The sequence below is a fragment of the Telopea speciosissima genome, chromosome 1 (assembly GCF_018873765.1).
Source record: "Telopea speciosissima isolate NSW1024214 ecotype Mountain lineage chromosome 1, Tspe_v1, whole genome shotgun sequence".
Taxonomy (NCBI): Eukaryota; Viridiplantae; Streptophyta; class Magnoliopsida; order Proteales; family Proteaceae; genus Telopea; species Telopea speciosissima.
This window is the reverse complement of record NC_057916.1, coordinates 83,420,250-83,488,440: the sequence shown is the minus strand read 5'-3', so window position 1 is coordinate 83,488,440 and position 68,191 is coordinate 83,420,250. Positions and strand designations below refer to the sequence as shown.

The 68,191-nt window shown below is 39.6% G+C and overlaps 3 protein-coding genes across 5 annotated transcripts; all 3 read right to left on the bottom strand.

Annotated features, from left to right (window-relative positions):
* Positions 1 to 11,334: 11,334 nt before the first annotated feature.
* Positions 11,335 to 26,687, bottom strand: LOC122668028 (ankyrin repeat-containing protein ITN1-like). Of its 2 annotated transcripts, XM_043864559.1 has the most exons (6): positions 26,171 to 26,687; positions 25,527 to 25,676; positions 24,856 to 24,933; positions 23,338 to 23,385; positions 21,606 to 22,045; positions 11,335 to 11,949 (listed from the first exon to the last, which is right to left on the bottom strand). In XM_043864559.1, the coding sequence occupies exons 1-6, from the start codon at positions 26,658 to 26,660 to the stop codon at positions 11,341 to 11,343; spliced, it is 1,815 nt and encodes a 604-aa protein (XP_043720494.1). In that variant the 5' UTR covers positions 26,661 to 26,687; the 3' UTR covers positions 11,335 to 11,340. The 2 variants fall into 2 exon arrangements, with proteins under 2 accessions (XP_043720494.1, XP_043720502.1); XM_043864567.1 differs by lacking the exons at positions 24,856 to 24,933; positions 25,527 to 25,676.
* Positions 26,688 to 37,753: 11,066 nt separating this feature from the next.
* On the bottom strand, positions 37,754 to 40,390 carry LOC122668041 (origin of replication complex subunit 5). 2 transcript variants are annotated; one of them, XM_043864577.1, is made up of 4 exons: positions 39,365 to 40,390; positions 38,852 to 39,277; positions 38,069 to 38,384; positions 37,754 to 37,939 (listed from the first exon to the last, which is right to left on the bottom strand). In XM_043864577.1, exons 1-4 carry the CDS (start codon positions 40,198 to 40,200, stop codon positions 37,889 to 37,891), a joined length of 1,629 nt encoding a protein of 542 aa, XP_043720512.1. In that variant the 5' UTR covers positions 40,201 to 40,390; the 3' UTR covers positions 37,754 to 37,888. The 2 variants fall into 2 exon arrangements, with proteins under 2 accessions (XP_043720512.1, XP_043720521.1); XM_043864586.1 differs by having other exon boundaries at positions 38,852 to 39,274; positions 39,365 to 40,387.
* Positions 40,391 to 54,743: 14,353 nt separating this feature from the next.
* LOC122655711 lies at positions 54,744 to 63,745 on the bottom strand. The gene is made up of 4 exons (XM_043850005.1): positions 63,581 to 63,745; positions 55,249 to 55,587; positions 54,850 to 55,162; positions 54,744 to 54,760 (listed from the first exon to the last, which is right to left on the bottom strand). The coding sequence occupies exons 1-4, from the start codon at positions 63,743 to 63,745 to the stop codon at positions 54,744 to 54,746; spliced, it is 834 nt and encodes a 277-aa protein (XP_043705940.1).
* Positions 63,746 to 68,191: the final 4,446 nt, after the last annotated feature.

Here is a 68,191-nt window from a genome sequence, read left to right as displayed (position 1 = left end):
GCACCGAAACCAAACATTTCTTAATGGTTTGGTTTCGGTTTCTACAAAAGTCACACCGAAACCGAAATGCCCGAACCGGCCCATTGACACCCCTAATCCTACCCAAGGGGCAAAGGCCCACAAGACAATAATCTACAATTACCCGGGGGGAGGGGAGGGGAGAGGAGAGAGAGATGCCTATTTTGGCACAATATGAAATCTAGGAGAATCGATCCCTTGACCACCTGGGGGGGAAAAAAGCCACCAACCAACCGAGCTAGCGATTGTTTGCACCCCATCCTAAGGTCCTAAATACTTGCTCCCTAATTATAAATGGTTGAAACTACCTTGCAATAATACCCTACGAACTTCGATGGAATGAAATGGTCAATGGATAGGTCAACGATAATAACCATTGACTGTGGCCTAAGGAAAATGCAATCTATCTATTTTTAGGAAAAAAGAACTATGCCTAGGAGTGTGGCACAGTCCCAATGAGTTTATCTCTCTCCTCTCCATATGGATGTTTTGAAAAGAAAAAATAGACACATGGGAGTGTTGGCGTAGGTCACACTCCCGGATAGAAAATTGCTGTAGTTATTTTTATTTCTACTAAGGGAAGAAGATACGAGATTAAATTCATTTTGCAAGAAAAATGAATAATAAAAGGTCTTTACTCTCTACGAAGGAAGTACAAAAAGTCAAAACTCCAAAAAATCCAAACTCTAGATGTTTTAAAAAAGTCAAAACTCCAGAAAGTCCGGACTCTAGAGATTTCCAAGATCGTCACCTGTCATCCAAAACAAAAGTGCATTAGACCAGGACACTTCTTAAGGGCCTTCTGGGCCTAAAATGCTAAAAACACTATGAGACTATACATTTACTGGTCCAACCGCTGCATATATTTTGTAAATCAGATTAGGTATCCTTGATAAGATCTCGACTTCATAACGTTTAAACTAAAAGAAAAGATAAACAATTATTTCTCCTTGGAAGCAAAGTCTTCCAACTCTTTCTTGGAATAGATCTCGATAAACATTTCTCAATGACCAACCGAAATAATTCGTCAGAAAACAGTTTGTCAGCAAGAGTTTGCACATATGCAAACTTTTCAAAGTTTGTCCAAAATACTGGATGCCCACGAAATTCTTCATTTGAAGCCACGTGAAAAGATGCATGAGTTTTTTTAATTTGGTAGCGTCTGGAATTTCAGTTTCTATGAAGTCTTTTAAAATCCCAATACGATTCTTGACACTTGTAATTCATCTTCGGGATTGTAGAATCCTTCACAATGTTCACAAAAAAAATCTATCTTTTGTAATGACAGTGCTTTTCATAAGACTATCACCCATTTTTAATTCCTTCTGATCCAGATCCCACAATCCTTCGAACATCTCATCAAGAAGGGTTTTCAAACGAGCTGACAAAAGCACATGGTTAGTATCATTATTTTTGTTGAAAATCACAAAGTTGTGCAAACTAATGTCGTCAAATATGCTACATGAGTTTGGGTATACCATGATTTCAAATTTTTTGTCCTTTGAAGTTATGGTTGTCCACGGTTGAAGAACCAAATCACTATTACACAACTTTATAGTTGTGCAATACTTTACAAAGTCCATAGTTGACTGAACTTTCATTGGATAACAACTAACTATTTTTCCTGCTCTTTCCCGTTAATGAAGGGTTATTGGTTATTTGGAAATGAAGGGAAATTAAATTATCATAATATAAAGCAAAGATGAATGTTCCGGAAAAAAATTATGCATTAAAATACAGCAAATCTATTCATTCTTCTCCAAAAAAGATGATAAACTAGACGTCCAAACTAGGAAGGAAGGGAAATGATGTAAGATGATGAAGGAAAGATAAATCATCATAATATAACTTCTGGGAGAGGAATAGCACAATACAGTGATAAGAATCATTCTTAACAAGATTACAAAGATGAACAAAAAACTCTGAAAATGGCCCATATATTCCCAAATAGTAGTAAACAAGCTCAATGATTTTGAATGGATATAATCATCCTTTTAGGTCTCTTCACATTTATAAGATATATTGCTTTTCAAAGTTAAATTAAATAACAAGCATTTGAATAACCGGAACTACACCAATATTCAATACTAAAAACACTACAAGAAAGAACATCAGCACTATTATGATTCAAGGGTCTCCAATCTTTGGTTTGCAGCTCTTACTTGCTAGATAAATGTTTGGGAAGAATCGTGGCATAATATATTTGATTATGTCTAAAATAACATCATCCAACAGTAGATAGAACTTGTGGGCAATCACGTTTCTGAAGAATCATAGACTAGTGTATCCCGAATCATATGTTCTTATACTAAAAGCATCCATATATTCACTTCTCGCTGGAAGCAAAATCCGTCAATCTTGTACTGAAATAGATCTCTCAATAAACAGTTTTCAATGACCAGACGGCTATATATACTGGGTCAACAAACACTTTGTCACTAAGAGCTTGTATATATCCAAACTTTTCAATGTTTTTCCAAAATACGGGATGGGATGCCCAGGAAACTCTTCATTCGAACCCACCGTGAAAAGATGCATGAGCTCTTCTAATTTCGCGGCTTCAGGAATTTCAGCCTTTATAAATTCTTTTGAAATCCCAAGACGATTCTTGAAATCCATCTTTGGGATTGACGAATCCTTCACAATGTTATCAAAAAAAATATATATATCCCTTATAATGACACTGCTCTTCACAAGGTTATCACCCATTTTTAATCCATTCTGTTCTAGATCCCACAACCCTTCGAACAACTCATTGTGAAGAGTTTTCAATCTAGCTGAAGGAAACACAGGTTCCGTAACATTTGCTTGGCAAACTAATAATGTAGTCAGTAATGCTACATGAGTATGGGTATACCATGACTTCAAATTCTTTGTCCATTGAAAGCTACGGTGGTCCACGGCTGATGGACATAATCACTATTATAAAACTCTATTGTTCTGCAGTACTCTACGAAGTTCATAGTTGGGCAAACCTTCACTGGATAACAACTAACTATTTTTCCACGGGTATTGGTTATCAGGAAATGGTGGACTCGATCAAGACGAGTCACCCAAGTTGATTAAAAAATTATAAAATCTGATCAAGTGTTATGGACTCATGGACATTCGTCAGAAAATGACCAGACCTGGTGTTGGTCAGTCTAATTTTCCCTTGAATCGGTGATTTTGTCCTAATTCCAAAAAAAAAAAAATTACTGAGTTATGTCTTAATTTTCTCGACTTCTCACCTTTCTTATGTGTTTTCTTGTTTGTTTGTTTGTTTTTTTTTTTTTTTTTAAATTTTATTTTATTTAAATATAGTAGGAAAATCAAGTCTTATTTGACACGACTCATCTTTCAAAAAAAAAAAAAAGAGTAGTGACTCAGCCTTGTAAAACTCGATCAAGATGAGTCACATTTTTTTATTTTTTAATGTTATAAATATGATTATATTTATAAGTTTATAACATTATATGACTTGAACAATTTATGACCCTCATTGTCGTTGGTCCCTCGTTAGTCATTGTTGTTGATCGTTTGCCGAGTTTATCTTGACTCAGGTAAAATACCGAGTCTTATTTGACTCGGGCAATTTATGACCCAATCTCGTCATTTTTTACCCTGATCTAGTCTACAAAGTATAGACTACAGAGTATAGAGCCTACAAAGTACCAACTCTGCACTTCTGCAGTCTACATGACTCTTGACAAGGTTTTCCAAAATTTTGACTCGACTTGGGTGACTCGCACCAAGTCAAAACCCGATTTTTCAGCTATGCTTTAAAGTTTAAAGTTTAAAGTTTAAATAACTACTATTTTTTTAAAAGGTTTATGCCTATTTGATGAAGTGTAGTTGTACAGGTTTTTTGTGTGTGATATTCATGGGATCATCCACTATTCCACTCTTTAATTGAAAAAAAAAATATTAAAACAAAAAGGGGAAATGTGAACAAAATACAAAGGCTGGATAGCCCTAATTGCAGCCTTGCGGGAAGGTTTTTGGATAAAATATTTTGCATCATGTTGGAATAATTGACTCCATCTAAGAATTAATTAATTTGGTTTTTGTTTTGCATTGTGAAAACTGGTTCAATTATTTAATATGATATTTAATCTATCATATTATATATATATTGTGACTTTTATGTATATAAATATGATATATATTTAATATATATAATATATAATTAATATATTTAAATATGATATATTTAATATATCATATTATCATATATATTAATATATCATATTACCCTGATTTAATATATATAATTATATAAAATGTACTTAAAAGTCTAATTTATGAACCCTTATTAGTTGTTATTTGTTACATTAATAATTTCTTATATAATAGAATATCATATTATCATTATACATAATCAGGGTCAAAATCAGGGTCTAGATCAGGGGTCATCATCAGGGCCAAGATCAGGGTCAAGATTAGGGCCAAGTTCAGGGTCAAAATCAAGGTCAAAATCAAGGCCAAGTTCAGGGTCAAAATCAGGGTAAAAAATCAGGGGCAAAAATCAGGGCCAAAATCAAGGTCGGGCCGAGCCAGAGGCCTCAACCCGGACCCGACCCGACCCTGACTCAGGGCCAGGCATTTTTTACCCCAACCCGCCCTCAGGGCTAGAAATCTTTAGCCCAGGCTCTGTTCGGGCTTTGGACGGGTCAGGGCGGGTTCGGGCCAACAGGGCCAAATTTACACCCCTATATACTAGTTTGGGTCCCCTTTCACATTTCTCATGATGAAAGGACAAAAACCAGTAAAATCAGTCCCATCAAAGAGACTAGCTAAAATTGGCATGAATAGATGAGTCCAACCATGTATGTCGTTTTGTATTGCTCATAGTAAGTAAAAAGAGCTGCAATAGAGTTTCAGAAGACTTTTGTATGTGCATGTAATCTTTAAGGTGGAAATATTCATGTATGGGTAGGTAGGTACTCTCATCGTTTCAATGTATGTTTAATTCATTCTTAATCAGTCTCACCAATTTTGAAAACTAAGTTGAAAGTCATGTAGATTGTATATAATTGGATTTAAGGAAATACTAATCTGATTGATTCTGAAGATAATCCATACAATTAAGGATTTAATAAAAAGAAGAATGGAGTTGAGATGTTTCTAGCTGGCTGTCCTTCAGCATTTGGGTTTCAACATTGGATCTGGATCTGGATCCAGCAAATGGAGATATCAAACCCTATAAGGGGATTATATAGTCATCTGCCAATTCTCAAATCGCTATTTGGGTTTATGCTGAATACTTTCCTAAACCCCGAAAGGCAGATGATTTGAATTTCAAGACCATAATTGTAGAAAAATAAAGTGGCAAAAGGAAAATTTGACATCTGTAGCCTGATTAGAATCCAACAATACTACTTACTAATCATATTGAAAAGAAACCAAAACAATACACAACAACAACAACAACAACAACTCAGCCTTAAAACAAGGGGGGGGGCAGAGATGACTTTTCATACATGGAGTAGCCACACTCTCGGACAAAGATCTTTTTTCCTAAATTTATTATTAACTCAGTGAACTGAAACAAGCAAGAAATCCCAAGAGACCAATTTTTTTTAAAAAAAAAATGAAATTAGGAATTCCTATTCCAACATGAACAATGCGTTTACCCACAAAAAAAAAACATGAACAATTCGTCAAAAGGGTTTCAAGCAACGAACGGATTCATTACCCAAAATACCCTAAATCAAACCCTGTTGTCTCATATTATAAATTCACAAGACCCTTTTCACCACTGGGACACAATTAGAGCAAGAAGCTCAGAACACCTTTTCACTACTGGGCCACAATTATCAACTTCTTCAGATTGTAGAGCTTTAAGAAAATTTACCAATCCTTCCTTCAAAACCCAACTAGAGTGGGCTAAATATGCTGTAAATGTCTGGGAGAAAGGCCAACATTTTGGACCTTTCTATGGTGATTTTTAGTCACTGATGCATGGAGAGACCCTCCCAATAAATTTTCTGAAATGATAAAGGATTTACTGAAAACCCATAGACATTGTAAATCTGAACAAGCTCAACTCTTTCTTGGTGCTTTTAAAGTTTCTTGTTTCTCATAAGTAAAAATGTTTTTGTAGAGTAGTAACTCGCGTTATTCTGCACTCTGTCCGGTTGTTGCTATCAGGTCAATACTTGGAAGTCCAGAAATTTGCATAAGAACGTATTGGATCAAATTATAAAGTTCTAAACAAAAAAAGTCTTCTTGCACATTTGAATTAGGTTTAATTAAAGGAGGGATTCAGGGATTATGAGTTATGGGAGGTTACTAGCTAGGAGTTATAATAACATAGAGGGATTAGGGAACGCGTTTTTTTGTCCGGGAGCACTCCCCAACGCCCAGACACAGGGGGAGCCGGGAGGGGGGTGCAGAATGGATATTGTGTCTCTCCTGGTCGATGCCCAACCGAGGGATCTCATTAGTTGAGGCGTTGGCCCATGGGCCACGCTCCCGCGGGACAGAGTTCATAGTTGTCTACGAAGAAGAAGGAAATTAATTAAAGCATTGTCAAACATTAAGATAAGGGAAGTAGTTCTCTATCTGGGAGTGTGGCCTATGCCAGCACTCCCATGTGTCTATCTCTCTCCTCCTTAAAACAAGGGGGTAGAGGTGTTTTTTCACATGGGGAGGAGAGAGATAGACTCATGGGAGTGCTGGTGTAGGCCACACTCTCAGACAGAAAACTTTTTCCCTTAAGGGATAAGGGAAGCAGTTCTCTGTCTGGGAGTGTGGCCTACGCCAGCACTCCCATGTGTCTATCTCTCTCCTCCTTAAAACAATGGGGCAGATGTGTCTTTTCACATGGGGAGGAGAGAGATAGACTCATGGGAGTGCTGGCGTAGGCCACACTCTCAGACAGAAAACTTTTTCCCTTAAGGGATAAGGGAAGCAGTTCTCTGTCCGGGAGTGTGGCCTATGCCAGCACTCCCATGTGTCTATCTCTCTCCTCCTTAAAACAAGGGGGCAGAGGTGTCTTTTCACATGGGGAGGAGAGAGATAGACTCATGGGAGTGCTGGTGTAGGCCACACTCCTGGACAGAAAACTTTTTCCCTTAAGGGATAAGGGAAGCAGTTCTCTGTCCGGGAGTGTGGCCTACGCCAGCACTCCCATGTGTCTATCTCTCTTCTCCTTAAAACAAGGGGCAGAAGTGTCTTTTCATATGGGAGGAGAGAGATAGACTCATGGGAGTGCTGGCGTAGGCCACACTCCAGGACAGAAAACTTTTCCCTTAAGGGATAAGGGAAGCAATTCTCTGTCCAGGAGTGTGGCCTACGCCAGCACTCCCATGTGTCTATCTCTCTCCTCCTTAAAACAAGGGGGCAAATGTGTCTTTTCACATGGGGAGGAGAGAGATAGACTCATGGGAGTGCTGGCGTAGGCCACACTCCCGGACAGAAAACTTTTTCCCTTAAGGGATAAGGGAAGCAGTTCTTTGTCCGGGAGTGTGGCAAGGGTCATAATTCAAAGCTAAGAGAAGTGACTGTAGGATCAGTGGTACCAGTGGTTGCTTCTTCACCAAGTTTGATGGCCTTGCCCATATATTTAAGGTTGCCGGCCCCACTTCTATCCCAGCCTGTCGATTGTCGAATTTTATCCTTCACAGAGATAACATTACCAATCAGTAATGTCAATCAAAGTACAAACAAACAAACAAACTGTATCTCACCATTAAAACAAACAAAGAAAAAAAAAATGACGAGGAAACAAGTCATTTGGGGGAAAGAACTATAGATTGTTACTGTTCGAGTCTTGGAGATAGGGTTTATGTGTGAAGCCTCCTTAAGCCCTAAACCACCAAAGATCTACAACCGTAGAAGAAATTCGCTGCGTTTTAGAGATGGAAGCAAGGGTTTCTGAGAAGCTCTACGTGTTAGTCACGTTCTTCACCGGATGGCAGCCGCCATTGCAAGTTCACATGATTTATCGAATCCGGATCAGCTACCCACATGGGGACGGGTGGGGACAGATCTGACCCCTGCATGGGGCATGGGTCCCACACTCTAGAGGCGGGTCCCACACCCCCATGGAGGGTTCAGATTTGTCCCCACTCGTCCCCATGTGGGTAGCAGATCTAAACTCGATTTATCTTCCTTGTTCCTCTTCGGCTCTTTAAACCTCTAATTCTTTTATGAAAGCAAAAGCCCTTGCTCCATTGCACAAAATGACAAAATCCTAAATTGGAGCTCAAAAAGAGGGGCTTGTTGGCCTGCCACGTGAAATCCGTGAGTTCAGTTTTTTTTTTTTTTAAATAGCTGAATTAATGAGGATTTACACGACCGTATATGAAACCTTTCCCCTAAAACTTTTTAAAGTTCCATTTGGGAATATCTAATTAGCCCTCCAAGAAGGTATCTCGTAGACTCAACTCTCCCCACGTTTTCTAAGAAGTTCGTTAACTCTGTGCCTGCCATGTACATCGGAATCAAATTAAAGATTTCAAAAAAGAAGCCTCTGGTTTGCTGCAACTATTGATACATTTTGAAATTCAAAGTCAAGGGATCAAGGTGCTTCCCACCCAAGGAAAAAATTTGGACGGTTGAGCAGATATCTCATGGTACAAACCCCTCAGATCTGAAGATTTCAGCCGTCATGGTATGAAGCTCACCAAATGGTTTTTTGATCTCCAGCGTCACATTGCGCACCTCTGATATTCTGATGTTTTAGCTTCCATTGGCCCGTGCTTTTCAGACTAACGTGGTAAGTCTGTCAACTGATGCCGTCAGTCTGCCCTTTATTGACTTCGATTCCACAGATCTTCAAGTGCCACATCATTGGGTTCTCATCCTACAGTTATAGATGCTCCGGATTGCATACACCCCTATGGTCCTATGATTCCATGCATCACCAGTTCCCCATACACATCATCTGAAGATTCCTTTTGGAAAATTTCCATTGGCTGATCTTTGAAGCTGCATTTCTCAATCGTTTGATGTCCATTTGGGGTGAATGCATGAGCTATTAAAATTCTTAGAAAAATGAGAAGAACCTCTCTGCAACACAAGAACAGTGAGTTGGTGCTCAGGTTTCGGAGGAAGAAGAGAAAAGAGAGAGAACCCTTGTCAAAATGCATTAAAAATTATCCACCATCTATTATGAGCATTGTTGAAGGTGCATTGAAGTATTAAGGATGGTGGTTGAGTTCCATTAAAGCCAAAATGATGTATTGAGTGTGTTTGTTGAACAAAAACAAAAGAGAAAGAAGAAGAGGTATTGAGTAGTCCCTCCATTGCAGTGCTTACTTGAAAGCTCAAGTCACTCCACAAAGGACAGAATTGGTACTTCCAGTGGGCTGTAACTCATCTCAGTGAAGTTCAGACCTCCTGTGTGAGGGTTGTAAGCATTCTCATCTCTCTTTATTTTTTTATGCTTCATCCCTGTAATTGATGTATACTAGAAATAGATGGTTATTGTTGATAGATCTATTCTAGTCTGTGCTTATCTGTAGGGTATTGCTATAAGCCCAAAACCTTGTTAATTATTGTACTATGTTTTAGTAGGTGTTGAATACTGAGAGTGGGTGCTCTCAGGTAGTGGATGCTATCTTGTACTGGCATTATTTGCCCTCTGAGCTCTATGCTAAGAAAAATTGGGTGTGGATACTCCAATTTTTAAGTGCAGCAAAATTGAATTTAGCAAATACGAAGCCCTTAGCTGCATTGCTCTATGGATATAGGCAATCTGTCGAACCACGTATATCTTGTGTTGTGTGTGTGGACTTGTCCATTTATTTATACTTGTATTTGAAGTGTGTCGGTTGTAGGATGAATGTACACACCTAGTCGAGCTTTTGAGTCTGGTTAGAGTGTATACACGACTGTGTGATTATTATTTAAATTCTACCAGTGACTGCTAGTATTAGTGGGAAAAAAAATAAGAAAAATTATCAGCAACACCCACTCCAATAACCCGTTAAATTAATGCAACCCCACTAAGCACCAAAATTTTAATGTTGGTCCAAAAACTAATGGAATTAGCCTTTTAACTGTTTATTAGTAATGTCAGCATGTTAGTTTTAAAAAAAAAAAACTATTTTGCCCTTCCCCTTAAAACAGCTAAACCTAGTCTTCTTCTTCCTCAGTCCACTTCCCATCTCTGCAACTGGTACCGTTGCCTATCTCTCACCTCTACACACTCACTTGGGGTGGATCTTCCAAGCCCCAATAAGATAATACCCTTGACACAAAAATTGTAGTACATTAACATTACCTCAGAAAATTAATTGTAGGAAATTAGGGAAAGGTCAGGTACTTCTCGACGTTTTTTGCTTGGGTTCTAAAATGGGGGTGTGGCCTTATTTATAGCTGAGGGGTCCCCCATCCTTTTGTGGTTGTTTTTTAACCATTCTCAAATCTCAGAGTTGGAATCAAGGGCCAAGATTAGCCTATCTATTTTTAGAACTTTTCAAAAAAAAAAAACCAAATTCGCAAGAAATCCTCATTTATCACATGGGAAACCACTTGGAGGGAACCTGGCAGAATTTTTATCCGCTGTTGTACACATCGTGCGGTGCAGCAGCAACCATGTGTGCACAGCGAGCCCCACTGTGCAGACATGGCCGCTGCTGTACCGCACGATGCGTACGTACAACAGTGGCTACTGTACTGGAGCGGATAAAGGTCCCTCCTATACTTGGGTTTAAGCAGTTCCCACTTAGAGGTTTTTTTTTTCTTGTGCAAGACCCCATTAGAGCCAGAGAGGGACCCACGAGGGACCAAACAAGGGACCCATTAGGGACCAGCAAGGGACACTAGGCCCACTTATTTATAGGAACCTGAACTACTGCTACTACTATAGTCAAGAAGGTGGGACATAGGAGTCTATCACTCGACCCCTTGGACTTACACCATTCCTACTAGGTGGAGGCCTGCCAGTATGCCACTGAGCTAGGAGCTCATCCTCATTTAAGGGTGTTAAACGGTTCGGGTTTGGTGTAATCAATTCGGTTTGATCCGATTTGGTGCAAGGATTTTTAGGTGAATTAGAACCGAACCATTTAGTAAACGGTTTCAATTTATCGGTCCTAAATGGTTTTGGTCACTATTTTACATACTTGATTCATAAACGGTTTGTCTATTTTACACCGAATTTAATGTTTGTTAGATGTACTCAACAAGCCACATTGAAAAGGACATACTTCTAATTCATAGAGAAACCAAAATATTCATAAAAATATTGAATATTATTATAATAATGTGTTTGTTACAGCATCTGACATAATCGACTGTAAAGAGATCACCTTATACAATACCTCAATAATGTTCTTAAGTTCCAATCAAAATGTCAAACTTCCCACAAACTAGTATACCAAGAAGGTCTTATTTTTTTTTGGGCCTAATGAATAATCCAGGACCATATGTGGAACGAACCATGTCAAGAAAGATGGGAAATTGCAACACAATGAACAATGTAACTGGGATACCAGCAAGTAAAGAGATGGGAATGGCAACCCAGTCATATTGTCTACTGAGGATAAGAAATAAGGTTACACAAAAGGCCACCATCATTGTTGCCATAGAGAAGAAAAGGGTGGAGAGACCAATTATCAATCGCTTCGGCAACAACTCGAGAAAATCTTCTTCTGTGTAACGCGATGTGTAGATGGACAGAAACATCAACACTGAAGTTGAAGAAGAGAAGAGTGATAGAGAATCTGATATTAAAAAAGGGAAAAATAACTGTTTGTCGCTCAAGAAAATGGGAAAGCCTGAATCTTGATTAAATCCTCCTGGAGCAGTAAAAGCTGCTGCAAATGTAAAGGTTGTAATTAGTGTAGCAACAACCGTACATGAACCTGCAGTGTCTTTCATCCATTTCTCCCCTTCTTCTACTAATTTCTTGTGCTCCTCTGTAAACATCTCTCCAGGATTTAAGCCCTTTAAGTTGGGAAATTCTCTAACAAATGATGGTACTATTTTCTCCACCTCCTGTGATAAAGGTTAAATTTAAAAAAAAAAAAAAGCGTTATTTGAACATAAACTTGGAAGCAAGTGTATTCTCCAAAGAATAAATGTATGCTTTTTGTTTTTATTTTTTTATTTTTTTTGGGGGGGGGGGTCCACCCCAATTCCTCTCCTTGAAGGGCATCGCCCAATGAGGCATCTGATGGCTGGGTTGTGTCGTACACATCCCAACAATTGACTGGGCGCACATCGTGATGTGTACAGCCCAGCCCAGCCATCGAATGCCTCATTGGGTTCTCCACTGGTGGAGAGGAGGCTGATCTGTTGGGAGTTGGGGGGGGGGGGGGTGGGGGGGGGGATTTGTAGATCAATTTATTGCAAAAGAGAGAAAAATAAATACGAAGACAAAGACAGCTTACCAAAACTAAGGATTCTCGAGGCCATAAAGCCAACAAAACCCCAAAGAAAATAGAAAGTACCAAAGGGCTAACCACTATTATCAACTTAATGGGACCTTAGTCCTCTCAACCCACATATGATACATTCCTCTTTTTCTGAATTAGAAAAATATTTTTGGAGGATTTCGACCCCTTTGGAATATCACTATATCAGTCCTACACCGGTCCACTTTAAGCTGTGTTTGGTATGTATTCTTGGAATGCTTTCTAGGTTGTTTTTGTTGAACACACAGTGCAGATGGCAGTGACTGTGTGTTGGTTGTCATTGTTGTCAACATAGTGCATGTATGTTGTTGTGGTCAACACAATGCATCTTGGTGCAGTTATAACGCTGAGGCCAGTCAAGCAGCATTCTAGTTGAGTAGACATGCTTATGGCAGTGCAGGCAGTGACTGGATTGTGTCCTCACCATCCCCAGTAGTTCTTACAGTGTTCACTACGGCAGTGATATTATTACAGGGGTATGGCAGTGTATACAGAGGTCCCATAGTGTTTGGGAGTCATCCAGGGGCATTTTGGTCATTTGACAGTGTCGTGGCATGTTGGCAATGATACTGGAGCGTCCGGGGATTATGTGGCAGCATGAGATTGTTCATTGCAGTGTTTGGATGCCTTATACAGCCTTGGGTGAAGGCTAGGTGCATTAAGAATATTGATTTTATAGGTTTTCGCACTAGCAGCATGTTCGTCGGTATTTTTGGAGGGTATATTGATAGAACTGGGTGGAGTATTCTACATGAATATTTTAGTTCGTTGAGTCTTCTTTCCATCGGTTCAAACGGTTTGTCAATCCGACATCAAATGAGGGAGTTATGATTTTTTCCGTTTGGATGCGCAAATTAGAAGCAAATCTAGAAAGTTGGATTTCAAATGTTGTTCTCGGCCAGCAGCTTAAGATCACTTTTTGGTCTCAGGGGTTTAAATGCAAATAAATATAATTAATGCCTATGATGACATAAATAAGTGAAGTTAGAGGGGCTTTTTTTGAAATTATCAAAGTTGAAGAGATTTTCAAAAAAAGGAAATCATTACTCTCCCACGTGAAGGCTGTGAATGGATGAGTTAAAAAGCTTTTCAAAAAGTCTTTGATTCCATTTAAACGCTTTTGATTGGTTCTTCAAAAAGTACTTTGGAAACTGTGCCAATCTCTCTCTACCTTAAGAGAAGTACTTTAATCAATACTTGATTGAAGATTCATTTTATATAAATTCCATTGGTCCATCTAAAAATGGCTATTTAGTCTTTTACTTGATCTTTTGTAGAACGAAGAGAGAAATGGTTCTTCTTCTTCTCCAAAATGAAAAAGAAGCTACAGAATCGTGTAGAGAAAAATAGAAGAAAAAGGGAGAAGGAAAAGGAGAGGAAAAGAGAAGGAAGGAAGAAGAAAAAAAAGGGTTGTAGCCCTAAGCCCTAAGAGGTGTTGTATGCATCTATGATTTGAGTCTCCCTCTCTATCTCATGTCTCCAGCCCTTCCTTGATGCCATTTATATTCTGAAATCATAGAACCAGAACTTCTTTAGGTGGTTGTAGCCAAGAAGGAAGAGGGAAAAGAGAAAAGGAAAAAGAAAGAAGAAGGAGAAAGGAAGAAGAAGGAAGGAAGGAAGAAAGAAAGAAGAAGAGAAGAAAAAGAAGTTTGAAGCCTCATCTCAAGCCCCATCTCAGATTCGGTGGAGGAAACAAAGAAGAAAGGAAAGGGAAAAGAAAAGAAAAGAAAGAGAAAAAGGAAAAGAAAATAAGAGAAAAGAAAGGAAAGGAAAGGAAAGGAAAAGAAAGAAAAGGAAGAAAACAAGTGGTTTCCCACACCAAGGAACCACTCCAGGACTCCAGTGACAGAGCGCATTTGAAGATTCCGGTTCTCCATCAAATTGAGAGAAATTGAAGATTCTAGTGAGCCGCCAGAGTTGCCAGACTCCATCACCGGACATCAGTGATCAAAGACAATGCATGGTTGTAAGATTTTCTACACTTTATTGCTGTTGTGTTTGATATCTCGTATTTCCATTGCATATGCTAGCTAGGTTATCTGCCATAGACCTATGCTATGTGGATTTCATTGTAGGGCATTTGTATAAGCCCAATTATTTTTATTGAGTTGTCCAGTTGCATCGACACAGATCTTGGTTACCAGTGGGTCTTGGGAAAACCATTGGGGTAACACCCTTGTCTCTATACTTAGAGATAGAAGCGGTCGATGTCCCGAGTCATAGGTGTGGCTCGAAACATCATCTGCCGTGGGTACGGCTTCTCGTTTATCTTTGGGAAAATTAGTGATGAGTAGATGCTTGAGGTCCAAGTGACCATTACTCCGTGCACGTAGGCAACTTGCCGAAGCACGTATTTCTCTGTGTTGTGGATGTTTGCTTGCCTTGGTTAGAAGTGCATTTCTGCAGGATGGGTGTACACACTTGGTAGAGCCTTTGAGTCTGGCTGGGGTGTGTATACGACTTTGTGGCTTGTATTCGAGATCCTCCGATTGTGATTGAGTCAGTGTGCTTGAGTGAGGGATCTCCAACAGTTGACATAGCAGCTCTTGGCAGCACTTTGTTTAGCAGCTCTTGGCAGCAGCATCAGTGACTGTGGTTGTATGAGACTGAGTCAAGATTGCTTTTAGAGTGTGGTTGTGTACCTGTTTGCCTTTTGAGAAGACTGTGTGGGTGGTTGTGGTGAGTGTTAAAGATCTCAACATGTGAATTGGGAGTGAACCTGTTGGAGGGAAAGATTTTTATAGTCCACTGATTCACCCCCCTCTCAGTGGCCATCACTGTTCAACAATTGGTATCAGAGCAAGGTCCCTGCAGTTAGCTTCAGCAGCTTAGGGTGATCTTGGTAGTGATGGCAGCAGTTGATAGCCTTGGACGTCCCAGATTTTCTGATTCAGGTGCACCTATCTTCTATGGTGTAGATTATGTTTTCTGGAGATGTAGGATGGACTCATATATTGGAGCTAAAGGAGGTTATGATGTGCATCAGGTTGTCATGAATGGTTGTGGAAAGTCAAAGAAACAAATGAAATTTGATTCCAAAGCCAAAGCTCCTATAGTAGATGGATTGAGTGATCACATCAGAGCTAGAGTCAGTGCTTGTAGGTCAGCCAAAGCCATGTGGGAGAGATTACAGAGTTTATATAGAGATGAGTCAGCATCAGAGGTAAGTAGCAGATCATCAGGAGAGTGTTCTTCTCTTCATTCAGAGACAGAGGTGGATAGACCAGTATGTATGGTTTCTGATGAGAGAGAGAGCATGGCAGTTCAGAGTTCACATGAGGAGTCTGATGATGAGGTAGATGATGCAGAGATTGACTGGAGAGGAGAGCTGACATCTACTCTTAGTGAGTTGAGACTCGAGAGGGATAGACACCAGGAGTTCTCCAGAGATCTCACAGATGCCAGAGAGACCATTCAGTCCTTGAGAGCTGAGTTGAGAGAGTCCTCAGTTATAGTGGAGGAGCTTGAGGCTCAGGTTATCAGGAGGGATGTCATGTACAGCAGTCTGCAGGAGAAGACTACAGGTCTGAGGTCACAGTTGACAGAGCTTGAGAGTAGTAGATGTGTGTACTGCAGATAGTCAGAGTCTGATAGCACAGTCCTGAGATCATTACTGAAGACATCAGTACAGGAGTTGTGTGATAGTCAGCTTGAGGAGAGATGTAGAGGACTTCAGGCAGAGGTCATAGCATTGCAGACACAGTTGCAGGAGCTTTATAGCAGTCAGACATCCATCCCATCTGTGGTTGTAGATATTGATAGACAGCTAGCTCAATCTGTAGATTGTCAGAGACCACCCATCATTAGTTCTGATTCTATTACAGAGCAAGATGAGTCATCTAAGAGAGCTGCAGAGACAGACTTGAGTAGACCACAGAGATTGAGCACTAGCACAGCTCAGAGGAGGACTCAGCAGAGAGCTCAGAGGAGACAGAGACAGAGAGATCAGAGGCATAGGCAGATGAGACCTCCAGCACACCAGGCACAGTATGGAGGTAGTCCTCAGCAGAAGCAGATCAGATGTACCACCCAGCAGATACAGAGGAGAGGCACAGAGTTCAGAGGTAGAGGCCAGCAGAGGCAGGGCAGACATGGTGACACAGGGAGATATAGCATGTTATATCAGAGATTAGTTGGGCATGGCAGGTTTAGTAGATTTCCCCATCAGAGGCAGATGGTTCCTACAGGTTGGCATAGAGTACCACCCAGTTGGCATAGACAGCCCCTAGTGAGATAGTCACATTTTCATGGGTATTATCACAGGTGCAGTGGGTATGGACACAGGAGTGCAGAGTGCACTCAGAGAGTAGGATCCAGTAGCTGTGGAGGGAGGACTCCCATAGCACCACTAGGCAGACAGTCAGTGGAGTGTCTCAGATGTCACCAGCTTGGACATTGGGCCAAGCATTGTAGGACTGTTCTCTCCCCTCATCTTGCTCAGCAACAGAGAGATTATTTACACTCGAACTAGGAAACCTAGAAGAGGTTCTAGGAGGCAAAGAATGAGTAGACGAGAGAGACAGAGAGACAAATGATCACCCCAGTGACCAGTCTCGAGAGGGCCTTGTGTTGTGTGTGGAGAGTGAAGGGTTCACCAAAGACACATGCAGCAGTGAGACAGACCAGTACAGCTAGACCATCAGTTGGGCAGGCAACAGAGAGGTCAGTTGGTTCAGTTGAGCAGAGACAAAGGCACAGACAGAGATACAGAGTAGTGACTGAGCAGAGAGATAAGCAACAGAGCAGGAGAGTTTTTGAGAAGAAGCCCAGACAGAAGACCAAGGCAGTTGGTCAGAGAGTTTGGAGAGAGAGGCACACTGAGGTGTGTGCAGCTACACTCACCACCCTCACACCACTCAGCTTGGGTGTGGGAGTGGGCACACCTCCCAGGCACTAGGTGCACTTAGGTGCACAAGAGAGGGGGAGCTCACTAGATGTTCATTAGTGCCCCCAACAGGACTCAGGTTATAGCAGTAGAGTTCCTGTAGTAGTGCTTGGATTGGAGACATCAGTTGACACATAGTGCAGTTCTCGACAGTGTGTTGTTGCATTTGGTGGACATGGCAGTCATCAGATGAGCAATTTCAGGACAGTGAGAGGACAGAGCAGCTTAGTGGTGATGTCGTAGGTTTGCAGCTGATGAGTGTGGCAGCCAATGAATCGACTTATGTGCATCAAGATGAGTCAAAGTTTCAGTTGGTATCATTTTCAGAGACAGTTGTCAGAGTGCAGTTCTTCAGTTGAGCATAGTGATTGTCTGACTTGGGCAGAGTTGGATGTTTCAGCACTTGTGACAGGGGGAGTGATATGTTATTTTGACTGGATGCAGAGGTTTATGGTAGATAGCTGGTGTTGGTGCTGTAGCTGTGAGCTGCAGTTGTTTTTGTTGGTATGTATCCACTTGTGACAACACTCTTTCTGTTGAGTAGTGTTGGGTGGATATGAGTTTGAGGTGAGCAATTGAATTTTCAACTCATAGGATAGGGAAGATGCGCATGGGCACTCCTATGTAGTTTGAGAATTCACACCTGTAGGATAGGAAGATGCGGTGGGCACTCCTATAGGTACTTGTATCCCACACTGGGAGAGATTGCTCAGGTGATGTGATTGATAGAGGCAACAGATGGATTTTTGAGATTATATTTTTTGTTGCTTTCAGATTGGACTCATATGGAGTCAGATGGATTTCTTTGGTACTGAGACCAAAGATGGTGTTCTCAGATATACAGGAGATAGAGACACCAGTTGGACACAGAGATATCCCAGGGAGGGGGAGTATTCTCAGGAGAGCAAAGATTGGACTTAGGGGGAGTCCAAGGTGGAGAGAGTCTCTATGGAAGGTGGAAGGCAGTCCACTTCAGCCCTTTGCAATTATTGTCAAGGGGGAGAGAGAGAGACTCATGAGCATGGATGACTTTTGATGATATTTTGCTCATGATGTGTTGACAACAATTCCAAAGGGGGAGATTGTTGAACACACAGTGCAGATGGCAGTGACTGTGTGTTGGTTGTCATTGTTGTCAACACAATGCATGTATGTTGTTGTGGTCAACACAATGCATCTTGGTGCAGTTATAACGTTGAGGCCACCAAGCAAGATTCTAGTTGAGTAGACATGCTTATGGCGGTGCAGAGGATCGGATTGTGTCCTCACCATCCCCAGTAGTTCTTACAGTGTTCACTATGGCAGTGATATCATTACAGGGGTATGGCAGTGTATACAGAGGTCCCATAGTGTTTGGGAGTCATCCAGGGGCATTTTGGTCATTTGACAGTGTCGTGGCATGTTGGCAATGATACTGGAGCGTCCGGGGATTATGTGGCAGCATGAGATTGTTCATTGCAGTGTTTGGATGCCTTATACAGCCTTGGGTGAAGGCTAGGTGCATTAAGAATATTGATTTTATAGGTTTTCGCACTAGCAGCATGTTCGTCGGTATTTTTGGAGGGTATATTGATAGAACTGGGTGGAGTATTCTACATGAATATTTTAGTTCGTTGAGTCTTCTTTCCATCGGTTCAAACGGTTCGTCAATCCGACATCAAATGAGGGAGTTATGATTTTTTCCGTTTGGATGCGCAAATTAGAAGCAAATCTAGAAAGTTGGATTTCAAATTTTGTTCTCGGCCAGCAGCTTAAGATCACTTTTTGGTCTCAGGGGTTTAAATGCAAATAAATATAATTAATGTCTATGATGACATAAATAGGTGAAGTTAGAGGGGCTTTTTTTGAAATTATCAAAGTTGAAGAGATTTTCAAAAAAAGAAAATCATTACTCTCCCACGTGAAGGCTGTGAATGGATGAGTTAAAAAGCTTTTCAAAAAGTCTTTGATTCCATTTAAAAGCTTTTGATTGGTTCTTCAAAAAGTACTTTGGAAGAGAAATACTTTAATCAATGCTTGATTGAAGATTCCTTTTATGTAAATTCCATTGGTCCATCTAAAAATGGCTATTTAGTCTTTTACTTGATCTTTTGTAGAACGAAGAGAGAAATGGTTCTTCTTCTTCTCCAAAATGAAAAAGAAGCTACAGAATCGTGTAGAGAAAAATAGAAGAAAAAGGGAGAAGGAAAAGGAGAGGAAAAGAGAAGGAAGGAAGAAGAAAAAAAGGGGTTGCAGCCCTAAGCCCTAAGAGGTGTTGTATGCATCTATGATTTGAGTCTCCCTCTCTATCTCATGTCTCCAGCCCTTCCTTGATGCCATTGATATTCTGAAATCATAGAACCAGAACTTCTTTAGGTGGTTGTAGCCAAGAAGGAAGAGGGAAAAGAGAAAAGGAAAAAGAAAGAAGAAGGAGAAAGGAGGAAGAAGGAAGGAAGGAAGAAAGAAAGAAGAAGAGAAGAAAAAGAAGTTTGAAGTCTCATCTCAAGCCCCATCTCAGATTCGGTGGAGGAAACAAAGAAGAAAGGAAAGGGAAAAGAAAAGAAAAGAAAGAGAAAAAGGAAAAGAAAATAAGAGAAAAGAAAGGAAAGGAAAGGAAAGGAAAAGAAAGAAAAGGAAGAAAACAGTGGTTTCCCACACTGCTAGGAACCACTCCAGGACTCCAGTGACAGAGCGCATTTGAAGATTCCAGTTCTCCATCAAATTGAGAGAAATTGAAGATTCCAGTGAGCCGCCAGAGTTGCCAGACTCCATCACCGGACATCAGTGATCAAAGACAATGCATGGTTGTAAGATTTTCTACACTTTATTGCCTGTTGTGTTTGATATACTATATTTCCATTGCATATGCTAGCTAGGTTATACTGCCATAGACCTATGCTATGTGGATTTCATTGTAGGGCATTTGTATAAGCCCAATTATTTTTATTGAGTTGTCCAGTTGCATCTGGACACAGTGCTGGTTACCAGTGAGTGCTGGGAAAACCATTGGGGGTAACATCCTTGTCTCTATACTTAGAGATAGAAGCAGGTCAGATGTCCTGAGTCATAGGTGTGACTGAAACATCATCTGCCGTGGGTGCGGCTTCTCAGTTTTATGCTGGAAAAATTAGTGATGAGTAGATGCTGAGGTCCAAGTGGCCATTACTCCGTGTACGTAGGCAACTTGCCGAAGCACGTATTTCTCTGTGTTGTGGATGCTTGCTTGCCTTGGTTAGAAGTGCATTTCTGCAGGATGGGTGTACACACCTGGTAGAGCCTTTGAGTCTGGCTGGGGTGTGTATACGACTTTGTGGCTTGTATTCAGATCCTCCAGTTGTGATTGAGTCAGTGTGCTTGAGTGAGGGATCTCCAACAGTTGACATAGCAGCTCTTGGCAGCACTTTGTTTAGCAGCTCTTGGCAGCAGCATCAGTGACTGTGGTTGTATGAGACTGAGTCAAGATTGCTTTTAGAGTGTGGTTGTGTACCTGTTTACCTTTTGAGAAGACTGTGTGGGTGGTTGTGGTGAGTGTTAAAGATCTCAACAGGTGAATTGGGAGTGAACCTGTTGGAGGGAAAGATTTTTATAGTCCACTGATTCACCCCCCTCTCAGTGGCCATCACTGTTCAACAGTTTTTACATTCTCGAATGATAAAAATAGTTGTTTTTATTATTTAAGAATGTGAAATTGACCTCGACTGTGTTCCAAGAATGCATACTAAACACACTCTTAATATCTCTAACAATACAAGGCACAGTCTTCTCCCTCCAAATAAAATATGGATAACCGTGACACAGAAAACGAATTTAGCAATACACCCAATCTAAGTATTTGTTGTCTTCTTTTATTTATTGAGATAGATTTTTTTTTTAATTAAATTAATGGGCTAGGTGATTTTTGATAAAGTTTGTCCTTGTAGTTCTATTGTTTGAGTATTGATGTGGTTTTTAATTTTTGTTCATTCCAAGATCCCAGTTGAATTTCATTTCAATCTTTGCACAATGGTCTCATTTATTTAGTTCTACATTGGAATATTGAGACAAAACCCGATGGAAAAGAAGTTTTACATTTAAAATTTTAATGAAGAAGAAATATTTGAACCATATAATTAATATAAAGGGAAGGATGCTGTGTGTGGATGTGTATCTGTACCCAAACACAGCCAGATGCAAAAAGACCGTCATGCCCTTAGACCTTTCCACCTTTTCAGGGGGTAAGTTGATCTTTTCGTGCCGGACTGTGTCTGGATGTAGGTACATACCCACACACAATACTAGTTAACGTTCTTTCTAACTAATATAAATATTGAAAAATCTATATTTGAAATCAATATCAACTTGAAAATAGATAAAAAGCAAGGTGAAAATTTTACCTTAAACCATTGTAGTTCCCGTTGCATTTGCAAAGCAGCACCTGGCATCTTACCCTGTTCTTGAGAGGAAGGAGGAGATTTTCCAACTAGATGTAATATGGTGTTTCGGTCATTATCCGTCAAAGGTGAAAGCAAAGCCACCTGTCCACTTATTCCACAGATGAGATTGAAGATTTTTTCTTGCCGATACAGAATTGCAACTTGAAATATATTTCGATTTTGCTTATCCGGAATGAGTAATAAGTTAGGATTTATCTTTATAAGCTCATTGACGATCTCAACAATCCCTAACTTTGTGGCTGTGAAAAGGCTTTCATACACTTGAACTGCTAGTGGTTCTGATTCATCCAAACTTGAAATTTGGGAACAAATGCATTTGAGTACTTTAAGGGCTTGGACATGAATTCTCTTCTTATTTTGAATGCTTTTGATACCTGGGACTATCATAGAACCATGAAAAGAAATTAAGACCCAAATAATGAAGCTAGAAATTAGGGCAACGCTTTGTTTGCATTCGTGGAATGCATTCTAAATTGATTTTGTATTCTCAAATGGAAAAAAAAAAAAATAGTTGTTTTTATCGTCTGAAAATGTGAAATCGACTTAGAATGCATTCCAATAACACATACCAAACACTACTCAGAAAACATATGGGTTGGCTAATTGACTTTGCTAAGAAAGCTCTGAGTCATCGATGACATCTTATGTATGATCTGGATACTATAAATACTTTGTTTATTCCCTAGTCTTATATATTTTTGTCTTTTCATAAAATAAAAACTAGGTCCCTACTCCCTAGCACTCATGACTTTAAACAATTACATCACCTTGGAGGTTAGATACAAAATTTTTTAATATATTAATATTTAGTTTACATTCTATATATCTTTCTTTTGGTAACAAATTGCATTCTAGGGTAAATTACATGTCACCCCCTGGTTTTTGAAAAAACTCAAATCACCCCCTGATTTAGACCCCAATGTGACAAATTAGTCTCTACCAGTAGTTTTATGCTGTGAAGTGATGATGTCAACCAGTTAAATAAAAACTCAAACCCTTGACCAATGTTGAAGATGAAGGAAAGGTAGTATTGTAAATTTAATTATAGTATTTTAGTACAAGGGTAAAGCAGTCCTTCTACATCAATAACTAACAGTAGACTAACACCATTACTGTAGCGGGGGTGATTTGAGTTTTTTCAAAAATCAGGGGGTGATCTGAGTTTCGTTTGAAAACCAGGGCTGACGTGTAATTTACCCTACATTCTATATATCTCTTCATTGAAAAGATAAAGCTATTTTTTGTAGATAATATAGGTATCCATACAAAACAGATGATTTAGAAATAGTAAACCTACGAATAATCATGTTCATTTTAAATCTCCTTCAATCTGATGCTACTGAATTAAAATTTGAGTATACAAATAAAAAAGTTCAAGAACAACCCTCCAAGAAATCTCTCAAAAATCAAATAAAAGGATTTCAAGAAAAAAACATTTAAAAAGAATTATGTTTTGAAATCCCAAATAGTTTTTGAGAAAGAAAGAAACATATACTATGTTATTAATATGTTTTCCACATTTAATTGACATGTTATAAATATCAAAATAACTACAAGAAACTAAGAAAATGTCTAGGGACTCAGGTCCTTCAAAGAATAAAATATTCCCTAAAAAAAATTTGTTGGTGCAAGAAATCCCTGTATATGTCGAAGACAAAAGCAGATCCCTTACCTAAAGGGTTGAGTGCACTCCAAACTACTCCATACAACCAGCGGCTAGCTGCAATATATAATATGAGAGACAAGTTATGATTGATTAAGGTTAAAAAAAAAACCCTAAGATCCTAATTTCATACTAGATTATATTATGAATTAGGCCTATCTCTTATCATCTTATATTAACTTTGTATAGAAAATTGTAAACGCTTAACCCAAAAAAGAAAAGAAAAAATCATCCACACTTTTAACTATGGCCAAAGATTTCATACACGTTCGTGCAAGCATGCACAGTCATGTTCCCTCTCACAAGGAGTTAGAAAAGTCATAAAACGCCACTCCTATTTTAATGCCTTGAAACTCTCACCCTCTCACATGCACCGCTTACACAGCCGTGTATGAAAACTGTCCCCACTAACTATTATAAAACCTAAAGGGTAGATAAGGTTATATGAGCCTATTGAAAACCATTATTTTGGAATCTTTTAAGTAATAAGAATTGATAATCCAATAGATTGAGATTCCATGTGAAGATCAACCATGTTGTTGAATTTTGTGGTGTAATGTAATCCATCTGTTACCACTTTAACGATTCCAACATGGTGTTTCTTGATCAAGGTCTATTAGTTCAATTGTGGACCTTGGGTCTATTTTACCATCACCATGAATGAAATTTCAAGTCTTTTCATTCTTCTTTACTAGTATGGTAGTCATAGGAAGAAAATGTATGGATCATGATAATATTTACCATATGGTAGGTTGGATGGGGCTGAAAATTACAAACAAACAGATCCCAAAGTTTCTGCTCAATCGTCAAGTTTCAATCCAAATAGAGTTAATCATATGGCAAAATAAAGCTAAGAAAAATCTAGAAAAAAAAATAGAGATTTACAAGAGAATATACCAATATATAAAGAATGTATATGATTGAATTTGAGTTTGAAAATTTGCATGTGGACAATCTCGACCGTTTCCTAGAAATCCAATTGATTGTTTATTGTCACATCACCATTCCATGTGGTATGAGAAAACACCAAAGATAGAGATTTTTCCACACTAAAAAAATCATACAAGAAAAGTAAAAGAAAGCGATACTGGATGCATGGCATCTACGATTATTATCCTCTCCAATTCCTAAAGTGTGGTAGTGCGGCAGTGATAGGTGGAGATGTCAACACCTGACAGCTGTTGCATCCAACGGTCCATATCAATGAGATCGAACCGTTGGATGCAGCAGCTGCCAGATGTCGGCATCTCCACTGCCGCACTGCTATACTTTAAGGAATTGGAGAGGATAATTTTCCTGGCATCTAACATGCAACTTCTAAGTTCTAATACTATTTAAAATTAGGGAGAATGTTCTCTGTGCCGCAGCACAGGCTGCGCCCAGGCACATGGGCCTGCCACTTAGGGGGGCAGAGTGGTCATTGTGCCCACCCCATGTGCCTGGGTGCAGCCTAAGCTGCGGCACAGAGAACAGCGCCCCTTAAAATTAATAGCATATAGGAATAATATATGAGAGAGAGAGAGAGACCTTCAATAGTAAAATGATCCCTTTTTGTGTCACCCACGTCAAGACTGGGTATATCTCTTTCATAGTAGGTTGGGGCACCTGTGAGTTAAACATGAATGTCGTCAAGTCTTTCTTTTTTCAGTAAATAGTTAATATGAACTTAGACTAGTTAAATATAAATGTCTTTTAAAAGAAGTCAGTAAGAAAAGAAACATGTGCAATGCATTTGGAGATATTCTGAGTTAGATGTTAAAAGGTAGGGAAGAAGTTTTTCACATGGGCACCGAAGTGTGTGGTAGTTTTATATTGCAAGGCACTGGTCGTACCCAGTGCACAAGGCTTCCGCGTTTAGCAAAGTCTGAGGAGGGTCAAATGTATGTAGCCTTATCCGTGTTTTCAGAGAGGCTATTTTCAGGCACTCGTAGACATTTTTTATTTGCCTCATTAACTTGTTGATTAATTAGTGCACATACTTACTCTTTGGTATATTGCTAGTATTACAATAACACATTTCAATAATAACATAATGATATTTTACTTTCAATTAAATTTTGAAAACAATTTTATACCATTAATTTATAAACCTTTTGAGAATAAGATAAAGTGCAATTAAAAGGTGTAAACTCCTAAATACACTTATGGAGGTGTCATTTGATCAGTTCCTTTGAATAAAAGAAGAAAGGGTACTTAACATATGTAGATCCATTGTTGCCATATACTATATAGTCCTTCACTTGGAAATGCATTTGGGCTTGTTGCCAATGCTCGAATAGCCGTCCCACCAGTGAAATCAAAAGCAATAGCTAACTGTGGGCAGTGGTCAAGCAGATCAATAGCAATATCTGTGGATGTGATATAAGAAATATCATCAGAGTAAGTATATTAAAATAGGGAAGCAGTTTTCCATCAGGGAGTGTGACCTACACCAACACCCCCATATGTCTATCTCTCTTTTCCTAAAAACAAGAGGATAGAGGTGTCTTTTCATATAGGGAGGAGAGAGATAGACTCATGGGAGTACTAGTATTTTTATCTACTCCATTTCCTGTTTGCTTCATTTCCCCAAGTTCCTCTAATAGAGGGAGGTGGACCCCACCCGGGCAGTGTGTTCAAGCAAGGGTAAGGTGGTCATTTCCACCCCCTCTATTAAAGGAACTTGGGGAAATGAAACGAGCAGAAAATGGAGCAGATAAAAGTCTGGAGTATTAGGCATAGACCACACTCCCGGACATAGTTCTTTTTCCCATTAAAGTAGTATAGTATAGCTTTCAAATTTTATTAAGACCAAGTGTATGTCATTAGTAGTAATATTTTCTTAACAAGTCTTGAGATTTACCGTACATATCATGAAAAATTGCACCAATAAGAAGTGTAGCACCACTCTTACGGTGGTCTCCCTCAATTAGTGTTTCCTTGGTGGTGACCGCGTAAAGGTAACGTATCGTGTCTTTGTGTCCAAATCGGCTAGCCGTAGCAACTGGAACAAGGCCATCCTGATCTGGGATTTGTAAGGAATACAAATTCTTCTTCACCAGGAACTCTGCAATCTTTGTGAATCCACAACGTGCAGCAATGTTAAGGGGAGTATCAGGACACTCCCTTGTAGTTGTGGTTAAGGCATCTGGGCTCATCAATTCCACCAATTTTTCTACCAAGTGCAAATGCCCACCTGAAACTGCAACATGAAGAACCGTTCCACCCCGGGCTGGTGAAATTATTGCAGTCAAGCAGTCTTCTGGATGTTTGTCCAGGAGACTTTTGGTTCTTTCCCACGACTCACCCCAAAACACAGCCTGAAATAAGTCCCAGTACCTTGTACCACACATTGCATCGGCGGCCGCTGTCACTACTGCCAAATTAAGCATATATAACCATTAATGGTTTACTTTAGGGCTGCAACAAGGTCGGGTTGGGCCGGGCCTTTTAAAACCCTAGCCCAACCCTGAGTCCCCTTAGCTGGGCCCAGGCTCTGACTCAGGGCTAGAAAAATCCAACCCTAAACCGTTTCAGGGTCGGACTGAGCTGACCCTGATTGGCCCAAATCATGGGGGGAAGGGAGAAGCCTGAGCTGGCCAGGCTAAGAAGAAAGAGGGAAAGAAGAAAAGAAGAAATAACATGAACAAAAAGACAAGGTCGGGTTGGGCCAGGCCGGGCTCAGCCCGAGGTCTCAACCCTGGCTTGGCTTGGCTTGACTCGGCCTTGCCTTGACTCAGGGCCAGAAATTCCCAACCCTGACCAGCCCTTAGGGCCAGGATATCTCAACCCAAGCCATATTCGGACTCAGTGCGGGCTCGGGCCTTCAGGGCCCAACTTGCACCCCTAGTATACTCTGCTTCTAGCAAATGGCATTGGGATGAAACTACTTGTATATTGAACCATAATATAGATATCTAGGCTTGGTTTTCCCTTCAAATTCAATTGGGTATACAATATAGCTAGGAATTGATGATAGCTACATACCTGCTTCAGTTGGGCTAGTCTTTCCTTGGAACATAAGGGCCAACTGATCCCAAGCATCTTTGGCTGACTCTATCTCCCGAATGACATCTAACATTTCCTCTTCACATGAAATTAGAATGGCGTGTAGAGCCTTTCCATTTTTCTTTCTCCAATTCTTGAATTGATCAGGTGAGGTAATAGGTTCTTCAGGCTTACTTTCAATTCCCTCTACAATGTCCCAAAGGCCTTCACCTAACAAATAGCTCTTCATAAAAATCTTCCAGTCTCCATAATTTTGTTTTGTAAGATCTTCAGGAACAATCATATTTGAAGTAGACATTATTGATTGCTCTGTCATAGGAAAATAAGAGTTAATTAGAAAACCACATTCTAATTTCATGTGATTAGAAAATTACTTCAAAGTTTGGCTTGGTTCGGGTTAGTCCGGTTTCTCCGGTTCGGCTTACATTTTTTGACACCTCTAGTGGGTACCCTTAAATGTAACCCTTCTGTTCAGTATTTAATTACTAAATAACTATTAAGGAAGGGGTTTGCTGCCAGGCTACGTTGCCCACAGGCATCTAAAGGGCAGGATGGTTATTTCACTGTCCCATGTGAGAAGGCACAGGGAGATGCTGCCGAGCAGTGTTCTTTTTCCCTACCTATATATATTAAGAGAAAAGGAATGCTAATCGGTGATGTGTGTGGGCGTGTACCTACGCCCAGACACAGCCCGGTGCGAAAAGTCTACCACAGCCCTAGACCTTTCCAAGGGGTGTGTGGCGGACTTTTCACGCCGGACCGTGTCTGGGCGCAGCTACACGCCCACACACAGCACCGGTTAACATTCTTTCTCCCATATATTAATAAACAATAAAAACCACTTACAAGGAAGCATTTTTCAACAAAGTAAAGAGTGAAAAGTGCTTTTCAACTATGAAAGACTAGTGCCAAACATAACCTTGTGCTCCAACACATTGAAGTCAAACATCTACTTGAAAGTTGAATTAGCTTAATTAGGATCATAGATACATTGTTATGCATTGTTTCTATCAAAGGGTAGTATCTGATTTTCATTGCTTCTTTCTAACAAAATCTAAGTAGTAATCCATGAAGAAAAGAAAAGAAGAAATGAAACTTATGGTAGTGATGAAGTAGTAAACTTCTACATGGTTACCTTAGCAAAATTCTAGATTAATCTTCCAAACAAATAAGACTCAAAATGTTGAACTTGAAAGTAAATAGACTGCACGCAACGGTGGTCGTCAATCACATCAAAATGTTGTCCGGTGGATGCAATGCGTGTTTCCAGTTATCAACCTGAGAATATATATATAGAGAGACTGGTGAGGGATGTAACGATGAAGAGAATCCATTAATCCTTCTACACAAGTTAAGAATAAAAATCCACTAATCCTTCTCCACAAGATAATTAAGGTATTTAATAAAAATTCACTAATCCTTCTACACAAGACAAGGATAAAGAACTACAATAATATACCCTTAGCACTTGTTATGTTATGAAGAGAAAGGATGGTAATCGTGAAGAAAGATGAGGCAAAACAAATTAATTTATATGAAGAAGACTGATACGAAAGAGAAGAATAAAGGATGATAATTATGAAAAAGAATGAAGGGGGGAGCCCATATAATTTATTTTAAAAGGTTTAGAGATTTGAGACCTAGAGTTAAGTGGGTGTTTCATTTAGAGATCAAAGTAGGCTTGGAAATATTATTTATATCAAAAGGAGAAGGAGGGGCTAATGTACTTAAAACCCTTTTTTATGTTTTTTTCATGAAACATTCTTTAAAGGGGCACCTTTGTATTGTGTGGACATTGCCTTGCCGGCGAGGGCTTCTCCTCCTCTACTTGGAGCATTTGGAGAGATGCTTGCTACCGAGATTTGCAATCTAGGGCTCGTGTATTTGTTTAATGGGACCATGCCTGATTTTTTCTGGACCCTAGTACAGGTCTAGAGTCTAGACCAAGTCTGGTCTGGGGTATGGTCAATCTATGAATTTCCTTGAAACACACAATACTTTTTAATTAAAAATCTGATTTTCATTATTCAAAATCCATTTGAAAGGGTATTCCAACTATTTTTTAAATGGGACGAATAACAGAAACCATTTTGGCAGAAAACTATTCGAGCAGTGGGTCTCACAAGACCAAAATTGGCAAAATGTAATCTTTTGTAAAAATAAGTGCTAAATTAATTAAAACCATAAATCATGAAATCTAGGCCAACTTCAAGGTTCTTGTGACCCTGACCCATAATCTACCAAAAACAAAAACAAAAACAAAAAAAACCCCTGACCCATAAGGGTATTTTGGTCATTTAGGCCATTTTTTCTTTAAATTATTTTTATAATGATTCAAGATATCACTGAAGTCAAGAAAAATCTCCATCAGTCATTAAAATAGGTCCCACGATATCTCGGAACACTTGTTCATTATCACCAAGTCCGTCACTGGGGTGACGAAATGAAGTGTCTATATCTGAACACAGCTACACAATGGTTGTGTATAACTACACTCTTCCAAGTATACCCATAATTAATCATTCATGACATTTGGATCGTAACTTTAATAAACACAGCTACACAATGCTTGTGTATAACTACACTCTTCCACGTATACCCATAATTAATCATTCATTACATTTGGATCGTAACTTTAATAAGAGAGTGAGACCCAAGTAGACGTCGATACTATGGAGAGAGGGAGGAGGTTGGCGAGCTGATACAGTGAGTGCAACTCCATAGCCAAGAATAGAGGGTTTTAGTCCTACGTAGATCAGGTAGTTTGCGCATGTTGGGCCTAAAACTGTGAAAGTTAATGCAATGAATGTAATTCCATGGGCAGGCATTGGAAGGGGGGGTTAGCCCCACATTGATTAGACAACGTACTACTATTGGACTTGTAACCCTGGGAAGTCAAATAGTCTCAGAGTTGTTTGTGCACCGGCTATGTGGTGTCTATGGCCCAAAGTGAGTGCAGCTTTATGGCTAGGAATGGGGGAGTTTAGACCCACATAGGTCAAAAAGTATACAACTGTTGGGGTTATGACCCTAGGAAAAGCCTCTCTACCCTAAAAACTTGGGCTTTTGAGTTGGACATCATCTCCAATGAATCGTTATAGTCTACGGTTTCCTGATCGATGCGATTTCCTAGTGCCTCTCACAAGAGGAGGGTAGATCCCACCCAGGCAGAAGTGTTTGGTCACAAGAAAACCACTAAAGGCATGGGTTGGCCTCGCATTGAGCTCCTCTATAGCACGATAGGGAGTGTAGCACACATCCAACGGCCCACAGTGCTTGGGCACGCAGCCCAACACCCTACCTGTGCGTTGAGCTACATGCCCAAACATTGCAGACCGTCTAATAGTGCGCTACAATCCTGTCGCACTACAGAGGACCCAAATCCCTTATTTATAGTATTTTGGTACCTCTTTGATTGCTATGTAGATACGTTGTTACTCCCAGCCTATAAACGTTGTCTACTTGAACTGACTCATAAATTATCTAATAATTTACTTTACTAAAACACTGACAGGATAAATTATTAGTTTTTTGAGGCCGAAAATTGCCAGATGATGTTTGCGGCTAGACGAAATAATCTGCGAAACCCGAAAATAAACACTAAAGGGTCATCAGAGATAATTCCAATCAGGTCCTCCGATGCTTAAATCAATTTTCAAGGCAACCAGTCAAAAGGAGAGATTAGTTTAAGAAGAAACGTAGAACTAAATCAAGGTTCTTCGACTATAGTCGAATTACGTCCAGAGCTGGTTCTAAAGTGGACAATTGAGTTTAATCTAACTTACCCGAGATCTTCATCTAATATTAATAGGCGATCGGGAAGATGTGTTTTGATTTGACATGGTGGGATTTCCAGTCCTTTGCAACCCGAGATTGATTGGCTTCGGTAAGCAAGCTTTGAATGCAAAATGGTGTTGTCAGAAGATAATTGATCCTTTCGATTGATATTGGATTATCCTAAGCATGCCTTCATTAAAGGCACCGAATTGAAACATGATCCGATGCGTTGAGACTGGATGTATCCAGGATATGGACGATGGAAGTCTGTTCCCTAAAGGCATTCTAGAATATTATTTGTCTCATGATATATGGCTTCTTTATTCGGAATTAACTTGATCTCCAGAGACGTTCCATGTCCAGCCTAACCTCTCTGTATATATCCCAAGCGATTTTTTGCATCAATGGTCATGTCAAAGCTACACACTTATCAACTGAGATTAATTGATGCCCTCAAATATGTGTTATATGAGTAAAGTTTTCCTTATAAAGTGTGCACTCCAGGTAACCAAATCCTTTCAAGTAGCCGGTGAAGGCATTGCCTTAAAGTCCATATATAGTTTAAGTAGCGGGTGAAGGGATTCCTCCATCACCCATCACCCATCACCCATCTCCCATCTCTTACCTCAATTCCTCCATAAAACCTAACAGAGTATTCTTTTGCATCGAGAGAGAAGAGGAAATTATGCAAGATGCAGCCCCTATATATTTATACCTCAATTGCTTTATAGTCAAGTCCTCTTTGAACTTTCGAGCAGCATTTGAAACTTTGGGAGGAGGTGGAAGCCAATCCTCCATCCACAAGATTTACAATGTCAGGACCCTTAGTCCCCTTGTCAACCTAACAACCATAAAAACATTCTAAAAACCCAAACATATAACCAAAAATGTAAATCCAAGTACGAATGCAAAGATGACGTAATGAATAAACATATTAAAAACAACTAGGAAAAACACAATTACAGTGATAGACGCTTCAGAAAACTAACTTCATTTTGGTAAGGTAGATTTGTAACAGTCATCTAGAGAATAGCTACCAAAAAGATAAATAAATAAATAAGAAATTCTTACTGTCAAGTGTCTAACGCATATTACATTAATCGGCTGAACTCGACCGTAGTCAAATAGAGGTTTAAGTTCTTCCTCAGCCGATTTATCCTGCAAACAAAAAAGAGATCGAATTCAAAGCTGTAAACCTAGCAATAATAAGCCAAATGCAAAATGGAGCGACCAATAGAGTCAAGAGTTTTCACCATTTTCACAAGTTTGAAGAATGCAAATCGTCAGCAATTACAGGGACAGAGTGGTGCGAGGTTGTGAGAAATGGTGGTGGGGAGGGTGGGGTTGCGAGAAGAAGAGGGGTGGCGGCTTGTCTTTCTAATAACAAAAGTAAATGACTATTGTACCCCTCAATTTTGGGACTTTGGAACATGTGCTCATTCAAGTGTCGGCATAAATGACCAAAAACAAATTTTGGCCATAATACCTAATAGTGTCTTGACCCTATTATGGTTTTTATATTATTCTGATTTATTTTAAATAGAAATAAGGTCCATAAATGATACCAAACACCTGCAAAAACGTTTTTGTGTGTGAGATAAACACAAAAATGATACCAAAGATAGCCTTACTTTTTATTTTCTATAGGAAAAGAGATTCATGATTTGATACTATGATGGGACTCTGAGGAGAATGAATGTCTACCCCCCTCCCCTCTTATTGTTGAAGATCCCAAATACCCTTCCAAAGTCCAATCACAGGTCCAATGTTGTAGATGTGACCATGGCTTAAGAGAAACTATGTTCAAAACCTATACTCCCATTTCAAGCAGACATCTTACATAAATTAATTTATGCTCCAGCTTGAGAGGGGGTGCTAGGAGTTATCAAGAGGAGGTCGTGATTAGGGCCTGGCGCTGATCACAAGACCCCTCCTCCCTTTTCTCTTTGGTTTTTTCCTCTTTTGCCCCTTATTTTATTAGATCAGCAGCCCCTATAGAAGAAGGTGTTATGTAATTGATCTCTTATTTTATTTCTGTATTGAATAGATTGGAGGAGTCACAACTTAACAAATGTGACTCCCAGGGTTGCAGCACTCTTTTCCATTTCTCTCTTCTTCCTCCTTTTTCACCCTTTCTTCTTTATTATTTTACAGAGAGAATCCTTCTGAGGTTAGGATTCTTAAAACCTAGAAGACCAGAGTACCCAATAGCAGGAATTTTATGCCTCTTAAACAGGAACTGAACATGATATTCAATTATGGAAAAGAAATAGGATAAAAGATAGAAAAGATATGATCAGGAATCACCACCTGGTCCGCAGGCTGGAACACCACAGCAGGAGCATTCTGAATCACCACAGAACCAAAGACAAAAAACCAACTTTCATTCATCAAATTTATATGCAGGGCTGAAGCCCCATACAACCTTGTATAAAAGATTCAAAAACAAAACTAAGCCTAAAACTCCTCCAGCAAATAGCTTACCTTGGAGATTCTCATAACTAACTAGTATACTATAAACCAATGATGAAAACAGCTTGAAACAAGGCTGGATTCATAGAGACCTAATCTAGCACAGCTAAAACACTCTAGTAAAAATTAAAAGTAAAGGAACAGGACTAACTACATCCCATAACATAAGTAAATAATAAAAAAGGAACTCATTCCTCCAACCGTAGGTCATGCTTGGCGCGTTGGTCAAGTGCTCACTTGTTGAACGCTTGGTCACAGGTTCAAGTCTTGGAAACAGCCTCTCTGGAAACAGGGGTAAGGCTGCGTACATTTGACCCTCCCCAGACCCTACTAAATGCGGGAGCCTTGTGCACTGGGTACGGTTTTCTAATCCTGAATATTACTTGGGACCCGGGCCAGCCCCTAGAATTTTATTGACATCCAAAAATAATAAAGAATACAAGGGGGGGACATACCACCTTACCCCAACCCAAGGACCAAAGCTGCTCAAAATCTCTCGAAGCAAGAACTGACCGAACCCAAAAAGAAAAAGGGAAATATTAACAAAAACTAATTTCTAAGCACCGGCAGACCAGCCTTGTCCTCACGAAGAATACCCTGTATTTCACCTGTAGGTAGACATCCCTGCTGAAAACTGGTAGAAGCCCTCATGTCACATACATGATTTGCCAACCAATCAGCCGCCCTGTTGCTTTCCCGATAAGCGAAAGACACACACGCCCTAGTCGAGAAAACTAATGCCAATGCTTCGTGAAACCAGTACCAACCCTTCCAAGAGCAACACTTCTTGAGGTTAATCATTCCGACCGTGAATGCAGAGTCAGAGTTGACCACCAAATCAAAGTATCCTAACTCGTGGCATAGCTGCAAACCATCCCTCAAGGCCCTTAGCTCTGCAATCGTGTTAGTGCAAACACCATAAGAGTTCGAGAAAGCCACCAAAACCTTACCATCCGAATCCCTAATGACTCCTCCACCCCCACCCTCACCTGGATTACCCTTGCACGCTCCATCCACATTAAGCTTAACTGAGGCGAAGGGAGGGCACCAATAAACTGGGAGGGGCTGCCTCAACTTAGGGGAAGGAGCCAATAGACCAAAGCACTGTAGAATTAAGCTGTCTCTAGCTGAACCCACTTGTCCCACCTTGGACGGTAGAGGAATCTCTTTCACCCAGCCCTTGACCTGCTCAACAATAGATGCCGCAGTACGCCCCGATTCACCATGCCGTCTATTGTTCCTCTCCCTCTAGAGCTCCCAGAAGATCAAAGAAGGCAGAGTACCTGTAATAAAGGCGCTAAGACTGCTAATGCTCGCCGAACCTTGGCATAGGGCTAACCAACCTCTAGCATCCTGTGAGGGGACGGCGGGGATGTCAAAAATACTGGAAAAGAAACCCCAGACCTTAGTAGCCATTCTACCAGAAACCAGGCAATGATCAGTAGTCTCTCTCCTAGGCCTCCCACAGCAGTTGCATTTGGAAGCCAGCGGAATGCCAACCAATATTAGCGACTCATCAGTCGGGATCCTTCCATTTAGAAGTTGCCAGGAAAAGAACGAAACTTTCAAGGGCACTGATTGGTTCCAGATCCACTTGGCATAAGGTTTCACAGGGGACACACAGAAAATCAGCAAAGATCCCATATAATCTCCGAATGACAGCCCTAGGAGGATCCAGGGTAGCAAGAACATGGATGGGGATGGACGAGTTCATGCTTTAAAAGAGTTACACGACCACCTGAGGATAGCAACCTTCCCTTCCAGCTCGCCACTTTGTTCCTTTAGTGAAAATAATGGTGTCATCTACAAAAAGACGGTGAGAGATCCCCGGGTACCCTCTCGGGAGCCTGAAATAAGAAGCATGTCCCTCAGCAAAAAGCCCCTTGACGCCCCTACTAAGAACCTCCTCTGCCAGAATAAAAAGCGTTGGTGATAAGGGATCACCCTACCTCACTCCCTTGGTAGACTTGAAGAAACCTGAACAGCTTCCCCCAAGCACAATAGAAAACCAACAGTTCTCCACAGTCTTCCTGATCAAGTAAATCCACGCCTCACAAAAACCGAATCTAGAGAGAACCATCCATAGGAATTTCCACTCCAACCTGTCATAAACCTTCGCCATATCCAGCTTAAGTGTCACATTGCCCCCCTAGCCTTCCTGTTTAGATCCTGAGCCACTTCTTGAACAATGCAGTATTATAATTTATACATCTGTTCTGCACAAAAGCACCTTGTTCTTCCACCACTAAAGAGGGAAGCAGACCCGCCAACCAAGAGACAATGATCTTGGCAATAATTTTATAAGAAAAATTGCAAAGACTAATAGGTCGGAGATCAGACATTACCTCAGGGTTATCCTTCTTTGGGATGAGCACCAGATTAGTTGAGGTAAAGCTCCTAGGAAGGGCACCACCCTCAAAGAAGTCCTTAACAGCTGCACAAACATCCTCACAAACCACATCCCAGCAAGCCGTGAAGAAATACCTAGAAAAGCCATCAGGGCCGGTGCACTATCACTGGATAAGGAGAAAACAGCCCCCTTCACTTCCTCTGCAGAGGGTGCCAACAGAAGGGTAGAATTCTCAGTCTCAGTCACCACGTTAGGGATCAAAGACAGCAGCTCCTCATCAACCAAACAGCCTTAAGAAGCAAAGATATCTGAAAAGTGCCTAACAGCCTCAGCCTAGACCCCATCAGGGTCAGAAATCCACTCCCCGTCCGCTCCCTTGATTTTGTGCACAGAGGCCTGCATCCTTCTGACATTAACCATGGAGTGGAAGAACTTCGTGTTGCGATCTCCCTCCTTCAACCAAGAAACCCGAGATTTTTGTACTCATTCCTCCGACCCCTATTTTAGATCCATTAAAGTTGGCCTTTTACAATAAAACCCACTGGACCAATGGCCCAACATGTATGTAACCCAACCCAAGGCTTGTTTCTACTAAATTATGTCCAATTATGTGTATTATCTACATCACGACTGGAAAACCAAAACCAGACCAACCAAATTCCTTATTATTCCAGTTTTGGTTCGGATGTTGAAAAAATCATACATATCAATCGGTATCAGTCTGGCCCAATTGGACCAATAAGACCGACTAAAGACCAACCAAATTGATCGAAACCCAAAAAAACTGTAAAAAACAATACTTTCTTTTATTTATATACTTAACAATTGGTTATATTTAATTATAACTGCTAAAAATCAAGATACAGGTTATATATAGACCTATAGGAACTCAATTTAAGGTGCTAATAGAAGTTCATATATTTACTATATTGACTTTTATATAGTAAATCAATATAAAAAGTTGTACTATTGCAACCTGTTGGTTGCAGGTTCAAAAGTTGGAAACAGTTTCTCCTACGATGCAGGGGTAAGGCTGCGTACATTTGCCCCTCACAGACCCTGCAGTAGCGGAAGTCTTGTGCACCGAGACACTCTTTCTATATTGATTTTTATAATTGATTAGTGACTGATAACTGAAGCCAATAAGAGACCAAAAACCGACTAGGCCACTAGCTAGTCTGTTTTGACATTGATTTAAGGACCGATAGCTTATCAGTCGGTTTCAGTCTAAGCCAATATGTGCTAAGGCCTAAGGGCCTTGGTCTGCCTAGCTGGCGGTAGGCGCCCGGGGCCGGATAGGGGAGGCCCCGCACCACTGCGGGGGAGTGCCGGCAGAGCCGCAGCCCTGGAGGGCCGCTTCCCTCTCCTCTCCTGATCTCTATCATCACTCACGCAATTCCTAAAATGCCCTACCTCCTTCAACTCTCTGAAAGCGTGAGAAGGCGAAGAGCATGGGTAGCTATGAGTTCATCGCTTCTACAGTAGCCTCCCCTGTTTTATTGAAACCGACCAATTGATACCCTATGACTACTAGACATTGGACTAGAAATGGATAAGAAAATGTCTTGGTCAATCTGATTTGAACAGCTAGCTGCGACTTCCCCAGACATCAGAATAAAAATATGAATATATTAAACAACATTCAGACTCTACCCTTCCAATTAATCTGGTCAACTATCCAGTTAGGAAGATTACTACACAAAATTGACCCACCACCCAGTTCAGTGCCATTTTTATGCAGACCACATCCCAATTAACAATAAAAAAAAACTACTTAACGATAATCAGTCGATAGTTCTAATTACTACCCCTAATCAATTTATGAGTTCATGGTTCAACGCACCATCAAGAGTGGTGGACATATTCATTTCCATAAGCAATGATTGATGCAGCATATAGTCATTTCTTTATAGATTTCCTAGAGTAGGTCTTGAAACGAGAAATCATATCAGAAGTGCATACCCGCTTCACAGGTCATCTTCTATATAAATACTTGGATAGAGGGAATTTCAAGCTCCTCGCGACCTATCAAGAATTTCAAACCAAGAACACTTAGAGAATAAAAAAGGCTGATGATAAAATAAGGAACCTCAGTATTTCTACCAACTAGAAACAGATTTCATGAACTTCAAATGTAAGAGTGTGGCAAGATACCTTTAAAGCCATCTCTTCAGCCATATTACAACGGTACCTAGTGGATCCTTCTAATGGGCAGGTCCCTCCTTTGGTGATAAAATTAGCATTGCAGAGTGTGGAGAGCTGCAATAGAACATCAGACATGAGCCCCCTCTCACCATCATCTGACTCCAGCTGACCAGCATCTTGCTGCTCTTCTTCAAGCGGACCTTCTGCCACTGATATGAGACATTGAAATATTGCTAGCAACCTTTCCAGTGGGAAAGATCCTGGTCCTTTCATGAGCAACTCTTTCTCTGCAGTTTCCTTACGCTCCATTGCGGTTTCAGAACTCCTATCAAGAAAAGTCAAATGTGCAGACGAGATTCTGTTCAGATGACTTTCTAAAGACTTGAGGGACAGTCATGCTTACAAACAAGCAACAGAAAAACCAGAGGCAATTGTGTCAATGATTATTATTTAAGTCCTTCGAATCCCCATGAAACCCATGTCAACACGTAGTCATAGACTCATAGTTAATGAGATTGGTTTGGCTATACCCAAATATATCAAGATATTAAGTTTTCTTAGACGACCAATATGGGACGGAACCTATGGACGGGCACCCCTAATTCTGCCGCATTGACCATTCCCCAAATATCCAACAGTCATAATTGCCCGTCCGTTGATTCCTTCCCAGACTGGCCCATCTTGGAACCTCGTTCCCCCAAAAAATTTATGGGTCAAGCTGGTCTCCCAATAATGCAATGCTTAATTACATATCACCTGTAAACCACATTCAGTGACATGATGCATACTTACTTTCTCCTGCGCTTTCTACCATCTGAACCCCCTCTTGAATCAAATAGGGCTGCATCAAGGGTAGCCGGATTTCTTGAAGCAAGAAAAGCAGAAATAAGTAGATACTTGGCTGAGATAGACAGATGGAGATCTAACTCATCAGAAGCTTCCCCAGTTCCACATTTTGTGATACTGCCTTTTCTTCGGGGTTTATCCTTGTTGGCTTCAACTCTACCAGAAGACACAGATGAAACCTTAAAAGCCTCATTAAGAGCAGAAGCTATGTGTGGTCGAAGGTGACTGAACAGCCTTCTCTTCGTTTCTTCATTTGGAACAATCCCCGAATCACTTATAGGTTCACAATATTTTTCAAACAATGGTTGAAAAGCAGTAGATAACTCATCGACCCGTTTAGTAATTCTACAGAAAGGACTTAGAACCACACTGCTTCACACGAAACATAAACAGATACACTAATTAAATCAAATAAAAGAAACTTAAGGAGACAGCATAAAGGAAACAAATTTTCCTTACTCAAGAAAAGAAGCATAGAGCTTTTGATTCTTCTGGTTTCTCATAAAGATCTCAGAAAGATCATCCTCTTTGTAATCTGGAAAATGGACAGGAATAGGATCCACACAGCCAGTAATTGAATAATACGTGTCTGGTGATGTATTGCTGATGAAAATCAGACCCACATCAGGCAACTTCAGGATATCATGGAGCTTGAACAGCAAAGAAATTATACCAGAATTCTTGTCCCACTCCCGAATAAGCTCCACGTTATCAAATATCAAGTATACCATTCTTCCACCTCCTTGTTCTACCGGCTCTTTTGAACTTGATTTTCTCACATAACCCTTGAGATTATTTATGAAATCAGTCAATGCTTCATGGAGAAAATTAACAAAATCAGCAGGTCTTTCACAGCGTTTTGCACTAGAATAACTATTTTCTATATTCCTCCTATGAAGTAACAACTGATTTAGTGTAGATTCAAACAGGATACGTGGACTGTAGCAAGTACGACAGCTTGTATAAACAAACGGGCGTCTGAGATGTCTGAAAATTTGAACAATGATACTTGTTTTCCCAGTAGAAGCACCACCATAAAGAAAAAGAGGAAGCATGGGGCAATTCAGGGGACCAATCAAGTGCAAAAGCTCTCGAATCTGAAGTTGTCTGCCAGGAAAACAAGAGAGTAGAGTATCCAAGTTTGTGGGCTCTTCCCCAATTACTGGATAATCGCTTGTTGATAGGATGTGGAGATCACTCGTTTTTCTCGTTTCAGTGGTACTATTTGAATGTGCTGTGGAAGAGGAGGATCTGGTTGTTCTTTTGGTAATTTGTGGGGTTTCTTTGTCGCCCATCTCTTTGGAAAAAATTTATCAGCCCCTACAACCTTCTGGATAAAGAAAATCAAGCATAAGATCAAAGTAAAAATGATGGCGAACACCAAAAGATGGAATCAGAAACATATAAGAGAAATATGCAACCAGGAAAAACGCAATTCCACCATTCAGTTAATCAAATTGAAGCTGTACATGGTTACACAAAATGATGACAAGATCAATGTACTTGCTTTCACACTGTCTATAAGAAGAAGAAGCATACAGTCCTTGTCTCCTTTCATAATATTCCTTCTTTTTACAGGATTATTAACATGTTGCTACATATATTCTATCAATCCCATCACCACCATCTACCCTGCTTCCTCAGGTACTCTAGATAACATGTTAGTCATGAACTAGCATAGTTATATCTCATCATGTCTAGAGCAGATTTTATATATAACATACTTTGAATTTTCATAATTCCTTAGCTTTACTTTCTCTTAGCAATGTAGTCCTCCATTGGAAGTAGAGAAAAATTACTTATAGGGACCTAAATCACCACTAGCTGTAACTTATATGAGTTTCTCCCACAAACCCTACTGTCATATTTTAACTGTTGTGCTGATCAGGTTATTGCTGGAACTGATTCGTAAATCATTGGGTGGAAGTGTGACACACAAACTAGTCCTGTTATTTTTGCCATATGTGGGTCACTCGAGTCAAGTTGAACATGCTTATGGCAATCACCTTGATGTGGGAAACAATCAATAGCTTTCATTTGAATGTGGCTATTTGCATTGTTGCCTGATTTAGTGAAACCTGTCATTGTGTGGTGAATCATCTTCTGCTATATTGCATATTGGTTTGTGATTTAGGGGTTGGTCGAGCAGAATCATTATGAATCAGTTTACTAAGGTTGTACTTTTTATTTTGATTCATCATTTGCTGGTAATTCAGGCCTAGATTAGTGCTAGAATTCATTCACATGTTTGGTCTTAACCAAGACAAGTGAGTCAATTAAGTTTCTTTGTGGTCTCATTTGATTGAGCACACATTCCCCACTAAATCAGTTATTTGTTTGCAACTGCCTGCAGAAACACATTTTTCATTTTTAATCATTGATCATTCAATCAGCTGGGATTAGTGAACTGAACGGATTACCACCTGTAACAATCTAATGATTTAAGAATATAAGTGTTAAAGACATCCCTTTCAACTGTATTTACTATCTTGAAATTTAGATTAACCTTTAGAATTTGGGGTTGGAAGGCCAAGGAAGGTGAGGAAATTGGAAAATAGTTTCACCACTTAATTTTGCTGTGAGGCAGTGTGTTGTTTTTCCAATCATTGAATAGATAATACAGTGAGTTGCAAATTGGTAACTACTTCATCTGCTTACTTTTGATGTTTTCTGTGTATTATGTGTCTATTAGAGTTTGAAAAATAATCATAACTAGTTCAAACAATGACGGTGAGTCTGCAAAATGGACAAAAATGAAGTAGATGCTTTTGCAAAATGCATAGTTGAGGAGGTGAAGAAAGAGAACAAGACCACCAGTACTTTCAAGAGGTGGTGGTGAAGATGGTGGTGGTGAGGTGGTGGCGGCGGTAGTGGAGATGGTGGCGGTGGAGGTGGCGGTGGTGGTGGTAGTGATGGAGGTGGTGGTTGAAGTTGCATTGGAGGTGGTGTTTTATTTTGAACATGAAATCACTGCTTTGCCCATCAAATTAACCATGTCATCATTAAAGAGCAACTCCCCCCTTATTTAGTCCTTTTATTTCCGGGACAGAGAAGCTTCAAATTGGAGCTTCTTTTTTCTTTCTCAACAACTTTGTTGTCCCGGTTCATTCCGAGGAACAAAAAAAATGAACCGGTGTTCAAAAACGGATTTCTCTTAATTTTTAGTTCCCAAATACAAAAAAAAAACAGAAGGTACCGTTTGATAACGCTTTTGCTGTTTCTGTGTTGAGAAACAGCAAAAACAGTTTTTTCCGTTTCTATGCTGAGAAACAGTTTTTGGGGTGTGCAATAGCGTTTGGTAAACCTAATCCAAAAACGTTTCCAAAACACATTTGGAACACCAATGGCATTTGATAAAACCTGTTTCTGGAAACGAATTCTTATAGTGTTACCAATAATTATAGAATAGTCATTAACACTATAACCCTAACCCCACTACTTATGTAATTGGCAATTTGGCATTACCTTTCATCAGATTAGAAATCAAAATCATATTTTAGTCCTGTTGAAGTATTATCGTCAGGATCTAGGGGCAGTTTAGTCTTTCTATTCTCTTTTCTATTAGTTCTTGAAGTTTATGTAAATTCAATTAGTTGTAAGGGGCAGTATTGTCCTATACATAGTTCGAGAACTCGCGAGATCTCGTTTTTTCAGCTTGTCGAGTCGAGTTGGTATACAAGTTATAAAACGACAATTTCTCGGTCGAGATCTCGAGTCGACCCAGATCTCAACCCATCTACCTCTTTAAAATGCACCTAACTCGACAGAACCCGATATATCTAGATCGAGTTCTGTCCAAATGCTGTTTTCTTCCCCATTTGAAGCCTGTGACTCATTTTTACCTATGGATTTCAACTTGTAACTTGCGGGAGAGTTGATTCAGCTGCACATTTGATGGATTCAGCTACACATCTTCAAGATTCATCTCAAATTTGAAGGCTTTTGACATGAGTATGACCACCATGCTTAAAAGTTTCGGAAGCATGAGTATAGATACTACTAGTGAGCATCAGTCGTGGCATTCATCTCACCCACATCATGACTATGATTATGGCCAAGAGACCGGTTCCGAATATAGTGGTTATGGTAAATTTGGGCAGCCAGCACTAGAGTTTGGCAATCAAAGCACTGGGTCAAGTTTTGGGCCCATATTCCCAATCCCAAACCAACCACACCCATACATGCCTCAATATGACAGTAGCAGTGGATCTCACGCCTCATGGCAACAACTATACCCTAGCATAGGGAACTTGGCATATGTTGAATCAAACTCAACTCTTATATGCTTGTTGTGGAGCACTATATGCAACAGTGCAACAACACTATGTCATGGGAAGACTATGTGGCACTAGTGGGAACTGAATACTTGATTCAAAGTCATTTTATGTGATGATAGTAGTGACATTGTTAAACAGTTTGATGTATCACTTTAACATTTCTAATGCTTATTTAAGTTGTTTAGCTATTAATTGAATGTTTTGCTTGCTTTCTATTACTAAATTATGTGTAGAGTAGGGTATTTTAGTACGTCGTTGCCTACCAACTTAGGGTCCGAAGTAAAACTCCTATTTGGACTATGTTTTTGCAAAATCTGATAGTGCTATTGTGTTTAAATGGCCTAAAATAGGTTGAATACCAAGTTTCAGACCCCAACTAGGTCTAAAACCCACTGAGTTGAGGTTTCGAGTTGAAAAAAAAATGCACCAACTCGACCGAGATCTCGGTTTTTCCCATGGTCGAGTTGGGGTCGAGTTCCGAGTTTTACTACCTAGGTCCTATATTTTATTTTGGTTTATTATTAATATAGAGGGACAGACCTGCAATAGAACATTCTGTTCTAGCCGCAGGCTCTCTCCCACCTTTGGAGCTTGCGTGGTTCTCTTCTTCCCCTCTTTCTCTTCTTCTTCCCCTGTTTCTTCTAATCTGGTTATAAGAATCTGATATTCTAACATGGTATCAGAGCTTTTATATTCAGATTAGGTCCCTCCATGATTTTTCTCTGCTGATCTTCCTTTCACGATTTTTCCTTGTGGTGTGCAGCCACCTATTGCTGCTTTTACCATGAATTAAAATCACTCCTTCCATTATTAATGGAGTGTTTTTATCCCTACCAATACTACTGATGCTTACTAAGCTTAAGATTGTACTGCCTACAGCCAAGGATTGCAGATATCGATCCTAGGCAAAAACCTTAAGAAATCGATCTCCTCTGTGTGGCTGTGTTAAGGCTATGTTGATTGAAGACTGTCGTGTTGTGGTTCTTGGTTATTAATTGCAATTGTTTGCGCATTAAATTACCTGCCTATGCTGCATAGTTGAAGTGGGTGATATTTTCTCCAAAATCTGAGTTTGATCTCCTCTTGAGCTATTCCTTTGATTTTTTTTCTAGCTGCTGTTGGGTTGTATCTTCTGCCCATCATTGAAGCCTCTTATACTACTGTGATCAGTGTGTGTTGCTCCTTCTTGTTCCCATCCTCAAGAACCATTGTTGCTGCCTTTATCGATTCTTGAAACAATACTCTTACCATGGCTGATACGAAGAATACCACAGATATTGTTAAGGTGCAGAGTACATCCATTAAACTCAAGGGGAGTTCCAATTATCTTCTTTGGGCACAAGCTGTCCATGTCTACATTATAGCTAAGGACAAACTTAGTTATATTACTTCTGCTCCTCCAGCTCTAGACTCCAAGGATTACAATACCTGGGCGAAGGAGAATGCAATTATTTTGATTTGGTTATGGAACAACATGGAACCTGATATTGCTGCCAATGTCATGTTTCACACGACTGCGAAAGGAGTGTGGGATGACTTGAAGGAGACATATTCTCAAGAGAAGAGTATGACTCGGGTTTATGATCATTATGAGAAGCTGTTCCAATTCCAACAGGCTGACAAATCACTTTAAGAGTATTACAGTGCTTTTAAAGGAATTGTTGAAGAGCTGAATGTGTTTCAGCCCCTTGCAACTGATATTGAAAAATTGAAGGTTCAACAGAATGAGTTCTGTCTCAAAATTTTTGCCTGGGTTGAGTCCAAATTTAAAGGCTGTGAAGGGTCACTTACTGGCTGGTGAATCAGTTCCCACACTCAATGATACTTGCTATAGGCTGCAGCGCATTGCCTCTCCTAGTTCCAAACCAAACACCACTCCAAGGAAAACTCTGCTTTCACTACTAGTAGAGGCCGTGGCAGAGGCTGCAATTCAGGGGGAGGACATGGTGCTGGTGGTCGTGGTTTAGGTGGGTAGCATATTGACAAAGCTGCCCGACAGCGTTCTTATTGTGGGAAATCAAATCACACTATTGAGATGTGCTGGTCCAAGCATGGCAAACCAAAGTGGGCTCAACACTTGGCCGATCATGCAACTCCTGAAGATGGTGCAGACATGGTTGCACCCAGTGATACTAAATCAGGTTCAGCCGTGGCAGATTCCTCCACCACCTTTCGTGATGAGGTTCATCAGTTGATATGTCGCATAATGAGTCTAGAGTCATCCATTTCCACTACTGGGGCATCTACTTCCGCTGCCATACTGGCTCATACAAGTACACCTGCTTTTCTTTCCACCACTTCTACACCCTGGATAATGATTCCGGGGCTTCCGCTCACATGACTGGTAAGTCATCTATTTTCAGTTCCATTTCATCAAATTCTCATGCTCCACTTGTTATCCTTGCCAATGGATCTTCTACTCCTGTTACTGGGCATGGTACTGTTTGCCTTAATTCTAACCTCTCTTTCTTTTGTATTACATATACATCAATTTCCCTTAAGCCTTCTTTCAATTAGTCAATTCACTAAAAATCTGAATTGCTCAGTAACATTTTTTCCTTCTCACTGTCTTTTTCAGGATCTTCACATGAGGAAGACGATTGGTGGAGGGCGTGAGAAAGATGGCCTATACTATCTTTATGATGCTGCCCCATGTGCTTCTGCCACTGCAACTACTGTTGATGGAGAGTCACCATTCCAATGCCATTGTCGGTTAGGACATTTGTCCTTGTCTAGGTTAAAAATTCTATTTCCACAATTTAAGTTTTTAGATAGGTTAGGGTGTGAGGGCTACGAGTTGGGTAAACATCATCGTGCTTCTTATCCATCTCGTATTGTGCCCCCATAATAGTTCTTTATTTTCTTTGGTCCATTCAGATGTATGGGGTCCATGTCGTGCAAGTAATAGACATGGTTTTCGGTATTTTGTCACATTTATAGATGACCATTCCAAACGTACATGGTAATATCTTTTAAACGATCGTTCTGAATTTTTACATGTATTTCGCAATTTTTGCAACGAAATAAAGACCCAATTTAAATCTTATATTCAAGTGTTTCGTTCTGATAATGCCTTAGAATTTGTTCAAAATGAAATTTCTTCTTTTTGTGATGATAATGGCATGATTCACAAAACCAGTTGTTCTTATAACCCTCAACAAAATGGGATAGCAGAACGGAAAAATAGACATTTACTTGAGGTCGCCCGTGCTATGATGCTTCATATGCAAGTAACTAAACATTTTTGGTGTGATGCAATTCTTACGACTTGTTTCTTAATTGACCGAATGCCTTCTTCTTTGCTTGCCGATGAGTCTCCCTTCTCTGTACTATTACCAGACTTACCAATTTTTAACTTACCACCTCGGGTTTTTGGCTGTGTGTTTTGTTCATAATCTCCATCAACCAGGTGATAAGTTAGATCCTAGGTCCACTAAATGTGTTTTTCTAGATTACTCCCGTACTCATAAGGGATACCAGTGTTATGAATCTATTACTCGGAGACAATTTGGTAGTGCTGATGTCACCTTCTTTAAAGGTACCTCCTACTTCTCTGCTCAGCCCGCCGTGTCGGATGATTCTTTGACTGTGTCTCACCCTCCTCCCATCCCTGTAGTTGTTCCTCCATCTAATCCTCCACTACAGGTGTATCGGCGTAAGAGGCATACTGGGCAACACAATACAGATACTATTGGTCCATCTCCATCTCTTCATGCACCGACCCCAACCTTTGGTACAGATCCTCCCTTACTTGCTCTTCTTGACTTACCAGCTGAACCAGATGACTTGCCAATTGCTGCTCGTAAAGGTAAGAGGTAATGTACCCAAAAATCCTTAGTTGCTTATCCCATTGATAAGTTTGTATCTCTCTCACATCTTCCATCCAGTTATCATAGTTTTGCTCACTCTTTGTCTACCTATACAATTCCTCGCACCCACATTGAAACCCTTGCTATCCCTGCTTGGAAGAAAACCATAGATGTGGAAATGGATGCCTTATTGACTTGCCATACATGGGAGTTGGTGGAGTTACCTCCTGGTAAAGACCTAGTAAAGTGTAGGTGGGTGGTATATGTAAAGAATCTCAAAACCTATAATTAGTGTCTGGGCAAAGAGAAGAGAGAAGATTGAAAGAGATGGAGAAGAAGAGAGAAACAATGGGAGAAAAGAGTTGTGTGATAGAATATCTGTTCTACTGTACCAACCAACGCATATTTATATTAAACCAAAACAGAATTACAAAAGGAATATAACTCTTACCTAATTAAGCCTAAAGCCTAAAACAAGAAACTTACTTAGACTAGGAAACTAATAATTAAAAACATAAACTAATAAAGAAAACCACAATAGGGGGACTCCCGAGTCCCACTATCGTGTTACATATCTCTTAACACTCCCCCTCAAGCTGAAGTATACACCAGAAGAAAGCTCCAACTTGGACCAACAAGAACTAATATGAAAGGCAGCACCAGTCTTGAACACATGTAGTCATAGACACCAGCAAGCTCAAAGCAGCACTCCAATCAATAAATCCATCAACAATAGCAGCTCAAACAAATCCAATCGGCAACACGTCAACACCAAAAGCTCTTTCTAAGAAAGATAACAAAATGCAACACCCAACGGCTACATCAAACGTCCCTCCCAATGAAGGCAACAAAATGCAAGTAGTAACCTGCTCTAACAAAGACAAACAAAAGTGCAACTCCAATGGTTACACAAAATCTCATAAAAGTGCAGCTCCGATGACTACACAAAAGGCAGTAAAAGTGCAACTCTAATGGCAACACCAATTCCACAAAAATGCAGCTCCAATGGCCACACAAAAATCCATAAAGTGCAGCTCCAGTGGCTACACAAAAGCCCATAAAAGTGCAGCTCCAATGGCTACACAAAAACCCTTCTCAAGGAAGGCACTCCAACAAATAAAATTGCTTGCAATAGACATCTTCACAGACAGTAGACACCTCCCCTCACGTGTAGCATTACACTTGAACAAATAACGACCAATAATCAACATCTCAAAGGACCGACATCTCAACAAATCTTATAAGAGCACCAGCAAATAAGATCCCAATAAATTAATCTTCAATCACGATCAGCCACATATAATCACCAATAAAATAAGCACCCCTCACGATAGCAAATAAATTCCCCAACCAATGCAATCCGAGGTCCACCAAAACAAGATAATGGCAAATTTGTAATTAATCCATCAATCTCAATGTAATCCCAGACTTAAATCCGATTATTGATCCACCCAAGAGAAGAAGTAAAACATAAGTACAAGTAGTGGTAATATGGTAATAAACCAGAAATTTCAAGAGGCTCTTGGGTAAATAAATATGGGAATGGCATAATCGTAATTAAGGTGAAATCCAATTTTAGCACAAGCAAAGGCAAAAGGGTAAATCTGGAATGAAATATAAAATAATGACAAAGGAGACTTTGACACAAAGGAAGGGGTATTTTGGAAAAACATAAAGTAGATAAAGATATGACAAAAGGAGATACCATGGATGGACTTTCAGTGGAGTGGTAGTTTGGAGAAACAATATTAAAAACAGTTTAAAGATAAATATCATGAGTCATGACTCGTGACTAGTAAAAGAGGGAAGTCTTCTTCCTCACAAAACAGAGGCAGCGTTACCAACAAGGCTGTGAAACCACAACTCTTGCGGGAGTAGGTTCTCTTCTCTAGCGGACAACAATCAACAATTGGCAGCAGAGACAGCAGCAACAATCGATACCAGTTGAGACAACATAGAATCAATCAGCTAGCACAGCCAAGATATTGATAAACAACCAAATACTTGATGGAGAATGAAGGCGAGACAGCCAAGCAGTTCAGTCGATCAGCAAATCATGGTAATATAACAAGTGCAAATCAGAGGCGCATGTAGCAAACCAATAGCTAATACTCTCTTGTAATCAAGAAACAAGAAAGAAAACCAGAACTAACGTGAAGTCTTCTTCCTTCCAGAAACCAGAACCCACAGTGGAAATCAGGGACACATAGGCACTAATCAAAGGGGGAATCGAGGTGGAGAAACCCTTAGCTGCAGATTCACCATCAATTCGATTATCAATAAGCATGCCCAGTAGAACGTAAACCAGAAAGTCAGCAAATCAATCCTTGTTTAATATCTCTGTTCAATTTGACACTGTTCATGTAGCCTCTGATAGAAACGAGAAAACCTAGTTCAAATATGATCTTCAGCAATAGCAGCAAACCATACCCAAAAATTGAAGTAGTATCAGTTAGAAGACCATATAAATCTTCGATCATCAAAACAGCAGAACAACGTTTTCACAATCACAAGTATAATTTTTCATACAAAACCTTCATTGAAACCCATACGAAACCGGAAAACTAAAAACGACTCTTAAACCGGCAACTAGCTATAGCTCTGATACCATGTAAAGAATCCCAAAACCTGTTACCAGTGCCTAGGCAAACAGAAGAGAGAAGATTGAAAGAGATGGAGAAGAAGAAAGATACAATGGGAGAAAAGGGTTGTGCGATAGAATATCTATTCTACCATACCAACCAACGCATATTTATATTAAACCAAAACAGAATTACAAAAGGAATATAACTCTTATCTAATGAAGCCTAAAGCCTAAAACAATAAACTTATTTAGACTAGGAAACTAACAATTAAAGACATAAACTAATAAAGGAAACCACGATTGGGGGACTCCCCCTATTGTGTTACATATCTCTTAACATACACTATCAAATATCACTCTGATGGTATTGTTGAGCAGCTTAAAGCTCGCCTGGTACCTAAAGGATACACCCAGACTTATGGTATAGACTACTTTGAGACTTTTTCCCCTGTAGCACGGTTGAATTCAGTTTGCCTTCTTATTTTTATGGCTTTAAATTTTGATTGGCCTTTATTTCAGCCTAACATTAAAAATGTCTGCCTCTATGGTGACTTACTCGAGGAGGTCTATATGGAACAAACCCCAGGGTATGTTGCTCAGGGGAGAATGGTAGACGTGTGTGTAGGTTGCACAAGGCTATTTATGGGCAAAAACAGTTCCCTCGAGCATAATTCGAGAAGTTTAGTGATATTGTGACTAGTTATGGTTTTTCTTAGTGTTTTTCAGACCATTCAGTGTTTGTTCGTCGCCAAGGAGAGAAATTGGTTGTTCTTGTTGTCTATGTAGATGACATCATTGTCTCAGGGAATGATGAGGGTGCCATTAAGGAGGTAAAAGATTATTTACAGCAACATTTTCAGACCAAAGACTTGGGTCTGCTTCATTACTTTCTTGGGATTGAGGTTGTTAGAAGCAAAAAGGGAATCAGCCTCTCACAAAGAAAGTATATTTTAGATCTCGACTGATACTGGTATGCTTGCTGCAAAACTTGTGGATACCCCTATGGATCCAAATAAAAAATTTGGTATTGATGATGGTGAACCTCTTAAAGAGGTACATTCCTACAAAAGCTTGATTGGAAAACTAATATACTTGATTGTTACTAGGCCAGACATATCATTTGTTGTTGGTGTTCTCAATCAGTTCATGCAATCTCCTTTAAGTCTCATTGGGATGCAGCAATTCAGGTTCTCAAATATTTGAAGGGTGCTCCTGGAAAAGAGCTTATTTATTGTCCCAATAGACATATGAAGTTAGTTGTGTACTCTGATGCAGATTGGGTAGGTTCGGCTAGTGATCGTTGGTCTACCACAAAGTATCGTACTTTTTGTTAGAGCAAACACCAACCAAAACTCGAAAGAAAACAAAACAGAGAAAGGCGACACAAAGATTTAACGTGGTTCACACACCAGTATGGTGTGCTACGTCCACGGGCGAAGGCGAAGCTGTTTCACTATGTAAATCAGAGAAAATTACAATGGACATCTCTCAAGAACACCCAAAACATCGCTACTTCTCTCTCCCAGAACCCTAAAACGAAAACCCCAAAGATCTTCACTCATCTTTACAATAAGGCGACTAAAGAACATAAATACTCCTCCATCGGGTCCGTGTCGATCCATCGGGTGGGGTCGAACCGTACCACAACCCTCCGCTACCATCACCGATCTCAGAAAAAGTTCCATTCGGATCCCCACAAAAAATGTCGAAGCGGGTCATTCTTCGAAACGGGTCGAAGAATTCGATACATACATAACACTTTTGTTGGCGGAAACCTGGTTACGTGGCGAAGCAAGAAACAAACCACGGTTGCTAGGTCTAATGCTGAAGCAGAGTATAGAGCTATGGCGCATACCAGTGCTGAGTTGATGTGGATTCGGTCGCTTCTCCTTGAGATGGGTTTCCGATACCGACTCCTATGAAAATAGGAGTTGGGTACATTGAGATGGGTTGCCAGGTCTAGTGCTGAAGCAGAGTATAGAGCTATAGCGCATACTACTGCTGAGTTGATGTAGATTCGGTTGCTTCTCCATGAGATGGCTTTTACGATGCCAACTCCTATGACAATGTATTGTGAGTTTGTGACAATCAAGTAGCCATCTACATTGCTAGTAATCCGGTCTTTCATGAGAGGACCAAACATATTGAAGTGGATTGTCATTTTGTTCACAGTGCTATGTTAAAGAAGTTGGTCGAGACACCATTTGTTTCCTCATCTGATCAACTAGCTGATGTGTTTACCAAGTCGCTATTTGCCCCTAACTTCCGTACTTGTTGTAACAAGCTAAGCATAGGTGATATATATATGCTCCAGCTTGAGGGGGAGTGTTGAAGTATTACCGTCAAGATCTAGGTGCAGTTTAGTCTTTCTATTTTCTTTTCTATTAGTTCTTGAAGTTTATGTTAAGTCAATTAGTTGTAAGGGGCAGTATTGTCCTATATTTTATTTTGGTTTATTATTAATACAGAGGGACAGACCTGCGGTAGAACATTCTGTTCTAGCCGCAGGCTCTCTCCCAACTTTGGAGCTTGCGTGGTTCTCTTCTTCTTCCTCTGTTTCTTCTAATCTGGTTATAAGAATCTGATATTATAACAGGTCCATTACAATTAATATTTCTTATATTTAATAATGAAAATATCTTTACAAAAAGATGTAATTTAATTAATAAAAATATCCACATGATTAAAAGTTTTACAATCCAATTGTCAAATTGTAAACTTCAGTATGTTCTAATAAAAGAGTTTGCAAAGCAACATGCCTAGACGGGGTTCTAATATCCTCCTTTGCTTAAGTCAAGCTTCTGAACAGCGTCAGGGATATCTCTAAATATTCTTGTCTTTTCCTCAGAGTCTTGAATTGCTTCTTTTAGCGTTCTTTTTTTGTCCTCCTCGCCTTGGATTGCTCATGGATTCACAAACATAATCTAGATGGCACTCAATAAAAATAAATCAGTTGTATTTACCTAAAACAATACAAACATAAAAATATATCCCACCAATAAAAATAGTTCAATCAAACTTAAACAACCAAAATATAAAAAGAAGTCACTAAACACGGACTTGAAAAACCAAATGTTTGTACATCCCAAATGTACTATTTTAACGCTTGCAACATCCACATCCTTCTTTCAGGAATCACTTCTATAAATGATATTCTCCAAGCAGCATCACTGTGAATTTTTTGTTGTGCATTCACATACATCTCTGGTGTTAGATCTGGTATGGTGTCCAACAGAAATTGACAATTCTTAATGTTGTAGGGTCCATCTACAAGAGGATCAGTAGGAGGCACAGTAGTAGTAGATGCTTCAGGAACTGAGGTGGATGTGGGAGTGGTACTGCCTGCCCGTTCCATTTTCCAATTAATGAACTTGCTAAAGTAGCTCATTGAAGCAGTCATTTGTCTTGAGGTACTCTTCTTCCTACAATCCTGAGGTGTTCTATCTAGCCTTCGTTTCTGTGAAGTAGGAGTGACTTCCTCAACATCAATATGTTCTATATCATCCAAATCTACAGAGAGGGGGGATCCCTGTGTAGGTATCTCAACCTCATAATCAGGATCAATGCTGATCCTACTTGAAATTTTCAATGATTGTGGAGTAACTCCTCTATCTCCCCGAGCATAATGTTCGGAAAAGATCTCTTGCAACTCAGGCCACCATGGAAGACCACTCTTTCGAAATTTGGACCAAATTGGGTTTGCCTGTATATTTAAAACCAATGTTTTATACAAAGATTTATCAAAAATAACGAATTATGGCACATAATTGCTTAAAGGAATGTTTTACCTTTACAGCCAGATCCCAAACAGAATCTTCTGCAGTAACAGTCCTAGTAATTGAGTCCCAACCAAATCCCGTTGTCTCCAGAAGTTGCTTGAAGTTATCATAATCATTTCGTAATTTATACATCTTACAACGGAGTGGTTCCTTATTAAAAGGACGTCGAAAAGCAGCTTCTAGTCCAGTTTTGATGTTCTTCCAACCAACTTTAGTGAATGTTGAGTTAGTCTTTTGACCATCCCTCGCATTATCAACCATTAGATTAATGAATTTCTCTAACACAGATGCATTCCAAATAACAGTGGTTGGAGTAGGAGTAACTTCCTCAACATCAGTATGTTCTATATCATCCAAACCTGCAGAGAGGGGGGGACCCTGTGTAGGTATCTCAACCTCATAATCAGGATCAATGCTGATCCTACTTGGAATTTTCACTGATTGTGGAATAACTCCTCTATCTCCCCGAGCATAATGTTCGGAAAAGATCTCTTGCAACTCAGGCCACCATGGAAGACCACTCTTTCGAAATTTGGACCAAATTGGGTTTGCCTGTATATTTAAAACCAATGTTTTATACAAAGATTTATCAAAAATAAGGAATTAAGGCACATGATTGCTGAAAGGAATGTTTTACCTTTACAGCCAGATCCCAAACAGAATCTTCTGCAGTAACAGTCCTAGTATTTGAGTCCCAACCAAATCCCGTTGTCTCCAGAAGTTGCTTGAAGTTATCATAATCACTTCGTAATTTGTACATCTTACAACGGAGTGGTTCCTTATTAAAAGGACGTCGAAAAACAGCTTCTAGTCCAGTTTTGATGTTCTTCCAACCAACTTTAGTGAATGTTGAGTTAGTCTTTTGACCATCCCTCGCATTATCAACCATTAGATTAATGAATTTCTCTAACACAGATGCATTCCAAATAACAGTGGTTGGAGTAGGAGTAACTTCCTCAACATCAGTATGTTCTATATCATCCAAACCTACAGAGCGAGGGGGGCCCTGTGTAGGTATCTCAACCTCATAATCAGGATCAATGCTGATCCTACTTGGAATTTTCACTGACTGTGGAGTAACTCCTCTATCTCCCCGAGCATAATGTTCGGAAAAGATCTCTTGCAACTCAGGCCACCATGGAAGACCACTCTTTCGAAATTTGGACCAAATTGGGTTTGCCTGTATATTTAAAACCAATGTTTTATACAAAGATTTATCAAAAATAAGGAATTAAGGCACATGATTGCTGAAAGGAATGTTTTACCTTTACAGCCAGATCCCAAACAGAATCTTCTGCAGTAACAGTCCTAGTATTTGAGTCCCAACCAAATCCCGTTGTCTCCAGAAGTTGCTTGAAGTTATCATAATCACTTCGTAATTTGTACATCTTACAACGGAGTGGTTCCTTATTAAAAGGACGTCGAAAAACAGCTTCTAGTCCAGTTTTGATGTTCTTCCAACCAACTTTAGTGAATGTTGAGTTAGTCTTTTGACCATCCCTTGCATTATCAACCATTAGATTAATGAATTTCTCTAACACAGATGCAGTCCAAATAACAGTGGTTGGAGTAGGAGTAACTTCCTCAACATCAGTATGTTCTATATCATCCAAACCTACAAAGAGGGGGGATCCCTGTGTAGGCATCTCAACCTCATAATCAGGCTCAATGCTGATCCTACTTGGAATTTTCACTGATTGTGGAGTAACTCCTCTATCTGCCTGAGCATAATGTTCTGAAAAGATCTCTTGCAACTCAGGCCACCATGGAAGACCACTCTTTCGAAATTTGGACCAAATTGGGTTTGCCTGTATATTTAAAACCAATGTTTTATACAAAGATTTATCAAAAATAACGAATTAAGGCATATAATAGCTGAAAAGGAATGTTTTACCTTTACAGCTAGATCCCAAATGGAATCTTCTGCAGTAGCAGTCCTGGTATTTGAGTCCCAACCAAATCCCGTTGTCTCCAGAAGTTGCTTGAAGCTATCATAATCACTTCGTAATTTGTACATCTTATTACGGAGTTGTTCCTTATTAAAAGGACGTTGAAAAGCAGCTTCTAGTCCAGTTTTGATGTTATTCCAACCAACTTTAGTGAATGTTGAGTTAGTCTTTTGACCATTCCTTGCATTCTCAACCATTAGATTAATGAATTTCTCTAACTCAGATGCATTCCAAATAACAGTCATTGGAGTAGGGTTTGAACTAGATGCCATTTGATAACCTATCTGTAAGCAATTGGAACAAATGCTTAATCAAGAGGAAACTGGTAAATCTGAAATTACAATACCTTTTCCCCCTATTAAAACTGTTGTAAAACTCCTAAATAAAAACTATAAGGGGACTCAGAAAGAATAGAATGCACAAAACATCCCTTGCACTGAAATACTATGGGACATTTTCACATACAATAGCATGGAACCCAATTAAACAAACACATCCTCCTGCATCATAACCCCAATACCAAAATCAATCAAAAAGTGTGTGGATTCAGAGGTGTATCTAACACAAAATTCCAATATTCAAAGCTAAATTTAACTTTCACTTTTAGAAGTCAAATTCCATTGTGCCAATCTTGGCTAAGCCATCAGACATGAGTCTATGTTTTGCAGCCCATCTAATTCAACCCCAAATCAGAAGCAATTGGCTTGTTGCCTTTCAAAGTCATAAGTTTGAACACAGGAGTTTGATTCAGGAGTTCCCCATTATTAATCCAACTGTGGAAGATGTTTTTGAAGGGGCCAGGTCACCTCATATAGAGATATAAGCAGTGATAATCTGTAGGACGACGAAATGAGTAGGATTCCACTCCTAACTGTGGATTTTCTCTTTCACTTGGTCTTAGAACTTTGATTCACAAGGATGAAATGAGTAGGATTGAACAGCTAGATCAAACCATAGAGCCTATGTACAGTATCTCATCGCAAGATATCTTAAGGGAATTGTCATGATTGAATTGGGTAGAATCTTGCATGAACTGAACTACTAAAGCTTGAACTGTCTTTATTGGCTTTTGATTTTGTCATTCTCCTAATTGATCAATTAGGTCCTGTGTCAAATCTCATCTTATCCCCACACTCACATCAACCTATCCACCACTAATACACTGAAAGAAATTAGCCATTCACCATGAGGACTGGATTCCCCCCATTGCTGTCTCCATACAATGAAGGTAGTTTTTAGATTAATTACATGAGTTTAATGAGACAAGACCATAAAATAATTTGATGGTTGATGTTAACAAAAACAGTGTATGTGGGCCTGGAAATTGGAATGGAGGGGTGTTTGATGGGGACAAAGAGGAAAAAACCAGCATATATACTGTATTTATAGTTACATACATCAATTCACTCTTCAAAGCATGTATCCTCATGTAAGCACCCAACACACTATACCCATGTACTAAACAGTCATACTTTTTGCAATCCAAATTCACATCAAAGATTGGCCGAAAACGAAAATATGGACAGAGAACAACATATCATTTGCAAGATATCACAGACAAGATTTTTCTATACCATAATAAAGGAAGATATAAACGAAGATCCGGAGAAAAAATGAAGTTCAAAATCAGGAAATCAAGATCTCACAAACAAGAATTTTCTATACCATAATAAAAAGAAAACTCTGAATAAGGATCGAGATTGGCCCTGCAGTTCAGGTTTTCCAGACTTGGGAAATAGGAAGCATTTGATGTACAAACAATGAAAAAGCAGTTAGTGGAGCTATAGCATGAGTCACATAGAAGCACTCATGTGGTACGGCTTTATGTCCAGAGACCGATTATTCTAGGGTTTCCTGCTTCGATTTTTTCATTCCGTCAAAAACAAAATCCTATCTACATGTGTTTTGGTAGAAAAAAATTTCTAGGGTTTACTGATAAGAGAAGAACAAGAGAGAGAAAGGCGAGTGTTGCAGAGAAGAGAGGGTACCTGGACGGTGGAGGTAGACACACAGCGATGAGCTCCAGTGGGCAATTGTTACCTTCAATGGCTTGAGGACGATGAGAGAGCACAACGTCTCGGAGTTGGAGTCGATGGATATCGGGCACAGTTTCTCCTAATTTGTTTCAAGCAACCAAAAAACAAGTGAAACTTGTTTCTTCAAACCTGTTTCTTGGCCCAAAAATTTTGATTTCTATTTCAAGAAACGGTAGAAACAAAACAAGTTTTATCAAACACTTTGTGGGGTGTTTTTCCATTTCTTAGAATAGAAAACGGAAAACATGTTTCTTGGAGTGTTATCAAACGGCACTGAAGTGTTGTCATGCAGGCCCCAATGTTGCAAGAAGCTAATCTAATCCTAAGTTTTTGGACTAGTTTTTTCACTCGCACTTGTCCATTGTATGAGAAACCTTGCCTACTTGTCACCACATCTGGGTGTCGACGTGGCACGTCGCTTAAAGGGGACGTCCTAGCAAACGGTGAATAAGACATGAAACATAAATAAAAATATACTCAAAAGATAGGGTCCATGCAAAGAGATTGGCTGCATATAATATAATGCCGGCTGCCTACCTGGCGCACCAAAAGTATATAAATAATTAAATATTTTAAAATATATATGTATATATGATAAAGTAGAAAGCAAACCCCTACTATGTTAAACAATCAACCCCACCACTCAAAATATAAAAACATAACAGAAGAACAGCAAATTACCATAGCAGAAAAATAAAACAAACTAACAAATCCATAGGCACACATCTCAAGCATAGCTATATCAAACAAGGAGATTAGAAACAGGTTCCGAAAACACATACTACAAACCAATGAAAATTATTACAAAAAAGAAACCACAACCTTAGCATACTAGTGACACTAAGCTAGCAATAAGTGCCAATCCCACCAAACAAATCAATACCGACACAAGAGCAAAGTCAAAACAAGAAAGCAAAAAACAAAATATCCAAAGCCCAAGGAAGCAAAACTAGACGTGAAGCAGCAAAACTCACAACAAAAACCCAAGCGAATCTTTAAAGAAAGACAAACAGGAGAGGTATAGGGGAAGACAAAGAGGCAAAACAAAACAACCAAAGTGTTACATGCTTACGTATGCATGACGTGTACATGAGAGGCCATGGCTTACATGGCTATGTATGGGTTACTTACATGTATTATGGTGATAGATATGGTTCTCTCTCTCTCTTGCGGGAAAGAACCAACGAATCAAGAACCCAAGCGCCACAAAAGGGCAGCCAAGCTTCCGAACAAGAACTGAAGTGAATGCACCACCAGACTCCAGAGCCTCCGGATCGCCCTTCTCAACAGACTATAGGGCTTCAAAACCGTCTAACAAACAAGCTAAAAGGAGAAAAATGTAGAAACGAAAGAAAAAAGAAGAAACGCACTTATAGACCCTGTTTGGTAACACTTCCGTTCTGGGAGAATGTTCTTTTCACATAAGTGCTCTTTTTCGATTCCTTTAAGTGAGAAACGAATAGTCTCGTGGAAGAGAAATAACATTTGGTAAAATTGTTACATTTCTGTTCCACGAACAGAAAAAGAACAGAAATAGTGTTTGGAAGACATTTTACAAAATCACTTCTTTTCTACAAAATAATTACATAAATTCCATTAGGTTCATTATTAATCCATAATAATTATGATTATACTACCCATTATCATGAATAATACTATAATTAAAAAATTGTTGATAATTATATTGACGAAAATCAACATAGCTTATTTACCTAAGATTCCTTTTTCCAGTTTGGTACCTAAAATCAATAACTTAATTGAAATTAGAAAACCAAAGCAACATAACAGCAAGAAGAACAATACTTTATACATCAATTCCCAGCAATATAAACACCTAAATATTAGGCCAGCAGCAAGGTATTAAAACTCTTACAACTGAAACAATATATAATAGTGGCTTAAGATGATCCCAGGTATAACCAGACCTGACCAACTTATTATTCATCAAACTACCATAGAAGAGTAAAGGAAGGGAGGAAACTTTTAAAGCCCAGGGATTTATGAAACTCTTTAGACATGGTAGATATAAAATTGTGGCTTCATCAATTTGGAGTTCACATGAACACAAAACAAGGAGGTTCAAACAGAGCTCTTCAAGTTTAAAATGTTAATTGGATGCAATTTCACAAATACAACAATTGCTTACCAACCAAGAATAGGAAAGGATCACAGTCTAGTGCTAGTTTTTCTATCTGGTCAGACAAATAACAGTAGAAAAAGGGCTTTCAGAACTAAACTTAGGCTGTATCTGTTATTGATTTTCACCTGAACCAATGAGCAATGACCATCTCTTCTGTGAACCATATGGGCCAGCTAGTGCTTCATGGATTATGATCAAAGCCAAACTGGATATTCTCAACAACAATTCGGTTAATGTCTTTATCAAGTTCAGTTGATCCATGCATTTTTATGTGGCAGTGTCCTATTGCTTGTACAGCTAGTGCAAGTAGTGTTTGCTTTTACAGCTAGTGCAAGTAGTGTATTTATTCCCATTGACAGAATTATCCATTTTATGCAATTGATTGTCGTCAAGTATTTTACCCCCCAAAAAAAAAAAAAAAAAAAATTTGCTGTCAAGCAAAAGTAACAGTAAGGATGTTCTTCATATACAAGATAAAAATTATTCTTCTTATACTAATCCTTAAACTCTTAGCAAACCTCCTCGAAGCACAAGCCCTTCAAAGGTTTTACGTTGCCTATAAGTTTGCAGGTATGTTAGTCACTGACAGTAAATAAAAGGTAACACAATGAACCATTTGAATGCAAGATATCTGAAATTCATATTTGCCTGTGAGTTCCATCAATTACATTGTCTCTCTAGACTCGAGGTTCTAAACCAGTGGTTACGTGCCATATCCTCTCTTACCTCTCAGCATTATAAAATGGTAGGATACCACACAACATTATATTCACATAATCACACAGGGTGAACTTTCGATGACAATTGTGTAACATTGTAGACATTCTTGAATTGTTCAGCCCCACAAAGGCATTTCCAAGTGAAAAATTGGCTTCACTAGATAATCCTAACCACTTGAACAATTTCAATGTTGGGTGAACGACAATACAGACAACAAAGCAAAAATTTATAATTCTTTAACTTTTTGCCGTATTTCTTACTATGTTGATAATATAAATTGATAAGGATTTAAGATTCAAAATGCACAAATATATACACCAAAATCGACTCACCTGGGACTGTAGGGTATGAACTATAGATTTGTTCACCACTTATCCAAATTTCTCTTCCATTTTCCCTGCAAAAAAATGAAATCCGATAGTTGCTTTATTCTATCTTCATCTTTGAGCGGATAAAATAATTTTTCATTAAAAAAAAACTTCAACAGATTTGTAAGTTCGATCTTTACTGGAATGCCTAAGTTGCAAACTAACGATATGAATATGAGGATAAAAAAAACCTCGGTTTGATATTTTGGGGATTTTAGGGCTTGGTGTTGAAAACGATGGGGAAATAAGAAAACTACGGTTTGTGGAACAGGGGTAGGGGGAAGTAACGGTTCCCCTGTTTGTCCATTCACTTCAACTTCGAGTGAATGGAAACCTAGGCTACAGTGAGAAACCGAGAAAGAGAGATAGAGAGGGAGAACGAGAGTGAGAGTGAGAGCGACGGCGACAGCGACAGCGACAGCGACAGAGTGAGAAGAGGGGTGAAGAGAGAGGGAGAGGAGCAACGGTTTCGAAGCTATACCTGAACACTCGGACGCCTGGTTCAGCAAGTCGAATGAATTGCAGAGAGAGAGAGCTTCAGCTTTGCGATTTTTTTCCCGCCTTCTACATCTTCGGCACATTCAGGTCATCAAGCGGGTTACAGGTGTCTGTCGGATAAAGATCTCCAATTCTTTAATCTGGCAATTCCAGGCAATGCCACCTTCATTGTGCGACATGTGGCACAAACAGATCTAATGGTCAAGAATGATTTGCACCATTTCATGAATCACAACCCGATTTGGCAACCGGGTTATGGTAACCCGAGCAGCACCCAAATCCAAAACAGAGGAAATTTGTAAAAAAAACGCAGAAAGGGGAAGATTAGTTTCAAACTGCGACTTTCCCTCTCCCTCTCTCTCTATGTTCATCTCCTTCCCTCCTTCCCACCATTGGAGAGCTTCAAGGTTTGAAATCAAAACCTAATTTCTTTTGTTTCACAATGATCTTCAACATGGGGTTCCTCTCTGCTTGCAATTGTTGTGTTTTCTTCCAAACTTTCTGAATGCCTGACATCTTGTGGCTTTCTATTTTTGATGGGTTCCTCATAAATGACACGCTTTGTTTCAATGGAAGAGAAGGGTCTGGTCTTAGCAGGGACGAATGATGAAGCATTCCTTGCTCTACTGTTCTTCAAATAGTCCTCATAGATATCATATTTTTGTTTGGAAGAAGAGAAGGTACCAGAATCGGCGGCAATGATAAGGATGAGGACGTTGGAAAGGAAGAACCAAAATTTGGTATTGTGGAAGAGTTCTTCAGGAGAGAAATCAAAATGGACCACAGAAAAACAGATCAAGATGAAGAAGAGAAAGGCTGAGATAGAGACTGTATCTGACTTGAGAGGTTTCTCTGTTGGGTTGGCTTTGGTTGGTTTCTCTTGATTTAGCAGAGGATTAAACCACAAACAACCCAGTTTACCTTGACCATTAAAACGAATTTAAAATTAATTTAGTAAAAAGACCTCGTTTCTGAAACTATTCCTACACGGATACGATACCTCTTTGAGCCTTCAAGTCTTCTTCAAGCCTTCAAGTCCCTTCAAGCCATGGAGTTGTTTCAGGGCTTCGAAGAAGGAGAGTATAGAGTCCAGGATTTTGAAGAGGAAGAGACCGACTAAGATCGATATTCCGATTTCTGCTTTGTGTTTAGCGGCTGCGACGCCTGCTTTGGGAGGTGTAGAACGAGGTTGAGTTCGAGAGGGATGGCAGTGCTAATCGGGTTTCTCGGATCAGGTAAGTAAAACGGGTTGGTAGAGACTGAAATGGTGCAAATCATTCTTGGTCATTAAATCTATTTGTGCCACGTGTCATATAGTGAAAATGGCATTGCAGGGAATTGCCCGATTAAAGAATTGGAGAATCTTTATCCGTGTCTGTCTGCGAGATTTCAATCTGAGAGTCCACAGCTCGCAAGCTGGATAATTCCACTGGGCGTATTATCATATTTGATAGATGGCCCACATCCGTCCAGATTTCAAGGTAAATAATCGTAACCTTCGGAATGGTTTTCGCCGCAGTGGCAGAGCATAAAATCTGTGGCACAAACCATTGGATTTTTATCGGCTGTATTGACACGCTCCATTTTGCTACTGTATATACTTAGATGCTTGACATGTGTTTCCGACTAATCCAACTGTCATAAAACTAAATAAAAAATTTGCTTTTTCTTTTTGTCATTTTGCATTTTAATTTTCAATTCTTTTATGTTTTGTTTCAATTGCGATTCCCAAAATTCACTCTTCAATAACCCTCCTCTCTCTCCTCTCTCTCCTCTCTCCACTCTTTCCCGCTTCTCTCTCTCTCCTCTCTCTGCTCCCGAAATCATCGAAGAGCTTTCTCTCCGGCGAACACCTTGGTCTGCATCTGTAGCCCCGCCGTGGAAGAAGAACCCTGCTGCAAAACCCCAGCCGTAGCCCCACCGTTGAAGAAGAACCTTGCTGCGAAGAACCCGCCGTGGAAGAGGAACCCTGCTGCGACCTCTAAGGAGAGGACTCCGTGCTGCTCAGGTGAGGCTCACCCCACCGATCTGTTAGTTGCTTTACATTCTTTGGTTTCCCGATAAAAAGTTTATCGAGAATTTTTTGGAAAGCTTGCTTCCTCCCTCGCAAGAATCCAAACTCTGAAGGAAAGATTGCCTCCTCGGCTCCTCCCTCGCAAGAACCCAAACCCTGCTTGAACTGTGAACTACCTCCTCCCCTGCTGCAACTACTCCCCTCCCAATTGCATTTGCATCTTCTTAATTTTCTCTGTTCATCGAATGGACATGCCAAGATTGGCTATGCCGATTTCTTTGTATTTGACTATTCCCATTGCATTTGCGTCTTCTTAATTTTCTCTGTTCACCCTCAAAATCTTAACTCTATAACTTCAAGTGTGTGAGCAATGCACGACCATTGATGAAGTAGGAACTAGCTAGAGAAAAGGATGATACTGGCCTTGAATATTGAGTGATGTAGGGAGGGTTTTGGTAGGTAATAGAATTGTTTCATTATTTCATTAATATTTAGAGTTACCCACCGGTTTTTCCATTTGAAGAGAAAACTCATTTCTGACAATGCTTCACCACTTTTCTTTGTGGTACCATCTTTGCTCTTGCCCCTTCTATTGCTTTTGACTGTTCTCATAATTTCTGCTTCAGCCATGTAACCTTTATCAGGGAATAGTGTAAAGATAGACATTATTATTTTATCAAGAATTGAGTAATATTAATTGAACTGGCCACCTGCTAATTATGACTGTTCTCTTCATTGTCTTAAATCTTCTCTCATTTGTGAAAGAGAATTTTTTTGCTAATTGTTTTATCTTGGGCACTCACTGATTAACAGAACCCCAAATTCTTTAGTTTTTCGTAAAAATTTAAAAGAGAAAAGAATGGTAGTCCTTTCTTTTCTATTAGAACAAAGCAAACTCCTTAGTATGAATAACATCTATTCATCTAATGGATGGACTGTCAATGCATATGTAGTACAACAGAAAGAATGATTGAAGCAGAAAACAGCATAATTATTAGGAGAATGGTTAATGTAGCTGAGTTGGGGGGGGGGGGGGGTGGAGATTTAGTTGCTTATGCTTTGTTTGGACTTTGGAGTGAAAGAGTTCAAACTCTCATCCATTTACATTATAACTGGCTATAATTTGAGATTAGATTTTCTGTTATGTCAAATTAGAGTCTCCCAACCATAACTAATTCCTGAAACAGGCTGGAAGCGATATGGAAGCTATTCCTCGAGGGAGGAGGAGCAGTCATGGTGTTGGATCCTCTTGGTGGGAAGATGAGTGAGAAGGTGCAGTCAGGTTTTTTCAGCTATGGTTGTAATCAGCAACTGAATAAAGCAGTCATTTAATAATATTATCTTGCTCCTGTCTTCTTCAATTTTCAATTTTGTTAACTGGTTAAGGTTCTACTTCAGATTCTGTTTTGAAAATTTAATCTTTCAATTCAACTAGAGGTATATCTAAGGTGAGGTTAGTGTAATTTAATTTAATTTAATTTTTTTAATATTGGATTAAACTAAAATGGTTTTAATTAATGTAGGTGAGTCTTTAGCTCAAAAAGGTAGAGCAACTGGCTTTTTACCAGGAGATGATGGTTCGACTCTATCGAGACTCTCATATTGACTAATTAATGAATTTTCTTTCAAAATTTGGTCTTGGTATGAGTTAGTAAGATAGTCTAGAAGGTCTAGAAGGTTTCTATTTTGTTCAAAGAGGAGTGAACTTTTTGTCTAGAAGGTCTAGAAGGTTTCTATTTTGTTCAAAGAGGAGTGAACTTTTTGTTAGGAATTCGTAACTCAAGGAGTTTCTATTTTTGTCAAAGCGTTATGGCCTATATGAAGGGCAACACAACTGACTAAGCTAAATAGTTGAGTTGTTGTGTTCTTTACTGAATTAGAGTTGAGTTGTAGCCTTTTGCTGCAATTGTGGAGAATCCTTTGAGGATTGAAATTGAAAAATTGAACATTCATTGCTGACATGCTTGTCGAGCACGTCACAAAGGGAGCATTATTAGTAATAAGAAAGGTTGAGTTAAAGGATGGGGTTTGGGAGGAAGAGCCAGAAGAGAGGGTTTAATTTTTAAACATCTGATGTTTCCCCTTTCTTCACATACATATGTTTGTAAATGAAATAGTTTGAAGAAATACTTATTCATGAAAATAGAAACTTTAAGCAAGGCTCCGGAATTATTGCTTCCCATCGTGTCTTTGTCCTTAAATTTTATTTGAAAAAGAATGAGATGATCAAGATACCTAGAAATCACACAATATGGAAGCCTTTCATGTCTAGACTCTGAAAGGAAAACAACAATTTAAACTATGTTAGTACTGTTGTTTTCTTTACATGTTTTGCCTCATTTCAAGCTCCTGCTTTATGGATTGTTTCAGTTTCTTTTAAATGATCTGCAACTGTAACTTGGGATACTGCTATTAACTTCTTTCCTTCATTGCTTTCTGCTATAAAAATATCATTTGCAACTGTAACTTGGGACCTTTGACGCTTTGATTACTATTAAACATAAAAAAGAGCATGATTTCTACATGCAGTCACGATTTCGAGAACTATTGAGCCTAGTAAAAAGGGAGAGGCAACAGACACTGTATAATACTCATGATTGCCTTAACTGACTATGCTATTAACAGTTGAATAAAAGGATCTCAGTAGATTCGAACCACCATCCCCTTGGAACATGCTTATGTTCCAAGTGCTCTACCAATTTGAGCTAAAGACCCAACAAATAGAGTTTGAGATTTACAAGTAACCATGAGACTGTGCCACAAACCTTCCTAATGCGTCTCACATGTATTGAAATGATAATGATGGATCATTCTAGATGTGTGTGCAAACTAGAGGGTGGGTGCAACCTTGCAATCAGGGCAAAGGCAGTGATTTTGAAAGCCCTACACTTGCCCGGACAGTTTAGGTAGGAGCAAGAAGGAAAAGTTTAAATAGGGCCAGAATCCAATACTCCTGCAATAGCTCCAATATGGATGCTTAAAAATGAATGATTGCTGATGTGCTATTATTAAAATGAAATATGTGGCACTGGTCAACTTAGTATTTTATTTCATCTTGTAGATCAGGGAATTGTTGTTCTTATATATAGTATTTCAGAGCTAATTGTTCAATTGTTGGTCAAATGTGAACTTCTTGAATTTCTCAGAAAGATTACAAAGAAAATCGAGAAAATGAATTTAGGGAACACTAATGATTCCACTGGAACATAGTCTTCAATGCTGCAATTTGATGATTTGCCAAGAGAGAAGAAATCTGGTTTGTATGTCCTCTGCCTAACTGTCAGAGGTACGTAACCCGATTCAATCTCAATTGAACCCTCTAGAATGAGAGTCAAAAGTAGTGCAAGAACATCTTGTCCAAGCTTCAGATTTTATCAAATTAACTCAACAAGGATGGTTTACAGGTCCCTACATTAGGAGCTTTCTTAGATTTCTGTAGAACATCTACAATCTTACACTGACTGATTCATCAAGGAACCAAAAACAATAGGAAGAAAAATTTTAATCTATATGAGTCATAAGAGAAAAAAAATTCTAAATCCAATTTAGGCTCATTTCTTGTGAAATCAGTTTCTCAATCCAGTTTTGTTGGGGAAACAAAACTCAAAAGCTCCCAAGCAACAGTAGAGAGCAACCAATGCAAAACAGACCAAACTAATACAACTTCAAAGAAACCAAGCATAAGCCCACATGGTCTAGTAACAGAAAGAGAATTCAAAGCTCTGAAGCCCTAAAAGGTCTAGTAGACTTTCATGAACCAAATCAAGAAGGGGGAAGAAAAGGAAGCGTAAAGAAACAGAAATCGAAACCAATCCATAGATAAAGGGGAAAATAGAAAATTTGACATGTAACAATTGATCCATACAGAATTTCCCCATCCTCATACGACTTTTAAGTAACAAAGAAAGTCCAAACATTCCTGTATTATGTGCCACAAAAACAAAAGATAGAGTCACTGCCGTTTCCATACACAAAACTTGAGTTACTAGATATGCAATTCTTGAAAAGAAATACTCAAGTTCAAACAGAGACAGAGAAGACAATGACTGCAGGTAGGAGATGCCTTCTGTTCTAGTACATCAGCATATTCTTAAACAATGGAGTAGTATATGTGGAACCCTTATTGCTCTGGTAAGGATAAAAAGGTAGATTGAAGATAATTCATTTGTTAAGGTAGATTGACGATAAGGGTTAAAAAGAAAGAAGGGTAAAACTAACCACGCTGTTGTCAATAGAAGGTTCTAATGAAGCACCTTCCAGCCATTTGCTAATTGATAAGTAGCAGATAGCCCCTACTACGAAAAACTTGGTGAGTTCTACCCATGCAGGGTTTGGGTTCTTGGGAGGGGAGTAGTTGCAGCGGGGGAGGAGGTAGTTCACAGTTCAAGCAGGGTTTGGGTTCTTGCGAGGGAGGAGCCGAGGAGGCAATCTTTCCTTCAGAGTTTGGGTTCTTGCGAGGGAGGAAGCAAGCTTTCCAAAAAATTCTCGATAAACTTTTTATCGGGAAACCAAAGAATGTAAAGCAACTAACAGATCGGTGGGGTGAGCCTCACCTGAGCAGCACGGAGTCCTCTCCTTAGAGGTCGCAGCAGGGTTCCTCTTCCACGGCGGGTTCTTCGCAGCAAGGTTCTTCTTCAACGGCGGGGCTACGGCTGGGGTTCGCAGCAGGGTTCTTCTTCCACGGCGGGGCTACAGATGCAGACCAAGGTGTTCGCCGGAGAGAAAGCTCTTCGATGATTTCGGGAGCAGAGAGAGAAGAGAGAGAGAAGCGGGAAAGAGTGGAGAGAGGCGAGAGGGATCCACATCCTCTACTTCCATAACTTGTACTTCCACCTGCTTCTCAGCGTGCCACCTGTCTTTATGAGAATCCAACGGCCTACATTCAATTAATTCAATTTTTTTTCAAAATCTGATGAGACCCTCTTTGAACCGATTTAAACCCCCAAAACCAAACCCACTTCTAATCGAACCATTTTCACTCAATCTAAACCCATCTCCATTTCACTCATCCCCATTTCATTTGAACGAAAAGCCCTAAAAGTCTCTGCAACTCATCGCTCCATGAAAGCAACTCTGCAATTCATCGCAGCACATTCGGGAGAACCTCTCGAT

Coding starts and splice junctions, on each gene's coding strand:
- LOC122668028 (XM_043864559.1), bottom strand. CDS start 26,660: ATGTGTGGTACAAGGTACTGGGACTTATTTCAGGCTGTGTTTTGGGGT. Junction 24,934..25,526: donor GCAACAATGGATCTACATAT/GTTAAGTACCCT, acceptor TTTAACTCACAG/GTGCCCCAACCTACTATGAA. Junction 22,046..23,337: donor GAGTGCACTCAACCCTTTAG/GTAAGGGATCTG, acceptor GTTCTATGATAG/TCCCAGGTATCAAAAGCATT.
- LOC122655711 (XM_043850005.1), bottom strand. CDS start 63,745: ATGTCTATCTTTACACTATTCCCTGATAAAGGTTACATGGCTGAAGCA. Junction 55,588..63,580: donor TCAAATGGAAAAACCGGTGG/GTAACTCTAAAT, acceptor AATTGCTTACAG/ATAGGTTATCAAATGGCATC. Junction 55,163..55,248: donor TTTGGGATCTAGCTGTAAAG/GTAAAACATTCC, acceptor TTAAATATACAG/GCAAACCCAATTTGGTCCAA.
- LOC122668041 (XM_043864577.1), bottom strand. CDS start 40,200: ATGGGCGACAAAGAAACCCCACAAATTACCAAAAGAACAACCAGATCC. Junction 38,385..38,851: donor GGTAGAAAGCGCAGGAGAAA/GTAAGTATGCAT, acceptor TTTTCTTGATAG/GAGTTCTGAAACCGCAATGG. Junction 37,940..38,068: donor CTGAAGAGATGGCTTTAAAG/GTATCTTGCCAC, acceptor AATTCTTGATAG/GTCGCGAGGAGCTTGAAATT.